Source organism: Mustelus asterias, unplaced genomic scaffold, assembly GCF_964213995.1.
Source record: "Mustelus asterias unplaced genomic scaffold, sMusAst1.hap1.1 HAP1_SCAFFOLD_1222, whole genome shotgun sequence".
In the NCBI taxonomy this organism is placed as follows: Eukaryota; Metazoa; Chordata; class Chondrichthyes; order Carcharhiniformes; family Triakidae; genus Mustelus; species Mustelus asterias.
The window spans coordinates 1-72,005 of record NW_027591167.1 but is presented as its reverse complement, the minus strand read 5'-3'; the positions used below and the strand labels follow the sequence as shown (position 1 = coordinate 72,005).

General features: G+C 46.2%; 1 protein-coding gene across 2 annotated transcripts; it reads right to left on the bottom strand.

The window, feature by feature from the left end:
- Nucleotides 1-27,592: 27,592 nt before the first annotated feature.
- Nucleotides 27,593-63,828, bottom strand: LOC144488024 (solute carrier family 35 member C2-like). Of its 2 annotated transcripts, none has more exons than XM_078206040.1 (7): nt 63,767-63,828; nt 62,943-63,015; nt 52,869-53,037; nt 38,483-38,566; nt 37,360-37,535; nt 30,753-30,882; nt 27,593-28,077 (listed from the first exon to the last, which is right to left on the bottom strand). In XM_078206040.1, the coding sequence occupies exons 2-7, from the start codon at nt 63,006-63,008 to the stop codon at nt 27,950-27,952; spliced, it is 753 nt and encodes a 250-aa protein (XP_078062166.1). In that variant the 5' UTR covers nt 63,009-63,015; nt 63,767-63,828; the 3' UTR covers nt 27,593-27,949. The 2 variants fall into 2 exon arrangements, with proteins under 2 accessions (XP_078062166.1, XP_078062167.1); XM_078206041.1 differs by having other exon boundaries at nt 52,869-53,034.
- Between the last annotated feature and the right edge of the window lie 8,177 nt (nt 63,829-72,005).

Genomic DNA, 72,005 nt, shown 5'->3' with positions numbered 1-72,005 from the left:
TACGCCTTCTTAACCACAGCCTCTACCTGCGACGCTACTTTGAGCGTCCTATGAACCCGGACCCCAAGATCCTTCTGATCTTCCACGCTGCCAAGCGTCTTAGCGTTAATATTATATTCTTTCATCCTATTCGACCTGCCAAAATGAACCACCACACACTTATCTGGGTTGAAGTCCATCTGCCACTTCTCCGCCCAGTCTTGCATCTTATCTCGTTGCAACTGCTTACATCCTTCTACACTATCCACAACCCCACCAACCTTTGTGTCATCAGCAAACTTGCCAACCCATCCTTCCACTTCCTCATCCAGGTCATTTATAAAAATCACAAAGAGCAAGGGTCCCAGAATAAATTGCTGGGGCACTCCACTGGTGACCGACCTCCATGCTGTAAAAGACCATCTACAACCACTCTTTGCCTTCTGTGGGCAAACGAGTTCTGAATCCACAAAGCAATGTCCCCTTGTATCCCATGCCCCTTCACTTTCTCAATGAGCCTTGCATGGGGCACCTTATCAAACACTGGAACAGACAGATTTCTTTTCTGTGCCACTTTCTTTAATGTTTTTCCCTGAAGGATATGTTTGCCCTGTTCTCATGCAAAATACTCCACTTATCCAAATTAAACCTTTTTCCAGTCAAGAGCCCAATCTCCCAACACATTGAGAGCCACCTGGAGCAGGCGAGCATTGTCTATGGTGCTAACATTCATATAAATCTTAGTATCATTTGAAAATTTGTAGATTGCACCTCAAGTTCCTGCACCAAATTAATTAATTTGCAAAGAGCCTTGATTCCAATCTAACCTCCACCGACAGTCACAATACAGATCCATCTTTAACTACATTTTGCCCATGTCATATATTTGGAGACATGACACTTGAGAGCACTAGGTCGGGTCACTGTCTGTGTGGAGTTTGCACATTCTCCTCGTGTCTGTGTGGGTTTCCTCCGGGTGCTCCGGTTTCCTCCCACAGGCCAAAGATGTGCGGGTTAGGTTGATTGGCCAGGTTAAAAATTGCCCCTTTGGGTCCTGGGATGCGTAGGTTAGAGGGATTAGCGGGTAAATATGTGGGGGTAGGGCCTGGGTGGGATTGTGGTCGGTGCAGACTCGATGGGCCGAATGGCCTCCTTCTGCACTGTAGGGTTTCTATGATTCTATGATTCTAAAAACAAACTGAATATTATTTGTGGTGTGTGATCTCTTCCATGGCTGCTGCTTCTCTCTTTGTTTCCTGCTCTACATCTGATGGCATCACTTCCGTTTGCCTACGTTACTACAACAGGGCTCCACAATGAGCCAATACGAACAAGTACATAACATTTCCTCCTCCCTTCATTTAAAGATTCCCAAAACAAATTCAACATGAACAATAGCCAAAGAGTCAGTCGCTATTAATAAATCAGACGGGCTGGAGGTCGTTGCTCTCAGAATAGTTGACGGTGAACCTCTGACATCATCGTCTTCATCTTCACACTGGTGTGAACTTCTGGCGTTTTCATCTTCCCACTGATGTTATCGGTGGTTGGTTTAACCGGCATTGATGTAGGAACTAGAGGCTGCCCCTGAGTTTGAACAAGGGTGTAGGTGTTAACTTCTTCAACAATGTCTGATAATGTCGGGATTGTAGGAAAGTCCTGACTAGATGAGTTTGAACTTGAATTTTCACCAGGCTCCACTCCCCTCAGATCTGTTCTTCCAGTCAGCATGTCTCCACCAGATAATGTAATTTCTGGTCTGGACAGTGAAAGAGACAGGTCCAGTGCGCAAGGGCTGTGACAGGAACCCAATTCTCCCCTGTGGAGTAGCTCCTAGCTAAAACTCCTTGTCCTTGATGGAAAACTCAGTTTTGCCTTGCCTTCCCGCCATTCCACTTGTGCTTATTGAAGCCGTCATGCAATTTCCTTAGTTTTTGAAAGTTTCAAAAGATGAAATGTGGTACGCAGCTGCCTTTTTATCATAGTAAGGCAGGAGAAGTCTTGGTCATAGAAGGTGCGGTTTCTGATAGACCAGCAGGAATTTGTTAAGGCATTTGATAAACGAACCTTGTTCCTTGAATGTTTTCAAGGTGTGTTTCGGGATTTGGGTGAAGTGTTCTGCTAATCCATTATTAGCAGAGTGATACAGTGCAGGAATAATGTGTTGAATACTGTTTTCCTAGTAGAAATTTCTCATTCCTATGAGACAAATTAAGGTCTGTTGTTGCTTAGCAGCTGTTCAGGAAATCCAGATTGACTATAAGTACTTCTCCTAGCTTCTCAATAGTCTTCTCAGATGAGGCTGATGTCATACTGAAAGAAATGTCAGAGGTAATAACGGATGCGTTGGTAGTTATTTATCAAAATTCACTGGACTCTGGGGTAGTCACAGTAAGAAGTCTCACAATACCAGGTTAAAGTCCAACAGGTTTATTTGGTAGCAAATACCATAAGCTTTCGGAGCACAGCTCCTTCGTCAGATGGAGTCAGTGCCAGCTGATTGGAAAACGGCTACTGTTACGCCGCTGTTTAAAAAAGGAAGTAGACAAAAGGCGGGTAACTACAGGCCGGTTAGCTTAACGTCTGTAGTTGGGAAAATGCTGGAATCCATCATTAAAGAAGAAATAGCAGGCCATCTGGATAAGAATGGTTCGATCAAGCAGACGCAGCATGGATTCATGAGAGGAAAGTCGTGTTTGACGAACTTACTGGATTTTTATGAAGATGTGACTAGTGCGGTTGACGGAGGGGAACCGGTAGATGTGGTGTTTCTGGATTTCCAAAAGGCATTCGATAAGGTGCCTCACAAAAGGTTGCTGCAGAAGATTGGGGCACACGGAGTTGGGGGTGGGGTGTTAGCGTGGATTGGGGATTGGCTATCCGACAGGAAGCAGAGAGTTGGAATAAATGGGTGCTTTTCTGGTTGGCAGATGGTGACTAGTGGCGTGCCGCAGGGATCGGTACTGGGGCCTCAACTGTTTACTATTTACATAGATGATCTGGAGGAGGGGACTGAGTGTAGGGTTACAAAGTTTGCTGACGACACGAAGATAAGTGGGAAAGTGAATTGCGTGGAGGAAGCGGAAGGTCTGCAGAGAGAATTGAATGAGCTGAGTGAGTGGGCGAGGATCTGGCACATGGAGTATAACGTTGGCAAATGCGAGGTTATTCACTTTGGAAGAAATAATAGCAAATTGGATTATTATTTAAATGGAAAAAATTACAACATGCTACTGTGCAAAGGGACCTGGGGGTCCTTGTGCATGAGTCGCAAAAACTCAGTCTGCAAGTATAACAGGTGATCAAGAAGGCAAATGTGATGTTGGCATTTATCGCGAGGGGGATAGAATATAAAAGCAGAGAAGTCTTGCTGCATCTGTACAAGGTATTGGTGAGGCCGCAGCTGGAATACTGTGTGCAGTTTTGGTCCCCTTACTTGCGAAAGGATATATTGGCCTTGGAGGGAGTGCAGAGAAGGTTCACCAGGTTGATACCGGAGATGAGGGGTGTAGATTATGAGGAGAGATTGAGCAGATTAGGTTTGTTCTCGTTGGAGTTTAGAAGGCTGAGGGGTGATCTTATAGAGGCATATAAGATAATGAAGGGGCTGGATAGGGTAGAAGTGGAGAGATTCTTTCCACTTAGAAAGGAAATCAGAACTAGAGGGCACAGCCTCAAAATAAAGGGGGTCAGTTTAGGACAGAGTTGAGGAGGAACTTCTTCTCTCAGAGGGTGGTGAATCTCTGGAATTCTCTGCCCACTGAAGTGGTGGAGGCTACCTCGTTGAATATGTTTAAGTCACGGATAGATGGATTTCTGATCGGTAGGGGAATTAAGGGTTATGGGGAGCAGGCGGGTAAGTGGAACTGATTCACTTCAGATCAGCCATGATCTTATTGAATGGTGGGGCAGGCTTGAGGGGCTAGATGGCCTACTCCTGCTCCTATTTCTTATGTTCTTATAACAGTGACCTCTGGCCATTTGTGTGAGCATCAACAGTTAGTAAAACCGTGTATCTTTCAAAAGGTCCTGCAAAATCCACAGGCACACACTACCAAGCCTCTTCAGGCCATTCCTAGGGATGCAGCAGTACTAAGGATGGCAGAGTTCTTAGCTTTGTATGGGAAGAACATGTTCTAGTTTTTTCCTTGATAATCGCATAAAGTCCAGGCCACCAGAAATAACTTCTTTCTATTTCCTTCATGCTTACGATTCCACAGTGGCCTTCAGGTAGCTTCTCTAACACCCATTTCCTTAATGGTGCCGGAATGATCACTCTGAGCCCCCACAGAAGACATCCTGACTGTACCGACAGCTCCATTTGCCTGGAGTAGCAGAGTTTCAGGTTAGGTATTAGTTCCAAAGTCTTTCCTCATAAAACCATATCCTTGACTTCTGAGAGCACAGGGTTACTCCAAGAGTGTTTTCTCACTTGCCTAGAAGTGACTGGTGTGTAGTCTACATGTTCAAATTAGAAAATATTCCCCTTCAAGCAGTCTGAAAAACTGCCTGGTAGTGGCAATCTTGAAAGTCCACCCATGTCAATGTAGAGTTGACTATCGGTATTTAATGGTGCAAGTATGTGCAGACAAAAGCAATGCACATCTTTGCATTTGATTTGCCGCAAGTGATGGAATTCCCGTGTGTGGTCCAAAAATGGTAGTGAGTGGACGGTGAGCCATCAACAATGTAACTTCTCTACTACACAGGAAATGATGGAATTTCTTGACTGATCCCTAATGCAGGGCTACACGGTGGCACAGTGGTTAGCACTGCTGCCTCACAGCGCCAAGGACCCGGGTTCAATTCCGGGACAGGTGGTGGGAGAAGAGAGGGTGGGGAAGGGTGGGGGAATGGTGGGGAAGGGTCATATGGTTGAGGGGCCAGTTTGGGGTTGTGGGGGGCATGTTTGGAGCAGCCCCCACACTGCACAGCACCAGCTATGTGAAGCGGGCTGCTATCAAGGCCTCCCTCACTGCCCTGCCCTGCTGGGCACCTGCCATCGCCGCATGCCCTCCATCCTCTGGCTCCTCATATGGCAGGACATCCACTTCGCCCCCTCGCCGCTCCTCCTCCTCCTCCTCCACCAACTGTTCTCCCCACTGCTGTGTGATGTTGTGCAGGACGCAGCACACAATTATGATGTGTGAGGCATGCACAGGGTCATACTTCAGGGTACCCCCCAGAGCAGTCCAGGCAGCGGAACCGCATGTTTAGAAGGCCTCTGCACTGCTCTACAACGGACCGGATGACAGCGTGGGCCTCATTGTAGCGGGTCTCCACCTCAGCCTTGTGCCTCCGCACAGACATCATCAGCCATGACCCCAATGGGTAATCCTTGTCCCCCACGAGCCATCCCGGCAGCCTGGGCTAACCTTCAAAGAGTCCAGAGATGTCCGACTGCCTCAGCACCAAGCTGCTGTCCCTGGGTGGCGTGCACAGACCTGCATGATGTTCATGCAATGGTCACAAACAATCTGTACATTCAGGGAGTGGAAACCCTTGCGGGTGATGAATGGTTGCCCCTCACCTCGTGGGGATTGCAGGGCGATGTTGGTCCCGTCCACTGCTCCCTAGACATGGGGCATCCCTGCAATAGCCATGAAGCCTGCAGCCTGCACACAAGTGCTGTACCGTGTCCTTGGATAGTCTGAGCCAGCGATGGCACATAACCTCCGACAGCCCCTCAAATGAATGCCTGGTCCAGTACCGCCTTTGCCTCTGCATCCTCCTCCTTCTGGCCATCCTTTTGGGAGACTACTCTCCCACCTCATGGTCATCAGCGGCAGGCCTTCCTGAGGGCCTGCCACTGGCTGCTCCTGTGGTGGTCTCCCCATGTCCTCCATCTCCTGAGCTGCCGCCACCACCTCCTCCTTAGCTGCAACCATGATTGCCAGCTCTAAATCGATCACTCCGAGATCCATTCTGCACAGTGGGGGTTAGAGAGAGAGAGAGAGAGATTGATAGATACATGTCATTGCTTGGATCCACCACCTGCAAACCCCCCACCCCAACCACCCCCCTACCCCTGCCAATCCCTCACTGGGTCCAGTACTCCCACTTGTGGGTGCTGGCAATGCAACACAACCTGTTGTGCCATTCATCACCTGATTAGGTTGCCTGCCATTGGCATCATGAACATGACTGGCAGGGAGAGTATGTAGGTTGGTATGCGGGCGTGACAATTGCCTCCCCCCTCTGAGCCATTGCCATGAGTGCAACTACAGCATTCCCTTCCAGGCATGTGTTGCAGGTCAGGGACACGGGGTAGGGAACGACTCCTAATTATCACAAGATGTGTTCCCATTCACTGCAGAGTACATGCAGTATGAGTGTCGAGGTTAACCTGAGCACCAGCCCAACCCGCCCCCAACGATACACAGCCAACGAAAAGGAAAGAAAAAGCCCAAAATATGAAGAACACAGAGAAGGGATGGCAATGAAGGACTAACGCACATATCCCACTTCCCAACCAAACGTACCCGAGTCAATATCCAGGTGCCCTCCCGACCACCCCCCAACAAAGGAACCCCCAGACCAAAAAGACCCCTTCGTTTTCTTTCTTTTCTGCCCCTTCCCCCTGGCTCTCACACATAACCTGACACTGAACACGAAGACAGTATTTATCACTCACCCCCAGCAAGACCCCACAAAAAGGTAACGGAAAAAAAGGGGAAAGGAAAGAAGCCAAAACATTAGAGAAAATACCCCACCACCTGGGGACCAAACAATCTAATAATCTCCCTCGCTCTGTCTCTCTCTCTCTTCTCCCCAGACCATTCTCTCTCACTCTCTCCTCCCTGGACTATTTTTTTTCTCTCTCTCTTCCTTTCCCCCCCACCCCCCGCCCTTCTCCCCAGACCATTCTCTCCCTCTCTCCTTCCTTCCTTCCTTCCCTCTCTCTCGCTCTCCCCTCCCCCCGGAAAAGAAAAACATTTTTCTTTTCTCTCTCTTCTCCTCGGACCACTTGCTCCCTCCCTGTCTCTCTCTCTCTCTCCCCTCCCTGGACCATTCTCTCCCTCGCTATCTCCTCCCCACACCATTCTCTCCCTCTCTTACTCCTCCCTCTCCACTCACTCCAGTCTGCGGTCTGACCCACCCTCGACCCTCCCACTGAAACAACAACAACCCCCCCATCTATAAGAAAAACCAGGAAGCCGCTTTCCTCTCTCCCACGCCCCTTTCCACAACAAACACAAGGTCAAAGGTAAGGTTCTGAAGAATGTGGAGGAACAGAGAGATCTTGGGATTCATATCCATAGATCTCTGAAGGTTGCCACTCAAGTGGATAGAGCTTTGAAGAAGGCCTATAGTGTGTTGGCATTCATTAACAGGGGGTTTGAGTTTAAGAGCCGTGGGGTTATGCTGCAACTGTACAGGACCTTGGTGAGACCACATTTGGAATATTGTGTGCAGTTCTGGTCACCTCACTATAAGACGGATGTGGAGACACCGGAAAGAGTGCAAAGGAGATCTACCAAGATGCTGCCTGGTTTGGAGGGTAGGTCTTATGAGGAAAGGTTGAGGGAACTTGGGCTTTTCTCTTTGGAGCGGAGGAGGTTGAGAGGAGACTTGATAGAGGTTTATAAGATGATGAGGGGGATAGATAGAGTGAACGTTCAAAGACTATTTCCTCGGGTGAATGGAGTGGTAACTAGGGGGCATAACTATAGGGTTCATGGTGGGAGACATAGGAAGGTTGTCCGAGGTAGGTTTTTTACTCAGAGAGTGGTTGGGGTGTGGAATGGACTGCCTGCAGGGATAGTGGAGTCAGAAACTTTGGGAACATTTAAGAAGCTATTGGATAGGCACATGGAGTACTTCAGGATGATAGGGAGGAAATAGCTGATTTGGGTTTCAGACAAAGCTCGGCACAACATCGTGGGCCGAAGGGCCTGTTCTGTGCTGTACTGTTCTATGTTCTATTAACATAAGGCACCCAGACTTATCACTGGAGAGTACTGGAGACTTATCCACTACCAACATCCCCCCAAAAGAAACCAAGAGCCAACCACAGCACAAAATACCACAAGGGTAAAAAGAAGTATCCGTCTCGACCCCACAAACACCAGGGATGGAACGCAAGGAACTGATCACACACCTCATTGCCTCCTGATCACTCAGGAGGAAAAAAAAGGGGGATCCTAAACCCACAGGGAACCAATGAGCGGCAAAAGCTTCCTGCCACTCGAGGACAGGAAGGTGTAGGCCTTAAGCCTATAGACAGGATAGGTATAGGTAGGGAACTTCCTTTCTATCACTCAGGGATGAGGGGGGGGTGGATCCCAAACCCACAGGGAGCCAATGAGCTGCAAAAGCTTCCTGTCACATGAGGACAGGAAGAGGAGGGACTTAAGCCTACATAAAGGACAAGTCCAGGCAGGTAGCTTCTTTTACTTACAGGCATAGCCAGGATCAGATCTGAACAGCCAACTCTCACCCACTCTGAACTTACTGGAGGAGACAGGATCCAAAAAGCCCAGAACAGCAAAACTAACTCTTCCCCTCCCTTGGTAAAGCACAAGAAAGCAGCGAAACTGGTCAAGATACAAAGCCAAGAGGACAAAATTAAGCCTAAGTTACGGCTCTGATGGAAAGAGATGGCAAGAATGGCCAAACACTATCTATAGCTATACCCGGATGTGGAACGAACGGGAGCTGAATGAACCCCAGCCAGACCTGGATTTGACCTACAGCAGCTTCAGAGTGAGTGAGAAAAAAGTTTTTAAATTTTTTGTAAAAAAAATAGAACACACAAAAGATCCTCAGACATTGTCTTAGATATGGCTGGGGGATCACTCTAGTTTCACCTTAATGGAAATGAGTAATTGGACACGTATGGGAATGTATTAGCACGGGTGAAATAATCCACACGGAGAAGTATAAACCCCCCAAAAGAGCAAAGGTATAAATTGAAAGAAACAACCCCGGGAAAGGTGCTTGCCTTAAAGAACATGAGAGACCTTCATCATAACTAGCAAACAGAACCTAGGATTGAGACCACCACAACATAAAACACCCAGAAAGAATAAAAAATCACCCCATCCCACTAGCTCTGGGAGCCCCCTCACCCCATGCATCCTAACAGACACAGGAAATGAAAGTGCCAAGACGGGAAGACAACAAACCATCCTTCAACCAACAACCTACCCACCGACATCCCTATCAGGAAACCCCCAGGACATTCATCCCACTGCCTGACCTCTTGCCCACCCTCCACCCCCAGTAGCCCACCTATTGCTCCCTCAATGGCCCACCCATGAAACAAAAATTTATTTTATATCTTTCTCCCCCAAACCTCTCTCCGAAAAAACAGAATCTGACCCAGCAACAGATGCAACCCCCCCTCCCCCCTGCCAAAAAACAACTCGCACACACCACTTGGACATCCACCCCAGCACCCGGAAACACAAACACCCAACCTAGCAGTCGCCTCCTAACACACACCACCTCCACAACCACCTCCCTCCAACTACCTAAAACACGACAGAAGCAGACCATCACGCTTCTCTCCCCCACACAAGAAAAAACGAACACAGATAATAATAAGAAAAAGGCCCAGGAGGCAAGAAGACGACAAGCCACAGAATAAAGGCAAGGCATCATGGGGAGTAACGAGGGTTGAACATGAGCCGAAAGAAAAGTGGCAGAGCACGAAGAAAAGGAGATATGTCCTCTCTGTCTGACCTTAAAACCCCGGCACTCATTCCAGTCCCTCACCACATTCCACTAGAACAAAGGAACAGCACAGTGGCTGCAGAGAACAGCTTGTATAGCACTCCATTAAGGGCCCTGCCCCACTCCACAAGGCCAGGGCACAGAACCTGAACATCAGCAGGAAGCTCCACACAGCGTGCAGCAAAACTCCAGGCCCTGTCTCCAGCCTCCCCAGCACTCCAGGGGCTGCAGCTCCACCAGAGTTACCTCCTTACTCCTGTTCAATGCTACCATGTGAACTCCTGACTTGTGTAAACCGCGTCAGAGTGGCATCACGTCAGAGAGGTGGGAGAAGCTAACGAGGGTGGCGATTGCTGTCTTGGACCCGCTAATTAGATGCTGAGGTATGTAAAAGCATGCAAATGACGGTTACGCTGAATTTTGGTGTGGTTCTGCCAGGTTGAGAAATGCAAATGCTCGTGCGAATTGGCTGACGCAGGAATCTCCCTGCTCACTGCACTAGAGAATTAGCACAATGGGATGGGAGAATTGCCCCCCCCATGCCTTTATAGCAGCCAAATGCTCTGGCTTTGCACACCGGTAACAATGACTTTGGATGTCGTTTCAGTGGACATTTTGTGTACTCAAGGTCACAAACTCAATTGATAGGTTTCCTTTGTAACCAGCTCCTTAGAAAGTGACTTCAATAGCTTTTTGCAGAGTGAGATTACTCTGTTAACCTACGTTTCTCTGTTGCTACACTACATAGACCACAAACAAGCCTGTCACGAATGGTATCATTCAGCCCGTCTCCAAACTCTCAATATTTTGCAAGTCTTTGTGCAATTGACTCCCCCTCTTGGTTTATTTTAATGAATCTAAAGTGCTTTGCAATCACCCAAGCGTTTTGGCAAAAAATGTGCTTGCAACATATCCTCAATTTGCTTGTACGTTTTAGTGCCTGATTTATCAGGTTGCATGAGACCGCAGAGGAAATCAAAAATTTTTCCGCACATCACACTCAGGAAAGTGGGCACCATAATATTTTCAGCTTTTCGGTTTACCTCGCAAAACAGTCAAAATACTCAGTATATAGAAGCACTGAAAACAGGAACCGGGTAGGCCATCCTGCCCTTCGAGCCTTGTCCACCATTCATTACGATCATGGCTGATCATCCAACTCAACAACCTGATCCCACCTTCCCTCCATATTCTTTGATCCCCTCCACCCCAAGAACTATATCCAACACTTTCTTGAAAACATCCAATGTTTTAGCCTCAACTGGTGCCTGCAGTAGTGAATTCCACAGGCTCACCACTCTTTGGGTGAAGAAATTTCTTCTTGGTCCTAAAAGGTTTACCCTGTATCCTTAGGCTGTGACATTTGATTCTGGACATCCCCACTATCAGAAGCATCCCTCCTGCATCAACCTTGGATAGTCCTGTTAGAATTTCATAGGTTTCTGAGATCCTCCCCCTCATTCTTCTAAATTCCAGCGAACGTAATCCTAATCAATTCAATCTCTCCTCATACATCAGTCCCGTAATCCCAGGAATCAGTCTGGTAAACTTTTGCTGTACTTCCTCAATAGCAAGAACATCCTTCCTCGTATAAGGAGACCAAAACTTCACACAGTATTCTAGGCATGGCCTCACCAAGGCCCTGCATAATTGCAGCAAGACACCCCTGCTCTGTACGCAAATCTTCTTGCTATGATTTGCCTGCTGCACTTGCATGCACCTGCACCTTCAGTGACTGTTGTATGAGGACACCCAGGTCTTGTTGCATATTCCTGCTCTACATTGCATGATATCACTTCCATTTGCATACATTACTACAGCAGGGCTCCACCATGAGCCCTGGTACAAATACTTAACAGTTCCGGCTGGTTTTCAATCCACTTTAGTAAATTACTACAAATCCAGGAGCTTTAATCTTACAGTAGTTTCTTTAAGTACTTTAGCAAAATCATGATGGAAGTCTAAGTAGACAATGGCCTGAATCTTTTGCCTGTTGGGTGCGCATACTCGGCGGGCCCAGAAGTGGGTGCGAAACGTGATTCTAGCCATGTGATTCCAAGCTGGCCAGCCAATTAACTTGGGAATTATTGGGAAATGCTGAGTACGGTCAGGAAGGGCGGGAAAAAGGTGACCGTTGAGAAAATTAGGGGAGGGGGGGGGAAAGCGTTTTTAATGTGCTCCCTCAGAAAGACAGCGGATGGATGCGGAGCTGTCTCAGGATGCTACTGACTGACCTGTGGAAAAACATATTGCAAAGGAAAAACACTGCAAGGAGTGTCCAGACAGTACAATCAAACATGGGCCACAGTCCCCACAAACCTTTTTAAATTTTATTTCATTAAAAATAAAAATTTGGACATTTCATCCCACCCTAGATCGTGATTGCAGTGAAATGTAAAGGCTGCTTGGCCAATCAGCCCATCTGCCAACCCTAAAAACAGACAGGCCAGGTAAAATTGAGGTCAACTGGCCCCTCGATCTAAATTGCCTGCTTAACTGTCAGTGGGTGCATTCTTCTGACTCTCTCTCATGCCTACTGACGGTATATCGCGCGAGTGCACGATGATGTTGAGATGCATGTCCAACATCTCTTTGCATGATTTCACCTGCTTCCAGGTCAGGGGCACATCTGCCCAAGAAACATAAAATTCTGGCCAATGTCTATTGGGCCTCCCTCATCAGACTTCGCTCTTGTTGATACTTAATTGCTAGAATTGAATGATTGTAACACAACTAGGAATTCTAAATTAGATGACCATATTATTCTAGATAGAATTAAGAACATGAAAATACAACGAGCAGCTAGTTCAGAAATATCCACCAAGGGTAGATGAAACAGGTGCCGTGCAAGCCATTACCCATATTTTTAATAACTAATCTTTTCTGGCCACCAGTAGTGCTGGGATCATTACTCTACTAGTTTTATTAATGATTCACCATTTTCATAGCTTTCTCAAAAATTACAATTGTAATTTAAGACATGATCTTTTTATGAAGTCTCATTGTGTGATATGTCCCTCTCTGTGAAAGCAATCATAAATCATGTTCCTTATGATTCTTTTAAGCATCTTTCCTATAACCCAGGGGTCTCTTGTTCCCTCAGTCTGTCTTGTCACTGTTATAAAGATGGGGATTTACACTATTCTCTTTCAGTCTACGGTACCATCTGAGTGCAGCTACCTATTCAAAATGTGGGTGCTGCATCTCTGCTTCCTGTAACTTAACCTATCTTATATCCATGGTAGTATGTTATTCCTTATACCTTGAGCTCTTATTTTATGAAGTAACAATTGATGTGGCACCTTGTCAAATACATTATGGAAATCCACATGCACCACATAGAATCATAGATTCAATGGCATGGAGACAGGCCCTTCAGGCCAAACTGGTCCATGCTGACCAAAAAGCCCATCCAAGCTAACCCCATTTGGACCACATCCCTCAATCTTTCCTATCCATGTATCTGTCCAAATGCCTTTTAAATGTTGTCAATGTCCCTGCCTCAATTATTTCCTTCAGTAGCTCATTCCACGTACGTACAACCCTCTGTATAAAAAAAGTTGCTCCTCAGAGTCCATTAGTTCTTACCCCTCTTAACTTAAACCTATGCCCTCTAGTTCTTGATTCCCCAACCCTGGGAAAAAGACTGAGTGCATTCACCCTATCTGTGCCTCTCATGATCTTATACACTTCTATAAGATCACCCCTCAGTCTCCTACACTCCCAATGAAAAAATACCTAGCCTGTCCAATCTCTCCCTATAAGTCAGTCCCTTGAGTCCTGGCAACATCCTTGTAAATTTCCTTTGCACAGTTTACATAGAACATAGAACAGTACAGCACAGAACAGGCCCTTCGGCCCACGATGTTGTGCCGAGCTTTATCTGAAACCAAGATCAAGCTATCCCACTCCCTATCATCCTGGTGTGCTCCATGTGCCTATCCAATAACCGCTTAAATGTTCCTAAAGTGTCTGACTCCACTATCACTGCAGGCAGTCCATTACACACCCCAACCACTCTCTGCGTAAAGAACCTACCTCTGATATCCTTCCTATATCTCCCACCATGAACCCTATAGTTATGTCCCCTTGTAATAGCTCCATCCACCCGAGGAAATAGTCTTTGAACGTTCACTCTGTCTATCCCCTTCATCATTTTATAAACCTCTATTAAGTCTCCCCTCAACCTCCTCCGCTCCAGAGAGAACACCCCCAGCTCCCTCGACCTTTCCTCATAAGACCTACCCTCCAAACCAGGCAGCACCCTGGTAAATCTCCTCAGCACTCTTTCCAGCGCTTCCACATCCTCCTTATAGTGAGGTGACCAGAACTGCACACAATATTCCAAATGTGGTCTCACCAAGGTCCTGTACAGTTGCAGCATAACCCCACAGCTCTTAAACTCCAATCCCCTGTTAATAAAAGCTAACACACTATAGGCCTTCTTCACAGCTCTATCCACTTGAGTGGCAACCTTTAGAGATCTGTGGATATGGACCCCAAGATCTCTCTGTTCCTCCACAGTCTTCAGAACCCCACCTTTGACCCTGTAATCCACGTTTAAATTAGTCCTACCAAAATGAATCACCTCACATTTATCAGGGTTAAACTCCATTTGCCATTTTTCAGCCCAGCTTTGCATCCTATCTATGTCTCTTTGCAGCCTACAACAGCCCTCCACCTCATCCACTACTCCACCAATCTTGGTGTCATCAGCAAATTTACTGATCCACCCTTCAGCCCCCTCCTCTAAGTCATTAATAAAAATCACAAAGAGCAGAGGACCAAGCACTGATCCCTGTGGCACTCCGCTAGCAACCTGCCTCCAGTTCGAAAATTTTCCATCCACCACCACCCTCTGTCTTCGATCAGATATGATGTGGAGATGCTGGCGTTGGACTGGGGTAAGCACAGTAAGAAGTCTCACAACACCAGGTTAAAGTCCAACAGGTTTATTTGGTAGCAAATACCATAAGCTTTCGGAGTGCTGCCCCTTCGTCAGATGGAGTGGATATCTGTTCTCCAACAGTGCACAGAGACACAGAAATCAAGTTACAGAATACTAATTAGAATGCAAATCTCTACAGCCAGCGAGGTCTTAAAGGTACAGATAATGTGGGTGGAGGGAACATTAAACACAGGTTAAAGAGATGTGTATTGTCTCCAGACAGAACAGCTAGTAAGATTCTGCAAGATCAGGGGGAAAGCTGTGGGGGTTACTGATAATGTGACATAAATCCAACATCCCGGTTTAGACCGTCCTCATGTGTGCGGAACTTGGCTATCAGTTTCTGCTCAGCGACTCTGCGCTGTCGTGTGTCATGAAGGCCGCCTTGAAGAACGCTTACCTGAAGATCCAAGGCTGAATGCCCGTGACAATACACATCTCTTTAACCTGTGTTTAATGTTCCCTCCACCCACATTATCTGTACCTTTAAGACCTGGCTGGCTGTAGAGATTTGCATTCTAATTAGTATTCTGTAACTTGATTTCTGTGTCTCTGTGCACTGTTGGAGAACAGATATCCACTCCATCTGACGAAGGGGCAGCGCTCCGAAAGCTTATGGTATTTGCTACCAAATAAACCTGTTGGACTTTAACCTGGTGTTGTGAGACTTCTTACTTCGATCAGATAGCCAGTTACCTATCCAATCGGCCAACTTTCCCTCTATCCCACACCTCCTTACTTTCATCATAAGCTGACCATAGGGGACCTTATCAAACGCCTTCTCAAACGTGTAATAACATCTTTCCTTTAGCAAGGCAACCAAAACTGAACACAATGCTCCAGGTACGGCCTCACCAACGTCCTGTACAACTGCAACATAACTTCCCAACTTTTATACTCGATGCCCTGACTGATGAATGCCAGCACGCCAAAAGCTTTATTCACTGTCTCATCGACCTGTGACTCCATCTTTAGAGAATCGTGCATCTGAACGCCAAGGTCCCTCTGTTCCATGATTCTCCCTAAGGTCCTACCATTCACCGCAACAGTCCGACCTTGATTTGACTTTCCAAAATGCAACACCTCACACTTACCTGTATTGAACTCCATTTGCCATTTCTTGGCCCACTTCCCCAGCTGATCAAGATCGTGCTGCAATTTTTGATAACCTTCCTCACTGCCTACAATACCACCTATTTTAGTGTCATCTGCAAACTTACTGATCATGCCTTTCACATTCTCATCCAAGACGTTGATATAGATAACAAACAGCAATGGGCCCAGCACTGACCCCTGAGGCACACCACTAGTCATAGGCCTCCAGTCTCTCGAGCATCCTTCCACCATTACCCTCTGCTTCCTACCATCAAGCCAATTGTATATCCAATTTGCTAGCTCTCCCTCGATTCTGTGATCTAACCTTCCAGAGCAGCCTACCATGTGGAACTTTACCAAAGGCCTTATTGAAGTCCATAGAGACTATGTCTACTGCCCTGCCCTCATCAACCTTCCTGGTCACTTCATCAAAGAACTCTAGCAAATTTGTACGGCATGATCTCCCATGCACAAAGCTGTGCTGACTGCTCCTAATCAAACCCTGTCTTTCCAAATGCTTGTACATCTTATCACTAACACAGATTTGGCTTACAGGTCTACAATTTCTAGGTTTTTCTTTGCAGCCCTTCTTAAATAAGGGCACAATATTTGCTCCCCTCCAGTCTTCTGGTACCCCAGCCGTAGATAACGATGATGCAAATATCTCAGCCAGGGCTCCCCCAATTTCTCCTCTAGCCTCACGCAGTGTTCTTGGATATACCTGGTCAGGGCCAGGAGATTTATCCACCTTCACACATTTTAGTACATCCATCACCACCTCCACTGTAATACGAACTATCCCCTAACATATTGTTACTAACTTTCCCAGGTTCCCAAGTCTTCATATCTTTCTCCTTGGTCAACACAGAGGAGAAATATTCATTGAGAACCTCGCCCATCTGCTGTGGTTCCATACTTGTGTTCACTTTGATCCTTGAGGGTCCTATTTTCTCTATAGTTTTTCTTTTAATATACTTAAAGAATCCCTTTGGATTTACCTTAATCCTCTCAGCCAAAGCTACCTCATGCCTCCTTTGCCCTCCTAATTTCCATCTTGAGTATACTCCTGTAATTCCTACATCTACAGATTCATCTCTATCCACATTGCCCATTACTTCCTTGAAGAAATCAAATAAATTAGTCAAACATGACTTCCCTTTCACAAAACCAAGTTGACTTTGTCTGATTCTATTATGAAATGTCTTACTATTACCTCCTTAGTAATGAATTCAAGTATTTTCCATATGGCAGACATTAGGATAACTGACCTATAGTTTCTTGCTTTCTGTTTCCCTCCTTTCTTGAACAGAGATATTACATTGGCAATTTTCCAATCTGCTGGGACCTTTCCAGAATATAGGGAAATGTGGAAGATCACCACCAAATGCATCCAATATCGCTACAACCATTTCTTTTAGGACCCTAGGATGAAAGTCAGGTCCAGGGGACTTGTCAACTTTTAGTTCTAATAATTTTCCCAGTACCATTTCTCCACTGACTGAGATTGTTTTAAGTTCTTCCCTCCCCTTTACATCTTGTTGTTCAAGTATTCTTGGTATTTTCTTTGTGTTTTCTGCAGTGAAGTCATGCAAAATATCCGTTCAATGTTTCTGCTGCTTCCTTGTGTCCTATGATTAATTTATCAGTCTTGCCCTTTAGAGCACCAGCATTCACTTTATTTACTCTTTTTTAAAAATACTTATAGAAACTCTTACTATCTGTTTTTATATTTCCAGCTAGCATACTTGCATTACACTAATTCCTCCTTGTTTTAGTCATTCCCTGCTAATTTCTAAAATCTTATCTACCACTAATCTTCGCACAGTAAGAAGTCTCACAACACCAGGTTAAAGTTCAACAGGCTTATTTGGTAACACGAGCTTTTGGAGTGCTGTTCCTTCATCAGGTGAGTGGAGGATTGGGTTCACAAACAGGGCATATATAGACACGGACTCAATTTACAAGATAATGGTTGGAATGCGAGTCTTAACAGGTAGTCAAGTCTTTACAGGTGCAGATAATGCAAATGGAAAGAGGGTTAAGTACAGGTTAAAGAGATGTGCATTGTCTCCAGCCAGGACAGTTAGAGATTTTGCAAGTCAATCACCAGGCAGGAGTGTTCTCTTCCTGTCAGGGAACACTTCAGCAGTCAAGGGCATTCAGCCTCTGATCTTTGGGTAAGCGTTCTCCAAGGCGGCCTTCAAGACACATGACAAAGCAGAATCACCGAGCAGAAACTGATAGCCAGGTTCCCCACACATGAGGATGGCCTCAACTGGGATCTTGGGTTCATATCACACTACCTGCAACCCCCACAACTTGCCTGGGCTTGCAAAATCTCACTAACTGTCCTGGCTTGAGACAATTCACACCTATTTAACCTGTGCTTAACCCTCTCTCCATTCGCATTGTCTGCACCTGTAGGGACTTGATTACCTGTTAAGACTCGCATTCCAACCATTATTTTATAAATTGGGTCTGTGTCTATATATGCCCTGTTTGTGAACCCAATCCTCCACTCACCTGATGAAGGGGCAGTGCTCTGAAAGCTCGTGCTACCAAATAAACTTGTTGGACTGGTGTTGTGAGACTTTAGTGGCTACGCCAGTCCAATGCTGGCATCTCCACATTATGACTAATCTTTGCAGCATTGTAGGCTTTTTATTTCACTGAGACTATCTTTAAAGAACAAAGAAAATTACAGCACAGGAATAGGCCCTTCGGCCCTCCAAGCGTGCACTGACCATGCTGTCTGACTTAACTAAAACCCTCTACGCTTCCGGGGACCATATCCCTCTATTCCCATCTCATTCATGTACTTGTCAAGACCCCCCTTAAAAGTCACTACTGTATCCGCTTCCACTACCTCCCCCGGCAATGCGTTCCAGGCATTCACCACACTCTGAAAACATTGCTCCTTACATCTCTTTTAAACTTTCCCCCTCTCACTTTCAACCTATGCTCCCGAGTAATTGACCCTTCAACCCTGGGAAAAAGATTCTGACTATCCACTCTATCCAGGCCTGTCATAATCTTGTAAACCTCTATCAGGCTCCCCCCCTCATCCTCTGACACTCCAATGAAAACAATCCAAGTTTGTTCAACCTTTCTTCATAAGAAAGTCCATATCCTCCAAACCAGGCAACGTCCTGGTAAATCTCTTCTGCACCCTTTCAAATGCATCAACATCTTTCCGGTAGTGTGGTGACCAGAATTGTACATAATAGTTCCAATCTGGCCTAACCAAAGTCTTATACAGTTGCAACGTGATTTTCTAATTCCTATACTCAATTCCCCGACCAATGAAGGCCAGCATGCATACTCCTTCTTGACCACCTTGTCCACCTAAGTTGCTACCTTCAACAAACAGTGGATCTGCATGCCTAGATCCCTCTGTATGCTAATATTTCTAAGGGCTCTACCATTTACTGTATACTCTCCTTTTGCAGTAAACCTTCCAAATCGCATCACCTCACGTTTGTGCAGGTTAAATTCCATCTGCTATCCTTTGGCCCCGGTCTCCAGCTAATTTATATTCTGCTGTATCCTCTCACCAGCTGCTACTCCTCCAATTTTTGTATCATCTGCAAATTTACTAATCCGACCCCTACATTTTCCACCACATCATGACTACCATCGACACCGCAAACTGCCGGCTCCAAGTGAAGAGTATCTCCATGAAGATCGCACATATCGACACAGACATCAAGTTTCTACACTTTAACCTGGTGTTATTAAACTTCTTACTGTGAACACCACTTGTCACAGACCTCCAGTTAGAAAAGTACCCTTCCACTGCTACTTTCTGCTTTTCTATGCCCAAACCAGTTTTGTATCCTCTTACCAGCTCACCTCGGATCCCATATGACTTCACCTTCTTATCAGCCTGCCATGAGGAACCTTATTGAAGGCTTTACTAAAGTTTTGCAGCATGCGCTTGAGTCCCTTGTTAGAGCTGTCTTACCTCATGGTACACTTGTCCAATAACAGGGTGACCAACTCTCCTGCATTTTAAGGGATTAGCTTTATTTTAGCAACTGCTTGTTCTTTTGCCTATTATTTCTAGGAAAGCCTAGAAAAGTCTCTGGGAGACTCCTCTGGCCTCAGTTTAATTTTTGTGAGCAAGTGTACTGTGACCATTAGTCACCAGAAGGAGTTATGATCAACAACCCAACAACCACACCACCCCACCCTGCCTCCAACTCCCCTGCTCTAACAGTCCCCAATCAGTCCCATGGTCACAGTGTCCCTTCACAAGAGTTGATCATCCTACCCAATAAACATATGACATTAAATATCGGGAGGAAATCTTGTTGTTCAGGTCCATCATATGCTCAACATCCAATTTTCTTAATCATAGGAAAACAATAGCTAAAAATTTGCTTGCAATTGTTTTTAGATGCCAGGGTCACAATTCACGATCTGCCTACGTCTGTTTTCATTGAGGGAGGCAACTCTCAATTGTCTAATCTTTATGATCGCTATGTGGCGCCTCCGTCCTGCTGCTGTACACGTGTCTGCACAACAAGGGACCTAACAGTGTGCCAGGCTAGCAAGTCCACAGCTAGCCTCCAGCTTTTAAAAACTGTCCCTCTTAAAGATGAATCAAAAGCAGCTGCTGCTGATTACCAGTGTTGCAATGGAGACTATAAGGAGCACCAAGGCAAAGGGCTCCAGGTTCTCAGATGCAGTTCTGGAGGCCTTAGTTATGGAAGTTGATAAGAGGCATGCTATGTTTCTGGGGCGGGGGGGGGGGGTCTTTTATTAACCGTACTAATCAATCCCAACACCAAAAATCATTATTTTCACCGGTTACAGTCTTGCAAAATCGTGTTCAGCAATAATAGTAACTTGGTGAGTTTCCTCCAACTCCTTTAGAAGATAGGTTAAGGAGGTCTACAAAATAACCCCTCTAAAGTCCCTCCCTAGAAGTTCAGTGATGTTTAGTTTCATCAACAACTAACATGAATCAACTATTGCTGAAATTCACTGAAATTACATTAAATTGGTCTTAGTACATTACTGCAATTCAAAGATTCATTATCAAACAATTATTGGCAAAGACTCTCAAAACATTTGAAGTCAAATTAACACCTTTCTTGCAAGGACAACATTTTTAAGGATATCCAGTTATTCTTTCACCAAAGGCATAAACAAAACTTCTCTCAGGGAAAAGCTATACAGAGCTATCCATATGTGAAAAGAGACGTAGAAAAATAATTAGAATCTTCTTTAGACATCTTTAGTAAAAGAAGAACAAAGATAATTACAGCACAGGAACAGGCCCTTCGGCCCGCCGAAGCCTGCACCGACCATGCTGCCTGACTTTGAGAATGTGTATAAGGTCGATTGAGAGGAGGAAAGGGTTAAAATTGGGATGCGTAACTAGGAATCAGTTGAGGGATAAACTGGTTATGGAAAGGGCCTGAGGCGAGAGCGACAAGGCCCACCGAAACTAATGATCACGTTAAAGAAACTGCTAATAGGTAATTGTGGTTCTGGCTTCGGAGGGCAGGGCCTTATCGATTGGCCTTTTGTTCTTGAAAGTAATCTAATCAAAATGTAACAATACAGCTATGCCCTTATTGGCTAACAGAAGTATGTGGATGTATCTCCGTCGTGTGTAACTGAAACTGTTTTGTAAGCCAGACAGAGACTCACGAACCCATGCTAGATGCGCATGGTCCAGCGATCTCTCCTCCGATGCAATAAAGAAGGTTTGCGGAGAAACCTGTGTCTCATCAGTTTTTGATCCGACTTCTGAAAGCGAATTCCACAACTTAACTAAAACCCATCACTTCGACACACCACATTCGGAACTAGAAGTTAGATTGTGCAAACATGCCCAAACTAGTAAGGTCAAACTAAGGCTGACTGCTTATCTTAGGGAAGGGAAGTAATAAAACAATATAAGGCCCACTGGCCTGATCTCAGGGTGTTTTGAGAAATACTTTAGAACTACGTACATAAACAAGATAAGGTCGGAGGTGAGGGAGTCACTGAACCATTTTGTTCCTTCAAAGGACAAGATAATATTATTGATAAGACTGAGGGGCCTCGGAAGTCACGGGGAGATGCCACTTGTATTGATGTTGCTACTAATTGTTTTATTGCTCATTTTCCCACGTAAGCCTTTGTCACAAAACCTGATAGAGATTTTGTATAAATTGTGGACTGTTTCTGGGGCTAGGCGCGGACTTGGTGGAGGAATTAGCAACTGTACCAATTGCTCTCTAACCTCAAGTCTTAGCCATCTTCTGCATGCAGAGCTTCGTTATTAAATGCTTGTTATTTTGACGAGAATGAATAGGTAGAGTCTGTCGTTTACAAGTAATTAGCAGGAAAAAAGTTACACTTCAACACTGATGCTTGTCCACAGTACAGATAGGCAGAGGAACAGGGCCAGTGTGATCTCCTGGACTCGTTTCGATCGCCTCAGGGGGTCGGAGAGGAATTTCCCAGATTTTTTTTTCCCCATATTGGCCCTGGGGTTTTTACTCTGGGTTTTCGCCTCTCCCTGGAGATCACATGGTCTGGAATGGGGGGGTAGGGGTGAGTTAATAGGTTGTGATGAACAAAGCATCGTAGCTGTGAGGGACAGCTCGGTGGATAGGATATTAGGATGTAGATAGGCTGGAAAATTGGGCGGGGATCCTGGATTCAATCCTGGACCGGGGAGCGGCGCGGGCTTGGAGGGCCGAAGGGCCTGTTCCTGTGCTGTATTGTTCTTTGTTCTTTGTTCTTAATACTGAGCTCATTCCAAGTCTGGGATCTCGCTGCTGTGAGGTGATGCCAAGACGCACTGCTGAGATTCCCATCAGGACACGCTGCTCCATTTCCTGCCAGGATTACCCTCTTGTAGTTGATGCCAGGATCGCGATGCTGCAGTTCCCACCATTTAAACAACACATCCAGTGCATTCTGGGTATGCAAGTGCAGGGAGACTGCCATGTTCAGTGCCAGAGCATACATGGAAGGTTGTGCTTCTTGCTATTGAATTTTTGACTGTTATCTGGTTTGCTCCTGCCTAATGGATCGTTCTTTTGTTGAAGTGGCATGGTGAGGAAGGAGAATCCAGTGCAAAATCAAAAAATGCAGAGGAAGAAGTAGTAGCCAAAAAGGGGGAAAATTAGTGATGAGGGCAGAATGGTAAAACAGAGTTGGGAGCTGGATTATTTTGCTACTCAACAGAAAGAGAGATCATTGTGCTTAATTTGCAACGAGGTGATAGCAGTCCCAAAAAAGTTACAATGTTAACAGGCATTATGAAACATGCCTTCCCCCCTCACAGGGCAAAATCTCCGGTAGGTTCTGCTCAATGCTCCTGACAGCTTTCAAATCTGAAGGAAGCTATGAAAACACTGGCAGGTTCTCAGATACAGTAAGAAGTTTAACAACACCAGGTTAAAGTCCAACAGGTTCATTTGGTAGCAAAAGCCACACCACAGATTCTCAGATAAGCATGGCTGGCTTTTACATTGATTTGGTTACTTGCAAAAAATGGAAAGCCATTCTCAGATGGTGAATTAGTGAAATAATTCATCATTGAATCTGCAGCTGTTTTATTGCTGGGTTTGAAAACCAAGAGGAAATTAACAAACATGTTAAAAGTCTGCAACTCAACAGGTATACACGTGAGCCGCCGAGTGCAAGAAACGGCTGACGATCTGGCAGAACAGCTTTTCAGATCTGTCTATTCAAGTGAGGTTATCAATGTAGAGCTGGATGAATAAGATATTAGCAACATTACTCAGCTCTGCATTTGGGTTCGTTGTGTTGACAATGATTTGAACACCACAGAAGAATTTGGTTTAGGAATACATGGGCAAGTACAGGGCTCAGTTTTTTTGAGGCATTTACTGATTATTTTGAAGAACACCAGTTACTTTTGGAAAAAAATTATATCAGTTACAACAGATAGCTGTCCCTCCATGACAAGAACACACCATGAATTTGTAGCTTTTTTGAGACTTATGTATCTAACATATTTGCTGTCGATTGCATAGTACACCAAGAAGTGCTCTGCACTAAACTTGGCAAGGGAGATGGACTGAAAGCTGTAATTGTTAACTTCACACATGCTCACCCCCTGCATCACTGTCAGTTCGTGGACCAAATTGAAACTGAAAATGGAGACTTTGTCATGCACTCTGAAGTGCGCTAGTTGAGCTGTGGTAAAGTACTGGACCGATTCTTGGCACTGTGCTGGATATCAGTAGTTTCTTGCACTGAAATCTTAAATGTTTCCAGAGTTAGAAGATGAAAACTGGGTTTTTGAGGTGGCTTTTGTCACCGACATTGCTGGTCACCTGAACCTGTTGAATGAGTCATTGCAGGGGAGAAATCACCTCTTGCCCACACCAGTTGCTCGTGTAAGAAAATTCCTACTGCACCAGCAGTTAATATCCACTCAGTTCATGTGACTACACTCCCCAAATTTGAAAAACACTCTGATCAAGGAAATAAATCTGATTCATCAGTACACGTACAAACACTGTCTACGTGGCAGAACGATTTGAGAACCACTTTTCTTCCCGAGTGATCTGAAGCTCTTCCTTTCATTGCTCTGGAATCCATTTGAATTTGATCTGAGCAAATGTGGCACAGTATGTCAAATGCTTGGGGTTGATAAAAGGAGGTTTGAAGAGGAATCCCTTTAAGTTTGTGCCCTAGATGAAGATGAAATTAACCAGCTAAAGCAGAAAGGTAAGTGAGAATTTTGGTTGAATTGAAGTCCAGTTGTCTGGCATTGCAAAGTTGATGTCAATGTTTGGACCAACATATACACACGAGCTAGACTTTTTCTGCTAAGGGACAGAGGTGCATCTGTTGGTGCATTTTTATATTTTCCTTCGTGGGATGTGGACATCGCAGGCATTGCCAACATTTTATTACTCATCCTTGACTCCCCCAATCAATATTACAGCATATTTCCACCTCCATAACATCACCCAATTTCGCCCCTAAATTAGCTGATCTGTTGCTGAAAGCCTGAATCATGTATTTGTTACCTCTATACATGACTAGATGCAGGAAGCACAACAGACTGACGGATGGAAACCTCAGAGCTGAATTGCGAAGCATCGGCACATCACTGAGTCTTAATCTAAGAAAACATGTGGAGGACAGATCCAACCAGAAATCACATTAATAATGTAAGTGTAAATATTACATTTGTTTTTGCCATTTGAAGTTGATGACAGTTCTATTAATATATGAATGTTTATTTAAGCATCTTTTGTAACTGGTTATGAAATGGGCAGCACGGTGGCACAATGGTAGCACTGCTGCCTTACAGTGCCAGGGACCCGAGTTCTATTCCCGGCTTGGGTCAATGTCTGTGTGTTTTCACATTCTTCCAGTGTCTGTGTGGGTTTCCTCCGGGTGCTCCGGTTTCCTCCCACAGTCTGAAAGATGTGCTGGTTAGGTGCATTGCTAAATTCTCCCTCAGTGTACCTGAACAGGTGTTGGAGTGTGACGACTGGGGATTTTCATTGCACTGTTAATGTAAGCCTATTTGTGACACTAATAAATAAACTGTAAAAGTTTAACTTTAACTTTTACCCACTTCCTCTTCTCCATAGCTCTTGTTTCTATGGGGAGATGAAAATGATAGCAGAGCAGGGACTGGAATGGTTGTAACTTGAGTACAGCCTGAATGAATCCAGCACGTCTGAATCTCGCTGTAATGACATCTCTCTTTTAGAATTTTCACTGGTGTATTGCTCACAGGCTCCCCTGTCTGTCGGATACAGGTACTGCATAATTTAGAGTGCCCAAAACAATGCTGCCCTCGAGTGGCTGGAACCTATCTGATTGAACCCCATGGAAAAGCATATTCATGCTCCACAGTTGCACTGTTTGTAAGGTTTCATGGAATTTTACTATATTCTTTTAGTCTACCTGATAACTTTTTTAAAAAATGTTTTCATCCAAGTCTAGTGCATGTTCATTTTTAGTATAGAGAATACTTTGAGAATATGTTGCACCAAAAACTGTCCCTGCTGTTTTGCCACACTTAATCAATTCCACCATCTCATCCTAATCCCGCACTTACCAGCTGCATCGCTCCCATCAATTCCATCCCAACCCCATGGAAACTATCTCTCCACCCAGGGTAACATTGTTGTTAGATTTCCCCTTACCATCCGCTGTTTTGTTTTGCACCAGTCCCACCAGCTTACCACAGCCTCTGCCACCAACTGTTGGCAGCCACATGCATCGTGTGTTACTGTCCTTCATACACCCCATGTGGCCACCTAACCAACCCATCAAAAATCTTGAGGGAGTGGATGGATTTAACACGTTAAACACTACCATAAGCTCTAGAACCAGAGGACAGAGGCTCAAACCCAGGAGGAAGGTGTACACTTAGTTTAGATTTATGCACAGGACACAGAATATGTGGAACTAAGTCTTCAAGAAGGCAAAGGGTGTGGAAAAATGAATGGGAAAATTGTTCATATAAATTGAGGAAGTGGACAACCGTGTGAGTGGAAGACAACAGTGTGTTCTCAATGTGCTACTGATGGGGTTTTACTGTGGCGTTATTTGCAAAACTGAAAAATTTAGAACAGTAAATATAACAAGGAAATCATTTTAATCACAGATTTTAAAACACTCTGTAACTTTTCACATATAATCAGCACTTTCCTGGTTTCTAATTATGTTAGATTCACCTGGGTTTTGTACCTAATGTCACAATATAAACAGTGTGTTAGATACAGTGGCTGCCTGGAGTACTCTTTTTTTTTTGTTACTAATAATTTCTGCATAGAACATACCCTGGTGCCAAAGTCTTGCTGCCGTTCACGCCAGTGGGATCTTATACTGCTGAAGGCACACCCAGCTGCGGGTTTCCCGAAGGCGAGGGGTGTGTTCAATGGGAAACCCCATTGACAACGGCAGGACCACATCCTGCTACCGGCACGAAACATGCTGCTGAGTGGCAGAAAGGTCCCGCCCTGGATTTCCATGTAAAAGGGGCATATTATGGGCAGGATTTTCCTCCCCCTCTGTGGCCTGTTTTGCAGCAGCGAGAGGTGGTGCACCACTTGCTGGCAGTGGCTGTTGTTAACGGAGTTTCCTGTTGAACTCATCCCTCACTGCCAGGAAACCCATGGCGGGGATGCACCGTTGGCAGGACTAAGATCCCGCCTGGGTAAATGCCAGGAAGATTTTGGCCTATGGCAGCACGGTAGCACAGTGGTTAGCACTGCTGCTTCACAGCTCCAGGGACCTGGGTTCGATTCCCGGCTTGGGTCACTGCCTGTTGCACATTCTCCTCGTGTCTTTGTGGGTTTCCTCCGGGTGCTCCGGTTTCCTCCCACAGTCCAAAGATGTGCGGGTTAGGTTGATTGGCCATGCTAAAATTTCCCCTTAGTGTCCTGGGATGTGTAGATTAGAGGGATTAGCGGGTAAAATATGTAGGGATATGGGGATAGGGCCTGGGTGGGATTGTGGTCGGTGCAGACTCGATGGGCCGAATGGCCTCTTTCTGTACTGTAGGGTTTCTATGATTCCTATGAGTGAGAAATTAGGGTAAAATAAGGTCAAATCAAATTAATTCTAAATTCCATTAAAAGAAGACAACTTCATTGATTCTTGATTATACCCTCATGATAAAGAAGATATTTTATAGATGTATAATTTTCTGTCCATGCATATCAGTCAGTCATTTTTGTTTGTTATTTTCCTGACAGCAGGTATTTGCATTTCAACTAAAATCAGTTGTTACCAGTCGTATTTCGTACGTTGGATCAACAGCTACAGGAAAAGAAAAGTCACTTGGGGCAATATTTTTCAGTGTTGTCCAATAAATCTTGCAGAGAAGCCATAATGTGCCGATTTGAATGCTACTAGCAATAGACTAACCAGCAGTATTTTCTTTCAGTGTTATTTACTTCAAACTATTCTCTCCCAATACAACCCATATTTGGAGGGTCCAAACCCAATAGTGAGCAGGTGGGTGTCCTTTTCCACAGTTCAACTGGTCATACAAAAATTCCACACCTCCTAGTGACAATATGGAAATGTATTTGATGCTTTACTGGTATCCTAACCCTTACACTTGTCACAAGAATGAGTCCATTCTTAAAGTAATAGGTGCCAATCTAACTAGTTCCAATTATGGACTGAAATACACAGACACAAAGTTTCAAGCACAATAATAGGCACACCTTTGCATAGCAAATGTAAACCATGTGAAGCAGAACCTTGGGATTCTTTATAAACTAGACACAACTGTCATTACTGATAAATTACATCCTCCTCGTCACTGTCCTCATTTGCCTGTCCATTCCTGAGCAGTAATTCCATATCAATATCTGTCATTGTCTTATTATGGAGTGTATCCATCCTTTTGTCTTTGGAGGAGTCTGGAAAGGAGAAAGACAATAATAGAAAAGCAAAGTCAGTGAAACCCTGAACGAGCAACAAAATCTGAAGCAAGACTCTATGAATTTGTAATATGCATTCCATTGGTTAGCTTTTGGCACTGTGTACGTATTAATAATAAGATTGTCATATATTTTAGATGGTACAGTAAGTCCTCAGTTTAAATCACCCCACTTAACATTGTTTTGTTTTAACGTAGTTTATTCTTTAGGCTTGTTTTTCTGATTTGTCCCCAAACACATCCCACCCTGTTCACACTGAGAATCCCAGGGGGGGGGATCTCGCAGTGCCGGGTTGAAGTCCAGCAGGTTTGTTTGGTGGCGGGGTCCACTGGCTTTCGGGGCGCTGCTCCCTCGTCGCGTGGGTGGGAGTTCTGTTCACAAACGCTGCTGCCATGTTCTGATGCTGGAGCCAACGCTGCCCTCACCAGAGGCTGTGGGGTGAGTAAAGGCCTGAGATCCAGGAGCAGGAGTGCATGGCAGTGATGTGAAGGAGCTCTATCCACGGTCCCTCACAGCTCCATCCACAGCCCTTTTTTCTCGGTGGAGACCCCCCCTGCAGACTGCCAGGAAGCGATCCAGGCTCAGGTGCAGCCTCCGGAGTTGGCCAGGGCCTTGGGTTAATGAGTCATTGCCTTGGGCTAGGGTGGGGATGAGGATGAGACGGGGGGGGGGGGGGGGGGGGGGGAGTGAGAGAGAGAGAGAGAGGGAGAGAAGGCAGACAGGCACACAGAATGGGAAAAGAAAGCTAGCAAAATTTTGAGCTGAGTTTTATGAGTGCTGTGGGTGAGACACAGAAGTTGTGCTGTTCAGAGCTTGTTTGAGTGATATCTAATTTCAACATATATTGTATTTCTGTTCTGTTCAGTGATTTATTTTGATTAGCAAGTGATTCCAGTGAGGTATGGACAGTGCTGCGTGTGGTACAGTTTTTCAGCTTTTACATAGTTTTTTTTCTGGACAAGAAATGCCTGAACGAACCCAGCTCCAGCTTCAACATTCATTCCTACAGGAACCTATGATTTACTTAAAGTCTCAATTTTCCGAAAAGCAACTATAACCTCAAGTGAGGATTTGCTGTGCAACTGCGATTTTATATTTTTGAGGAATTCCAATTAAAAAATCTAGAAGTCTGTGCAAAAAATCAATTAAAAATTGATTTGCATGAATTCTTTGAGACTGAATGAGATGGTGAGATCACCTGTGCTTCCGAACAGGATATCCTGATCCTACTTATTCTGCAAGTGAGAACAGCTCAAAATGTAAAGGCATGTCGCTACCCTGTGCCACTAACAAACCTGCACTTCCAAAAATAAGTTCAAAGCCTCCATCTCTCTTTATCCATAAACAAATAAATTTTGTTGAGGCTTCATTCAAGCAGAACAAGTTAAACCAGTACATCTGAAGCTGATGGTGAAGATAATTTTAAAGAAATACTCCCATCAGATCATGGCCAAACTTCAGGCTCAACTCCATTTATCCATCTTTGCTCAATACCTCCCTTACCCAACAATAATCCATTTATCATCGTCTTGAAATCTCTGATATGAATGCCCTAACATCCATAGTCTTTTGTGGAGGAAGACTTCCACTACCCATTGTATGGAAAAGTGTTCTCTCATTTAATTCCTGAATGATCCAGCTCTAAGATTATCTCCCCTGTTCTTAATTCCTTCACCACAGGAAACAGTTTCTCTGTATCCACATTACCAAATTCTGTTAATATCTCCTATACTCCAGGAAATAGAAGTTAGATTGTGCAAACATGTCCTCCTAATTTAATTCTTTAAATCCCTACTAAATGGAAAGGAAAAGCAGAGTACCAGAATATCATTTTACACTGAAGCTGCCACATGTGCTTTTTTAGTAAAAGGCTTTACAATTTATTTTGTTTGTTCCTGGAATGTTGGCAACACCAGTAAGGCAGTGTGTATTGTCCATCCCTAGTTGTGCCGAGGGCATCAAGTAAACCACTTTGTCTTTTGAATTAATACGTGTGTTTGTGTGAGTGAAGTCACAAGCATCCAGACCAACTTGGCAAGGCTGGTCCCTTCCCGAAAAGGACATCTGTCAATCAGTTGGCTTTTGATCTGGCAGCTTCAATGGTCAAATTAGTGGGCTTATTCAATTCAATGAACAATTTAAACTCTCAACATCTGGAATACTAATCTTGAACCACAAATAACTAAGATACCAAAGAATCACAGAATCCCTACAGTGCAGAAGAGGCCATTTGACCCATCAAGTCTGCACTGACTCCCTGAAGGCTCTCTCCCTTTCCCTATGCCTGTAACCCATCCCTGTAACACATTTACCAAGGCTAATCCCTCTAATATCCCTACACTTCTTGGGAGACTAAGGGGCAATTTAGAATGGCCAGTCAACCTAACCCACGCTGTGGGAGGAAACCCACGCAGACACGGAGAGAACGTGTATGCTCCACACAGGCAAACTCCATGCAGACAATCACCCAAGGCCAGAATTTAGCTGGATCCCTGGAGCTTTGAGGCAGCGGTGCTAAGACTATGCTATCATGCTGATTTCCCAATTCATAAATCAATAATAATTGAACCTAACCATTTGACCTTTTTACTGAAATTCACATTCATTCTACTACAATAAGATTTAGCTTGTAGTTCAAAAAGAAATAGCTTTACCTTCAGAATAAACAGCTTTAAGTGCAACATGTAGAGAGATTCCACAGAGACACATTGCAAATCCTAGCCAGTTTAACGTGCTCAATTTATCACCCATCACATGGCTAGCAAGGACCAGTGTGCACACTTCCTGCAAGAGAATAACAACGCTCCTTTAGGATCCATTTCCATAAGCTTGCTCTCCTTCCAGTGCACATAAGGCACAGTCCAAGAATATACTTGACCTTTTTGACATCACTTAACACCAGCTAAAATGGATTTTCTTGCTAGTTTCAATTGCACAGCAACTGAATGGATAATTGTTTTGGTTCAACTACAAATGGGACACCCACTCACTGCAGGTACAGTTACTTAGATTCTGTATAATTTCCATATGCATATAGGATTGAATCATAGAATCCCTACAGTACAGAAGGAGGCCATTTGGCCCATCGAGTCTGACTGCAATCCGACCCAGACCCTATCCCCTGCTATCCCCCTGACACTTGGGTCAATTTTTAGCATGGCCAATCAACTTAACCCACACATCTTTGGACACTTAAGTAAATAGCCTATAGGAAAGCAGTGATGATGAAATATTTAAACATTGCATTCTTTATTGCCTTATCAAAATAATAGGCTTAATTTTCAGCAGACTGCAATACAAAAGCAAGGAGGTCTTTTGAGCTCAGTTGTACACCTAGTCCGTCCTGCGATATATTCTCAGTAGGCACAAAGCTCAGCCTGTACGGCAGTGGGTGCTGGGAGAAGAGTTTAGAATATCATTTTTGTATGTGGAGACCAGTCAAAGAAAGTTTAAATTTCAAACAAATCTTCAACCCTGTCTTTTTTTACAAATAGGAATTTAAAACTGCAAGTTGAAATAGGTTATTTTGCCTTTTAGTTACCATTGTTCAGAAGTGTACATCCTACAAAGATATGCAACACCGAATAATCAAACTTAGCTGTCCCTTCATGAAATTTCAACAGAAATTCATTGTATTCTCACAGGATTCACTCCCTTTAGCTAAAGTTTCAGCCCTTCAAAAATAAGAACTTGAAAACTTAGAAGAATCTAGTATTAAACCAGAGCAATCTCTCATGGCAGCAGGATGTTATTTCTCAATTAAACTCAAGTGGAACTCACCTGGTTATTAGGTTTATCCATTCTATAGCTGAACAGTACAACTTGGAACGTCTCAGTTTCAATCCCTATATTCTGACTGAGCTGTGATATGTCCCATAGCTGAATAGTCTGTCAAAGCTGACAGACTGTCAACTGACTACTGGAGTTTCAAAGTCTAGGCTCACAACACCACACACATGTGGAGGACATGCCCCTGACTACATCAATGGGGATGAAGTGAACCTGTCAACAGCTTCAAGTTTCTCAGCGTCCAGATCACCAATAACCTGTCCTGGTCCCTCCATGCCCATGCTATAGTTAAGAAAGCCCACCAATGCCTCTACTTTCTCAGGAGGCTAAGGAAATTCGGCATGTCCGCTACAACTCTCTCCAATTTTTAAAGATGCACCATAGAAAGCATCCTTTTTGGTTGTATCACAGCTTGGCATAGCTCCTATTCTGACCAAAACTGCAAGGAACTACAAAAGGTGTGAATGGAGCCCAGTCCATCAGACAAACAATCCTCCCATCCGTTTACATTCCCACTGCCTCAGAAAAGCAGTCAGCATAATCAAGGACCCCATGCACTCTCTTCCACCTTCTTCCATAGGGAAAAAGGTACAAAAGTCTGAGATCACGTACCAACTGACTCAAAAACATCATCTTCCCTGCTGCGATCAGACTTTTGAATGGACCTACCTTATATTAAGGTGATCTTTCTCTATACCCTAGCTATGACTGTAACACTACATTCTGCATCCCCTCCTTTTCCTCTCTGCTATGTTCTCTATGAATGGTATGCTTTGTCTGTGTAGCGTGCAAGAAACAATACTTTTCACTGTAGAGTCATAATGTCAGAGGTTTACAGCATGGAAACAGGCCATTCAGCCCAACTTGTCCATGCCACCCATCTTTTTTAATGCCTAAGCTGGTCCCAATTGCCTGCGTTTGGCCCATATCCCTCTATACCCATCTTACTCATGTAACTGTCTAAATGCTTTTTAAAAGACAAAACTGTACCTGCCTCTATTACCACCTCTGGCAGCTTGTTCCAAACACACTCCACCCTCTGTGAAAAAATTGTCCCTCTGGACCCTTTTGTATTTCTCCCCTCTCACCTTAAACCTATGCCCTCTAATTTTAGACTCTCCTACCTTTGGGAAAAGATATTGACTATATAGCTGATCTATGCCCTTCATTATTTTATAGACTTCTATAAGATCACCCCTCAGCCTCCTCGGCTCCAGAGAAAAAAGCCCCAGTCTATCCAGCCTCTCCTTATAACTCAAACCATCAAGTCCCGCTAGCATCCTAGTAAATCTTTTCTGCACGTTTTCTAATTTAATAATATCTTTTCTACAATAGGGTGACCAGAACCGTACACAGTATTCCAAGTGTGGCCTTACCAATGTCTTATACAATTTCAACAAGACGTCCCAACTCTTGTATTCAATGTTCTGACCAATGGAACCAAGACTGCCAAATGCCTTCACCACTCTGTCCACCTGTGACTCCACTTTCAAGCAGTAATGAACCTGTACCCCTAGATCACTTTGTTCTGTAACTCTCCCCAATGCCCTACCATTAACTGAGTAAGTCCTGCCCTGGTTCAATCTATCAAAATGCATCACCTCGCATTTGTCTAAATTAAACTCCATCTGCCATTCGTCAGCCCACGGGCCCAATTGATCAAGATCACATTGCAATCCTAGATAACCACCTTCATTGTCCACTACACCACCAATCTTGGTGCCATCTGCAAACTTACTAACCATGCCTCCGATATTCTCATCCAAATCATTAATATATATGACAAATAACAGTGGACTCAGCACTGATCCCTGAGGCATACCACTGGTCACGGGCCTCCAGTTTGAAAAACAACCCTCTACAACCACCCTGTCTTCTGTCATCAAGCCAATTTTGTATCCATTTGGCTACCTCACCCTGGATCCCGTGAGATTTAACTTTGTGCAACAACTTACCACGTGGCACCTTGTCAAAGGCCTGGCTAAAGTCCATGTAGACGACATCAACTGCACTGCCCTCATCTACCTTCTTCGTTACCCTTCAAAAAACTCAATCAAATTTGTGAGACATGATTTTCCACTCACAAAGCCATGCTGACTGTCCCTAATCAGTCCTTGCGTCTCTAAATGCCTGTAGATCCTGTCTCTCAAAATACCTTCAACAACTTACCCACTACAGATGTGAGGCTCACTGGCCTGTCGTTCTCAGACATTTCCCTATAGCCCTTCTCGAACAAGGCACAACATTTGCCACCCTCCAATCTTCAGGCACCTCACCTGTGACTATCAATGATTCAAATATCTCTGCTAGGGGACCTACAATTTCCTCCCTAGTCTCCCACGGTGTCCTGGGATACACTTCATCAGGTCCCGGGGATTTATCTACCTTGTTGCGCTTTTAAGACTTCCAGCACCACCTCCTCTGTGATATGTACACTCCTCAAGACATCACTATTTCCCCAAGTTCCCTAACATCCGTGCTTTTCTCGACAGTAAATACTGATGAGAAATATTCATTTAGGATCTCGCCCATCTTTTGTGGATCCGCACATAGATGGCCTTGTTGATCCTAAAGAGATTCTACTTTCTCCCTAGTTACTCTTTTGCCCTTTATGTATTTGTAGAAGCTCTTTGGATTCTCCTTTGCCTTATCTGCCAGACAACCTCGTGTCCCCTTTTTGCCCTCCTGATTTCTCTCTCAACTCTACTCCTACACCCTTTATACTCTTCAAGAGATCCACTTGATCCCAGCTGCCTATTCATGTCATGTGCATAGGCATTCTGTCATGTCCTTCTTCTTGACCAGGACCTCAATATCCCGAGTCATCCGGGGTTCCCTACTTCTACCATCCTTGCCCTTCACTGTCAGAGGGATGTGCTTACCCTGAACCCTGGTTAACACACTTTTGAAAGCCTCCCACTTACCAGCCGTCCCTTTGCCTTCCCACAGACTCCCCCAATTAACTTTTGAAAGTTCCTGCCTGATACCATCAAAATTGGCCTTGCCCCAATTTAGAATTTTTGGTCAGACCTATCATTCTCCATAGTTATCTTAAAACTAATGGAATTATGGTCAGTGGTCCCAAAGTGATCCCTCACTAACACTTCTGTCACCTGCCCTTTCTTATTTCCCAAGAGGAGGTCAAGTTTTGCCCCCTCTCTAGTCGGGCCATCCACATACTGAATGAGAAATTCCTTTGCCCGACCCTGCTCTACAGCAGAACCAGGTGTGATGCCACAGGCCTGGCTGCTGCTGGTATCTTCCCCTGACAGGCTATCCCCCCATAACAGTATCCAAAATGGTATACCTGTTTGAAAGGGGAACACAGTAAGAAGTTTAACAGCATCAGGTTAAAGTCCAACAGGTTAACTTTAACCTGGTGTTGTTAAACTTCTTACTGTGTTTACCCCAGTCCAACGCTGGCATCGCCACATCATGAAAGGGGAATAGCCACAGGATACCAATGTATACCAATGCATGTTACAATATAAATCAAATCAAATAACGTTTTAAAAGGTTTGAGGAGCATTAGTAGTCAACTGGCACCTCATTTAAGTGGCCTCTCATCATGTGCAAGCCTATCCAGCAAGTATAGTATTACATAGTTTTACCAGTGCAGCAGGTCATTCAGCCACTGCATCTATGCTGGTGTTTATGCTCCATACAAGCCTCCATATCTCCTATTTCATCTAATTCCCATTAACAGTTCCTGCTTTTCTGCTTCATGTGTGCACATATCTTCTCCTTAAATACATCTATGCTTATTGCCTCAAGTGCATGTGGTAGTAAGATCTATATTCTAACCAAGGTATTACAATTCATGTTTCCTAATTCTGTCTCACCCATGAGTGGAAACATCTTCTCTACATTTACCCTATCAAACCCTTCCATAATCTACCAAATCGCCTCCCAGTCTTTCCCTTTCTGGAGAAAACAAAACCCAAAATGTTCAATCTTTTCTGATGATAGATTTAACCTCAAAGTTCTGGTATCATTCTGTAAGCACAGTAAGAAGTCTCACAACACCAGGTTAAACTCCAACAGGTTTATTTGGTAGCACAAGCCACAAGCTTTCAGAGCGCTGCTCCTTCATCAGGAGCAGCGCTTGATGATGACCTTGTTGATCCTACATCACCTGATGAAGGAGCAGCTCTGAAAGCTTGTGGCTTGTGCTACCAAATAAACCTGTTGGACTTTAAACTGGTGTTGTGAGACTTCTTACTGTGCTTACCCCAGTCCAACGCCGGCATCTCCACATCATTCTGTAATCTCAACATCCTTTTTATATCAGAGACCAGTTCATTCTAAGGCAAGTGTGATTTAGTAAGAAGTCTCACAACACCAGGTTAAAGTCCAACAGGTTTATTTGGTAGCACAAGCCACTAGCTTTCGGAGCGCTGCCCCTTCAGGTAAGTGGGAGTGCCTGATGAAGGGGCAGCGCTCCGAAAGCTAGTGGCTTGTGCTACCAAATAAACCTGTTGGACTTTAACCTGGTGTTGTGAGACTTACTGTGTTTACCCCAGTCCAACGCCGGCATCTCCACATTAAGTGTGATTTAACCAAGGTTCTGTACAAGCTTAATATAACTTCTGTTTTTCAATGCTGCCCCATAGAAATGAATTTTATTTACTTTTTAATGGCCTTATTAACCTGTGTTACCATGTTTAGGAATTTGTGTATCTTTCCTCCCAGTTCTCTCTGCTCATCTATCCCTTTAAGACACTTATTTTCTAAGGAGTACATGACCTCCATATTATTCCTACCAAAATAAACCACCTCTCACAGATCTATGAAGAAGTTCATTTGCAAATTACACACCTATTCTCCAAGTTTATTAATTTCTTCCTGCATTTTGTACAGTTCTCTATATTAATTGTATGCCCTCATTTGGTGTGGTCTGTAAATTTTTACATTTTATTTCCAATTCATGAGTCCACAACATTGGTCCCCGCACCACTTCTCACATTTTTGTCTATCAGCGGGATGGCACCATGGTCCAGTTGGATTTGGGTGAGGGAATAAAATTGAAACACAAAGACTTCTTTTCTTTACAGATGTCAACTGACTCGTGCAGTATATTTCCAGTACTTTCTAGTTTTAATACAGCCAAACTGATTCTATTCCCAATCACATACTTTCAAGCAGGGGTTGCTTGGATAGCCACATACAAAAAAAGTCTTTTTTTTAAGAAAAAACATATTTTTGCACATCAAATGATGATTACAGCATGGATTATGTTTGCAACCTATGTGCCATCACGATCAGCCACGTTCTGAGAATTTCCAGCCACTCCTATAACAATGGGCCAATAGAGATCCAATGTAATGTCCCAATGTAACTTTCTCTCTCAAATGCCAAATGATCCAGATGGCATTCTTAGGATGGTGGTTTTTATTTCAGATCACAGCACGCACCTTCAATTCTTTTTGTTTTCATTGTCTGAACAAACACTTGATGACCGAAGTGGCTCACCTTAAAAATTCCTGCTACAGATAGGGTCAAGCTGGATGTTTTAGAAACGAGCAGGAATTCAGAGAAGCACAGTCCAAATGCCAGAAAGCCTCCTGCTGCCAACACAAACATCATATGCAGCAAAGTTGATGTCTCGTGGTAACGAAACAGTTTCTCCGAGGCAGACAGGCTTAGTCCTTGAGAAAGGGAAAACTCAATGTTAGTTGAGCACAGAGGACCAGCTAAGCAATAGCGACCCACTTTTAATACACAATTATAAGGGGCAATTTTCAGCCCATGTCCTCCATCAGAGAGGACAGCGACACGGGTGGAAAATATGAAGAGAATTAGGAAATGTCGGTGACGTCATGAGGTTCATGCCCACAAAGGGCAAGTACCTCATTTTAATCGACCTAAATAATTTTTACAGGATTAACTAGCCCCCCGCCCTCCCCCCCCCCCCCCCCGGACTACATGATCCTCCCCCTTACTGAATCATAGAATCCTACAGTGCAGAAAGAGGCCATTCGGCCCATCGAGTCTGCACCAACCACAATCCCACCCAGGCCCTATCCACATATCCCTACACATTTACCCACTAACCCCTCTAACCTATGCATCCCGGGACACTAAGGGGCAATTTAAAATGGCCAATCAACCTAGCCCGCACATCTTTGGACTGTGGGAGGAAACCGGAGCACCCGGAGGAAACCCACGGAGAATGTGCAAACTCCACACAGACAGCGATCTGAGCCAGGATTCGAACCCAAGTCCCTGGAGCTGTGAAGCAGCAGTGCTAATTATTGCCTGGAGTCCTACCACCTGGATCAACACCAGAGATGCCAAACAATTCTTTTGTTTAATACATTTAATTATTACAATCAAAACATGGCTTTGAGGTATTGCTAGAAGTTTTTAAAGAAAATAGAACAAATATAACAATTTGTGACACTCCAAGTAGAGTCTCGAAAGCAAACAAACACAAAGTTGCACTGAGACAATGCAATGCACACTGCAATCCCATTAGGCAGGGTACAGGATATCATATGTACACTGATTACAGTGATCTTTATTTGGTCTTTGCTGTTCTTTGCTCAGTCCTGCAGCGTATTGGCCATTATGTCAGCAAAACACTCAAACATACCTTCATTGAACAGAAACAATGGGAAAAGGCCAATGAACATCAGTGGCTGGAGATGGTACATCGTGTCAATGGGATTCTGTAAACCTGAGTGAGACAAATTAAAGTTTAGCCATTTTGTTACAGTTTTCCTGGGAAAACTGAAATAACAAATATCCACTGCAAATGGTTTTATAATAGCCAAAATAAAGCCAAAGCCATGGAAAAAGAAAGGAAAATAATAGAACATAGAAAATAGAATATAGAAAAAATACAGCACAAACAGGCCCTTCGGCCCACAAGTTGCGCCGGTCATGTCCCTACCTACCTAGGCTTATATATAGGCTTACCTTAACCCTCAATCCTATTAAGTCCCATGCACTCATCCAGAAGTCTCTGAAAAGACCCTATTGAGTTTGCCTCCACCACCACTGACGGCAGCCGATTCCACTCACCCACCACTCTCTGAGTGAAAAACTTACCCCTGACATCTCCTCTGTACCTACTCCCCAGCACCTTAAACTTGTGTCCTCTCATAGCAGCCATTTCAGCCCTGGGAAAAAGCCTCCGAGAATCCACCCGATCTGTACATCTCAACATCTTGTACACCTCTATCAGGTCACCTCTCATCCTTCGTCTCTCCAAGGAGAAAAGACCGAGCTCCCTCAGCCTATCCTCATAAGGCATGCCAACCAATCCAGGCAACACTCTTGTAAATCTTCTCTGGACCCTTTCAATCATTTCCACATCCCTCCTGTAATGAGGCGACCAGAACTGAGCACAGTACTCCAAGTGGGGTCTGACGAGGGTCTTATAAAGCTGCATCATTATCTCCCGACTCCTAAACTCAATCCCTCGATTGATGAAGGCCAGCACACCATACGCCGCCTTAACCACCTCCTCTACCTGCGAGGCCGATTTAAGAGTCCTATGGACCCGGACCCCAAGGTCCTTCTGATCCTCTACACTGCTAAGAGTCTTACCCTTGATATTATACTCCTTCATCCCATTTGACCTGCCAAAATGGACCACTACGCATTTATCCGGGTTGAAGTCCATCTGCCACTTCTCCGCCCAGTCTTGCATCCTATCTATGTCACGCTGCAGCTTCTGACATCCCGCCAACCTATCCACAACACCACCAACATTTGTGTCGTCGGCAAACCTACCAACCCATCCCTCCACTTCCTCATCCAGGTCACAGGGGCGGCACAGTGCTTAGCACTGCTGCTTCACAGCTCCAGGGACCTGGGTTCGATTCCCGGCTCGGGTCACTGTCTGTGTGGAGTTTGCACATTCTCCTCGTGTCTGCGTGGGTTTCCTCCGGGTGCTCCGGTTTCCTCCCACAGTCCAAAGATGTGCGGGTTAGGTTGATTGGCCATGCTAAAATTTCCCCTTAGTGTTCTGAGATGCGTAGGTTAGAGGGATTAGCGGGTAAAATTGTAGGGATATGGGGGTGGGATTGTGGTCGGTGCAGACTCGATGGGTCGAATGGCCTCTTTCTGCACTGTAGAGCTCTATGATCTATGATTTATGCAAATGACAAACAGCAAGGGTCCCAGAACAGATCCCTGGGGCACTCCACTGGTGACCGACATCCATTCAGAAAAAGACCCATCTATACCCACTCTCTGCCTTCTGCAGGCAAGCCAGTTCTGAATCCACAAGGCCAGCCCCTTGGATCCCATGCCCTCTCACTTTCTCGAGAAGTCTTGCATGGGGGACCTTATCGAGCGCCTTGCTGAAGTCCATGTAAACCACATCTACCGCTTTTCCTTCGTCAATGTGTTTAGTCGCATTTTCAAAGAACTCCACCAGGCTCGTAAGGCACGATTTGCCTTTGATAAAGCCGTGCTGACTACTTTTGAGCATACTAAACTTCTCTAAATGTTCATAAATCCTGTCCCTCAGGATCTTCTCCATCAAATTACCAACTACTGAGGTTAGACTCACCGGTCGGTAATTTCCTGGGCTATCCCTATTCCCTTTCTTGAATATAGGAACCACATCCGCAATCCTCCAGAACCTCTCCCGTCTCCATCGACGACGCAAAGATCATCGCCAGAGGCTCTGCAATCTCTTCCCTCGCCTCCACAGTAACCTGGGGTACATCCCATCCGGTCCCGGAGACTTATCTATCTTGATGCTATTCAAAATTTCCAACACATCCTCTTTCTTAATGTCCACATACTCAATCTTTTCAGTCCGCCTCAATCCTGTAGTACAACCACCCAGGTCTTTTTCCACCGTGAATACCGAGGTAAAATATTCATTCAGCACCTCTGCTATTTCTTCCGGTTCTGTACAGACTTTCTCACCTTCACCTTTTATAGGTCCTATTCCTTCACATCTCATCCTTTTACTCTTCACATATTTATAGAACGCCTTAGGGTTCTCCTTAATCTTACCTGCCAAGGCCTTCTTGTGACCCCTTCTGGCTCTCCTAATTTCTTTCTTAAGTCCCTTCCTACAAGCCGTATACTCATCTGGATCCCTATCATCGCCTAGCTCTCTGAACCTTTTGTACGCTTTCCTTTTCTTTCTCACTAGGTTCAGCGCAGCTTTCGTGCACCACGGTTCCCGTAACCTACCAACACCTCCCTGTCTCATCGGAACGTTGTCGTGCAGAACTCCAGACAAACATTCCTTGAAAATCTGCCACCTTACTTCAGTACTTTTCCTCGAGAATGCTTCCTTCAAATTTACGCCTCTAATCTCCTGCCTGATGGCTTCATATTTCCCCTTACTCCAGATAAACACTTTCCTAGCTTGCCTGATCCTATCTCTTTCCAATGCTAGTGTAAAGGAGATAGAGTTATGATCACTATCCCCAAGATGCTCCCCCACTGAGAGATCCGACACCTGTCCAGGCTCATTAGCTGGTACCAGATCGAGTACAGCCTCTCCTCTTGTAGGCTTATCCACATGCTGTGTCAGGAAACCCTCCTGAACACACCTAACAAACTCCTCCCCATCCAAACCCCTTACCCTAGGGATGTTCCAATCGATGTTTGGGAAATTAAAGTCTCCCATCACGACAATCCTGTTATTCCTACATTTCTCCAGGATCTGTTTCCCTATCTGCTCCTCAACATCCCTGTTACTATTGGGCGGCCTGTAGAAAACACCCAGCAAAGTTATCGACCCTTTCCCGCTCCGAACTTCCACCCACAGAGACTCCGTAGACAATCCCTCCACGGCTTCCACCTTCTCTACAGCTGTGACACTATCCCTGATAGTGCCTCCCTCTCTGTCCTTTCTGAAACATCTGAAACCCGGCACCTGAAGTATCCAGTCCTGTCCCTGTCCCCAAGTCTCCATAATGGCCACCACATCACACTTCCAAGCATCGATCCACACTCTAAGCTCATCCACTTTATTCGCTACAGTCCTGGCGTTAAAATAGACACATCTCAAACCTTTGGTCTGAGCGCTCCCCTTCTCCATCACCCGTCTAATCTCCCTCTTACACTGTCTACAATCCTTCTCTATTTGTGGGCTAACCTCCTCGCTCTCAGTTACCTCATCACGATTCCCTCCCCCCAACCTTTCTAGTTTAAAGTCTTCCCAGTAGCCTTAGCCAACCTTCCTGCCAGGATATTGGTCCCCCTGGGATTCAAGTGCCACCCATCTTTTTTGTACAGGTCACACCTTCCCCTAAAGAGGTCCCAATGATCCAGGAACCTGAATCCCTGTCCCCCGCTCCAGTCCCTCAGCCACCATACCATCATAGTCATCATACCGGCAACAACTGCAATTACGAATATTCTGGCAGGTAGCAGACACGACTTGATCACTAATAAATAAACATTTGGGTGGCACAGTGGTTAGCAGTGCTGCCTCATAGCGCCAGGGACCTGGGTTCAATTCCTGGCTTGGGTCACTGTCTGCGTGGGTTTCCTCCCACAGTCCAAAGATGTGCGGGTTCGGTGGATTGACCATGCTAAATTGTCCCTTAGTGTCAGGGAGACTAGCTAGAGTAAATGCATAGGGATAGGGCCTGGGTGGGATTGTGATTGGTGCAGACTTGATGGGCTGAATGGCCTCCATCTGCACTGTACGATTCTATGATTCTACAATCCCGCCCCATCAAAGCGAAAATTATGCATGTGGGGGGGATGGAGCCATTTCCATGGAGATGTGTCTACCAAATCAGGAGATTTTCCAATTTGAGCTTTCCACCTCCATGGCAAACATCCAACCCCTACAGTACACGGTTTCAAGCTGTAATAATTCAATTTCCTTTCCTTCTGTCCACCCTCCACCTCAGAGTACATATGTGTCAGGTACATTCAAAAAGGGCCCCAATTCAGTTTAGTGTCAAACTGGTTATCAGTCACATTTTAGAAGTGGTGCACTGTAGTTCATTCAACCAACGATATGCCAAACAAGAAAGCATGATTGTTTTCATTGTTGGCAGCTGAATTCTGCTAGTTTGACAGGGCCAAACACAGTCTCGCTTTGAGTCTCTGTTCAACTGAAGTCTGACCTAGTTTTACCGGCAACAACAGATGAGATGGGCACATTGATGTGTCTGTCATTCCTCCCAGCTCACAGGCATGGGAGTTTGGTGCTGAATGCCACTGGATAAAAGGGATGAGTAATCTAGGTGCAACAGTTTTAATATATAATGAGTAGATAAAATAGGGAGCCACTTACAGTGAGCAGAGCAAGCAATTACTCCCCTATTGTTTCCTTGAGAGATCACTTTTATTGCACTTAAGGATGCAGTAATTAATTTCCACTACCTCTGCTTGGCTATTTGTATTTGCAATGCAGTTATACGAAGTGAAAGAGGTATAAAAAAATAATTGAACAGACTCATTAATGGAATGTTGTCTTGTATCTCAAAGGGAATGGAATACAAAGGGCCTGATTTTACTATTTTGATTCTAAGTTCTGGGCGGACTTGAAACTGTGAGTGTTTCAGATCCTTCTTCCTATCCCCCCCAATGAGCCCCTTTGTGCTTGCCCTCTAAGGGCCTCCACCTGATACTCTGCAGGAGTCACGCCACCAAGACAGGGGGTGGTGAGCCAGACTTCCGGGTCCTCATCCTCTTTGAGGAGCGGGCGCTGGAGCTCTCCAGAGAAGGGGAGATGCAGGCTGTCAGTCAAGATGTGAGCATCTGTCATTCCTTCAATCACTTTGAGGCAACTTCTTGGGAGCACGAGTTACGGGACAAAGTTTAAAGGAGATGTATGAGGTATGTTTATTTGCACAGAGGGTAGTGGGTGCTTGGAACTCACTGCCAGGGGAGGTCATGGATGCAGATACGATAGTGACCTTTAAGGGGCATCTCTACAGCTTTGTGAATGGGATGGGATTGGAGGCATATGGTCTCCGGAAGGGTAAGGGGTTACAGATCAGACAGGCAGCCTGGTCGCTACAGGCTTGGAGGGCTGAAGGGCCTGTTCCAGTGATGTAATTTTCTTGATTCTTTGATCTATGTTCTGTGGAGACATGTGAATCATGTGTCTGGCATCCCGGATTCCTTTTCCTCCCTTGCACTTAGCCTTTTGCCTGTGTTACAGGGACACCCCAGGGTCTACTGGAACACAGGCCCCTGCTGCAGCTCCCACTCATCTGACAAGTCCTTGGAGGATATGGGTGAAGGGACCTCCGAGGGTGGCACCGTTTTGGTGTCAGTTGCCACCTCACAACTCACCATCCTTGACACTGACATGTCGGTGAGTCCAGTTAGTGTTGAGGCTTCTGGGTCACTCCCTGGTGAGCACGACACATCTGATAATGTATATCGGCTGGAGGAGGGAATGTCCGAGGCCTCTGGCATGCGGGGGCCTGCCGGAGGCGAGGACTCAGCTGGCCCCAGGCTACATGCTAGCCCTCTGAGATCACTTCTCCCTCAGCTGCTGGAGATGCAGCAACAGAGCCAGGGAATGCAGGAGGGGCTGACGGCCACACTGGACCAACTGCGAGGCTGTTGGGAGGAGTCTCAAAGCTTTCAGGTGGACCAGTTATTGCCTGTCTTGCATGCTTCCCAGGCTAATACTGCAGGGGTGGCATCTGCAGTGGAAAGCCTGGGGTAGGAGATCCTCACCATGAGTGGCAGGCTCCAAGTGATGGCCGAGTCACACCGGCCACAGCTGAGGGACTCAACAGGCTTCTCAAGATTCTGCGGCCCATGGCTGAGAGGCTCAAGAGCTTGTTGGAGAGCCAGTGGAACAGTGATGAGACATAGTGGGCTATGGCAGCAGCCGTTAAGAATGTGGCCCAGTCTCAGACGGTCATGCCTGAGGGGTTGCAGAGCGCGGCCCAGTCTCAGAGGGCACTTGCTGTGGCCATTGAGAGGTGGTCCCCGACTCAGGTGGCCATCGCAGAGGGCTCGACCACCATGGATAGGACGCAGGTGGTCCTCCACAACTGGCAGTGCCAGATGACGCCGGAGTTTCTGGAGCTCACTGCAGAAGCACTGATGTCCCATGGAGTGACCCAGGGGCCCACAGGAACCCCAAGGGAAGAGGAAGGATTCGAGCCCATGCCGGAGCCTTCCAGCCAGGAGACTGTGGCTGTGGCTACACCTTCTGACTCCCCCTTTCCTGACACTGGGGCATCTGAGGGGCAGTGGTAATAAGAGGGTGCCATGGAAACATCCAGACATCTGGAAGCAGGCCAGGGCCCTCAAGGTCCAGGGCCTCCAGAGGACGCCTGCCAGGCACATCACAGGCCACGGGCATGGTAGCCACCTCCGATGTACATTCTGGGAAGTCACTGAGATGTACTGATAGGTTAAGAAGTTGTAGTTGCACTGAGTTGGCATGGGTGAAGGCTACACGAGTTAGAAAGATACTTCAACACCATAATGTTTTCTGTTCACAAGTTTTTATGTTGAACATCTTATTTAAACACCTTTATTGTAAATAAATGTTTTTTCACCACCCACCTGTGATTAATTTGTCTCAGATTTGTCTCGAATAGGAATCCTCTTTCATTGATGATCGCCGGAGGGATGCTTCATGTTGATGTCAGTTGGGGAGGCCCCTCAATGCTGTGTCACTGAGAAAAGGAAGGCATTGGTTCCCCAGACCCCATGAGCGATTCCCTCCCATCCCCCCACCCCACCCACCCACCCCAGGGCTCTGTATGGGGGTTTCAGATCCCTTACCCACTACACAGACTTGGGCTTATGTGACAGTGTGCATGTGGAGCTCAGGTAGGAGTCAGACTAGTTTGCACCAGGGCATCATCATAATGATGCTTAGCGAGTCACCATCACCCTCCTGCCTGCCAAAAAACTCACTAACACAGAGTACCCAGGCCCACCACTCTGGTATGACAATGTACAGAATATAAAGGAATTTGGGGTGGGGGAGGGGAAGGAACCCACAGACCCAAACCCGTAGCAAGTGAACCGCTTGGTGATCAGGGCCTCCCCTGCCGCCCTCGCATGCCGCATTTGGCTGACAGCCCTTGAGCGCCTGGTTAGTGTTCCTCGGCTGCTCTTCCTCATCCTCCTCCTCCTCCTGCTGGTCATCCTCATCCTCCTCCTCCTCCTGCTGGTCATCCTCATCATCCTCCTCCTGCTGCTCATTCTCATCCTCCTGCTGCTCATTCTCATCCTCCTGCTGCTCATCCTCCCCAGCGACGCCCAGCTGGTCAACCTCCACGGTCCTCCTCCTCCTTCAAGAGGTCACCTCTCTGTAGAGCCAGATTGTGCAAGGCACAGCAGGTGACTACTATGCGGGAACAGATCACTGGGCTGTATTGGAGGGCCCCACCAGATCAGTCCAGGCACCGAAATCACATCTTGAGGAGTCCAATGCACCTCTCCACTATCGCGCGGGTGGCTACATGGGCCTCATTATAGTGGGTCTCCGCCTCAGACACAGGCCTCCGCACAGACATCATCAGCCATGTCCAAAGCGGGTAACCCATATCATCCAGGAACCACCCTCGCAGCCTGGGCTCCTCCTCGAATGCCTCCGGGATGTCCGAGCTCCTGACAATGAAGCTCTAATGCACACTGCCTGGGTGTCTGGCGCAGACGTGCATGATGGTCATATTATGGTTGCACACTCGCTGAAGTGGATCCCCTTCCTATTTACAGATCTTCGTGGATTCTGTAGGGGGGCTTTGAGGGTGACATGTGTGCAGTTGATCGCCCCCTAAACATTAGGCACCCCCCCAATGGCTGCGAACCCTGCAGCCCAGGCTTCCTGCTGCATCTGGTCCAGTTTGAAGTTGATGAACTGGCCAGCCCGGACATTCATGGTTTCAATGACCTTCCTCACACAGGTGTGCATGGCAGATTGGGAAATGCCACAGACATCTTCGCTTGCCTCGCGCCCCCCACCCCCACCCCCCACCCCCACCCCCACCCCCCTGACCTCAGGTCCTGCAATAGGTTGCACAGGTGTTGCACGGTCTCCTTCCGGAGACGTCAGCGGCACATGCATGCGTTGCGAGCACTTGGCAGAGCCTGCAACTGCAAGGCCGTAACAGCCGCCCAAAACACTGAGGACTTAATTAGAGATGCCTATGTCACGGGTATCAGGTCAAACTATATCCGACAACGACTGCTGGAACAGGGTGGGCTTGACCTACAAAAGACTGTGGCGCTTGCCGACTCGTTAGAGGTGGCCTTCCATAATCTCGAGGCCTACATCCCCGACCACGGGGGCGGCCACCGCCACCTCTGTACTCGGGAGGGCCGCAGGCCTACGCCACGCCACGTCCCACCAATGACCCGACCGCTGCGGCAGTCTGAGGAGGCCCAAAGTGATACTTCTGCGGCCTGGGGAAGCACCCTCGACAACGCTGCCCAGCGAAGGATGCGATCTGCTCCGGATGTGGAAAGAAGGGCCATTATGTGAAGCCCAGTAGCACCGCGTGCGACCCGTGGGGGCTGCCATCTTGGGCGCGGTAGCCGCGTGTGAGCCGTGCGGTCCGCGATCTTGGATGCCATCAGCCGCGTGTGAGCCGTGCAGGCCGCCATCTTGGATGCCATCAGCCTCGTGTGAGCCGTGCGGGCCACCATCTTGGACGCCATCAGCCGTGTGTGGGCCATGCGGGCCGCCATCTTGGACACTGTCAGCCGCATGCGACTACTCGCAAAATCCAACGGTGGCTTCAATTACGCTGGACCAATCCAGGCCTCACCAACTCGCCAGGTCCATGATGGACATCGAGGTAAACGTCGCATTACAAACTGTTTGTTTGACTGTGGGAGTACGGAGAGCTTTATTCACCCCAACACAGTGAGTCGCTACGCCCTTTCAGAACTGCCAGTGAAGCAAACGATCTCCATGGCTTGAAAGTCCCACTCGGTGGATGTCCTCGGGTACTGCGTGGCGACCCTGACTGTACGGGGCAGTGTACAAAAATTTCAGGCTCCTCGTGCTGCCACACCTCTGCGCCACAGTACTCCTGGGGCTAGATTTCCTGAGTCACCTTCAGAGCGTCACCATGGAGTATAATGGGCCTTTTCCCCCGCTCTCCGTTTGCAATCAGCAGTTCTTAGATCGCCCACCGCGCACCACCTGCGGCCTCTCGACCCTTGGAGTCGCCCCTCCCTCACTGTTTGAAAATCTCACCCCGATTGCAAGCCCATCGCCACCAAGAGCAGACGGTACAGTGCTGGAGACAGAGCTTTTATCAGGTCCGAAGTGCAACGGCTCCCAGGGGAGGGGATCATTGAGGCCAGTACCAGCCCCTGGAGAGCCCAAGTAGTAGTTGTTAAAACTGGGGAGAAACATCGCATGGTCATTGACTACAGTCAGACCATTAACCGATACACGCAGCTGGACGCGTACCCCCTTCCCCGCATATCTGACATGGTTAATCAGATTGCGTAATATCGGGTGTTCTCCACCATCGACTTAAAATCTGCATACCATCAGCTCCCTATCCACCCGGAGGACCACCAATATACTGCCTTCGAGGCGGATGGCTGCCTCTATCACTTCCTTAGGGTCCCCTTCGGCGTCACCAACGGGGTCTCGGTTTTCCAGCGTGAGATGGGCCGAATGGTAGACCAGAACGGGCTGCGGGCCACCTTCCTGTACCTGGATAACGTCACCATCTGCAGCCATGATCAGCAGGACCATGACGCCAACCTCCACAAATTCCTGCACACCGCCACACTCCTAAATCTGACCTATAATAAGGAGAAGTGCGTATTCCACACACACCGCCTCACCATCCTTGGTTGTGTTGTCGAAAACGGGGTCATCGGTCCCGATCCCGACCGCATGCGTCCCCTCCTGGAACTCCCCCTCCCCACCAGCCTAAAAGCACTGAGGAGATGCCTGGGCTTCTTCTCGTATTACGCTCAGTGGGTCCCCAATTATGCGGATAAAGCCCGTCCGCTCATCAAATCCACCTCTTTTCCCCTGACGGCAGAGTCCCGCCTGGCCTTCAACCGCATCAAAGCAGACATCGCGAAGGCCACGATGCACACTGTAGACGAATCCATCCCATTCTAGGTGGAGAGCGATGCGTCTGACTTCGCCCTAGCCGCCACCCTTAACCAGGCGGGCAGACCCGTGGCCTTCTTCTCACGAACCCTCCAAGGCCCTGAAATTCGACACTCCTCTGTCAAAAAGGAGGCCCAAGCCATAGTGGAAGTGTAGAGCACTGGCAAAACTACTTAGCTGGTAAACGATTCACTCTACTCACGGACCAACGGTCCGTTGCATTCATGTTTAATAACACGCAGCGGGGCAAGATCAAAAACGATAAAATATTGAGGTGGAGAATCGAGCTCTCCACTTACAATGATGACATCTTATACCGGCCCGGGAAGCTCAATGAGCCCCCAGACACCCTGTCCCGGGGAATAAGTGCCAGCGCACAAATAGACCAATTGCAGGCTCTCCACAACGACCTCTGCCACCCGGGGGTCACCAAGTTTTTTCACTTCATTAAAGACCGTAACCTGCCCTACTCCATTGAGGAAGTCAGGTCTATAACCAGACACTGCCAGGTCTGTGCAGAGTGCAAGCTGCACTTCTATCGGCCAGACAGAGCACACCTCATAAAAGCCACCCGCCCTTTCGAACGCTTAAGCGTCGACTTCAAGGGCCCCCTCCCCTCTTCTGACCGCAACATATACTTCCTCAACGTCATTGACGAATATTCACGTTTCCCCTTCGCTATTCCCTGCCCGGACATGACCTCGGCCACGGTCGTCAGGGTCCTGCACAGCCTCTTCACCCTGTTCGGTTTCCCTAGCTATATCCATAGCGACCGGGGATCCTCCTTTATGAGTGATGAGCTGCGACAGTACCTGCTCTCCAAAGGCATAGCCTCGAGTAGGACCACCAGCTGCAACCCCAGGGGGAACGGACAGGTAGAGAGGGAGAACGCGACAGTCTGGAAGGCCATTTTACTAGCTCTGAGATCTAACGGTCTTCCAGTCACCCGCTGGCAAGAGGTCCTCCCTGATGCACTACACTCGATTAGATCACTCCTTTGCACAGCTACCAATGCTACCCCTCATGAAAGAATGTTTGTTTTCCCCAGAAAGTCCTCCTCGGGGACCTCACTACCGTCGCGGCTGACGTCCCCAGGCCCTGTCCTGCTCCGGAAGCACGTGAGGGCCCATAAGTCGGACCCCCTGGTCGAAAGGGTCCAACTCCTCCACACCAACCCCCAATACGCCTATGTGGCGTACCCCGATGGGCGGGAGGACACGGTCTCTATTCGAGACCTGGCACCCACAGGTGCCCCAGGGACCACTACGACTCACAACCCCACACCCCAACCCCCGTATACAGCACGCCTGAGCCCCAGGATCTGCCACCACGCACGCGACAATCGAAAGGGACTACAGACGACTCGAGCGACTACGGCCTGGCACCTGAACCAACACCGCGGCCACCGGAACTGACACCATAACCGGCACTACGGCGGTCGCAGCGGCAGATCAAGCCCCCAGAGAGACTGAATTTGTAATTCTGTAAATATCGTTCCACCCACCTCACCCCCGCCGGACTCTTTTTTAAAAACAGGGGGTGAATGTGGTAAACCACTGTTAGCTTACTGCCTGTGTGTGTGACATGCCTGGACACATCCCTGCCGGCCCTGCCCGGGACTCCTCCCCCCCTGGTCCAGGTATAAAGGTGACTGCTCCCCACCCCCTGCCTCAGTCTCTGGACCAGTTCATCGGCATGGGTGTGCTCCAAGTCTTTTGCTAATAAAAGCCTATTTGTTCTTGCATACAAACTAGTCTTTGCTTGATTGATGGTGCATCACAATGCAACTTCACAATTGAATCTCCCACAGTCTGTGCAATGCAAAGGTCACAACCGTGAATATAATTAAAAGCTCGGGGGCAGGGCCTATTCACGCCAGCATCTGACAGTTCCGGGCCTCTGCGCATGCGCAGAGACCCCCGCAGTGCTGCCCGTCCCACGGCCCGATCGCGGCCTCCGGTCCATTCGCGGGCCAGTCCCGGAGTGCCCCGATCTCCAGCCCACCACCTCCCCAACCCACCCCTCCCGCCCAGCAGCGATGGCAGATCAGATATTTTGTGTTTGTTTTCACTGTGTAAGACAGAGAAAACATCCTAGAAATACTTGTAAATCAATCGGTGAAAGGCAGGGAGGAAGTCAAAAAATTACAATCACAAGGAAAAGAATACTGAGAAATCTATTAGCTCTAATGGCTGACAAGTCCCCAAGACCTGAAGAACGTCATCCAAGAGTCTTAAAAGAAGTGGCTACAAAGATACTAGAGGCATTGATTACAACTTTCCAAAATTCCCTACGTTCTGGAAAGGTCACATCAGATTCGAAAATAGTGAATGTAACTCCCCTATTCAAGAAAGGAGGGATACAGAAGGCAGGAAACTAACAAATTAGTTAGCTTAACATATGCCATAGGGAAAATGCTAAAAAAATCTATTATTAAGGAGGTTATGGCAGGGTATTTAGAAAATGTTAATGTAATCAATAAATGTGGTGTACTCGGATTCCCAAAAAGGTATTTAGTGAGGTGCCACATTAAAAGTTACTGCACAAAATAAGAGCTCCTGGTGTAGGGATAACATATCAACGTGGATAGTAGATTGGTTAGTAGGGATAAATGGGTCATTTTCAGGTTGGCAAGGTACAACCAGTGGAGTGCCACAGTGATTGGTGTTGGGGCATCAATTATGTTCAATCTATATCAATGACTTGCTAACTTTGCTGATGACACGAAGATAGGTAGGAGAGTAGGTTGGAAAGAGGAAATGAGTCTGCAAAAGGGATACAGATAGTTTAAGTGAGTGGACAAAAATGGAGTACAATGTGGGGGAAAATGTCAACCTGTCCACTTTGGGAGGAAGAACAGAAAAGCAATTCAAATGGAGAGAAATTGCAGAACGCTAAGGTAACAGAGGGATTTGGGTATCCTGGTCGCCGAATCAAAAAATAGTGGTATGCAGGTACAGCAAGTGATTAGGGAAGCAAATGAAATATTAGTGTTTATTGCAAGGGAAAATGTTTAGGGAAATTTTGTTACAGTTCTGCAGGACATTGGTGAGAACACATCTGGAGCACTGTGTACAGTTTTGATTTCCTTATTTGAAAAAGGATATAATTGCATTAAAGCCATTCAGAGAAGGTTCGCTCAACTGATCCCTGAGATGAAGGGATTATCTTATGAGGAAAGATCAGACAGGTTGGTCCTGTGTTTAGAAAAACAAGAGGTGATCTTATTGAAAGGCACAAGGGATTCAACAGGGTGGAAGCTGAAAGGATGTTTCTTATGGGAGAGACTAGAACTAGGGGGCAGAGATTAAAAATAATGGAGTGGAGAATTCCTTTCCCTGAGGGTTGTTGGTCTGTGGAATTCTCTTCTCCATAGATCACTAGAGGCAAGGTCGTTGAATACTTTTAAAGCTGAGTTAGATAATATTCTTGATTAGCAAGGGAGTCAAGGGGTGTAGCAGGCAGACAGGAAAATGGAGTTGAGGCCACAATCAGGTCAACCATGATCTTATCAGATGGTGCAACAAGCACGAGGTTATCCCTGGTGGTTTTTTAAATTCTTTTTTTGTGATATTGATTATCTGGTCATCACATTGCTGAACGTGGGTATTTACTGTGCGCAAATTGGTTGATATTGGTTTTCTATCTTACAATGTGACTCATTTTTAAAAAGTACTTCATTGGCTGTAAAGTGCTTTGAGATTCCTGGTGGTTGTGAAAGGCTCTATTTAAATGCAAGAAGTTTGCTTTCCTTTTTAAATTTTGAATTCACTGTTAACTCCCTCTGTGACATGTAAGATCGTTGCCATGTTGAACCATGAGGAGTGGTTGGTCTCTGCCAGGAGAACAAAGAGAGAAAACACAGCACATGTGCACAATATTACACACAGTACAACCCTTACACAAAATCCCATCATATGTCTACCCAGCTAAGATCCCACTTGAACAAACTGTGATACTGATATTTTGACATTACCTAGGTCTGCCTTCTGCGTAAGAATCTGTGTCAGTGTCCATCGTATCCCTCCAAGGAAGGATGCAACCAGCACCAATATGAATCCTTCCAGGTTAAACTGGGTTGACTTGTACGTAAACATGAAGAGGCCTCCAGCTATTAACAAGACTACCATGATCAACCATGGCTGCTGGAAACAAAAATGGCAACAATGTTATTTAATAAACAACTGCAAACAATCAAATAGATCTCCATTCATTAAAGTAATCAGACAATGTTCGCATACAAAACACATTTTCAGGAAACAGTTGATTAGTTTGTCCAAGTCCTTTAAAGATTGAAGCCTGCAGGCTTGAGGCCTTCCACAGCCAATGAACACTACACTACAGTGGTTACCAGGAACAATATTATAATTTGGTTCTATTAGGATCCTTTCTCTTTGTTCAAAGTTATAAAGGAAATTTTTAAAAATAAACATTTTCTGGCATTTTTTAAGGTTTAGGTTTCTCAAATTTGTTTACCAGATCAAATAGAACAAAGAACAATACAGCACAGGAACAGGCCCTTCGGCCCTCCAAGCCCGCGCCCCTCCCTGGTCCAAACTAGACCATTCTTTTGTATCCCTCCATTCCCACTCCGTTCATATTCAAGAACTTAAGCAAAGAAAATAATGCCAAGTGACAATGAGTCAAGTACGTATGGAGGTGATTGTCAAAGTATATACCAGTGATAAGGAAGGACTTTAGAAAGATAGATAATCAGCCATGGATATCTAAGGAAATAAAGGAGGGTATCAAATTGAAAGAAAATGCATACACAGTGGCAAAGATTAGTGGGAAACTAGAGGATTGGGAAATCTTTAAAGGTCAACAGAATGCCACGAAAAAAGCTATAAAGGTGGATTATGAGAGTAAACTAGCTCAGAATATAAAAACAGATAACAAAAGTTTCTACAAATATATAAAATGAAAACAGTGGCTAAAGTAAACATTGGTCCTTCAGAGGATGAGAAGGGGGACGTAATAACTGAAAATGAGGAAATGGCTGAGGCATTGAACAGATATTTTGTGTCGGTCTACACAGTGGAAGACACAAATAACATGCCAAAAATTGATGACAAGAAGGCTATGGCAGGTGAGGACCAAGAAACTATCAGTATCACTAAAGAAGTAGGGTTGGGCAAGCTAATGGGGCTGAAGGTAGACGTCTCCTTGCCCTGATGGAATGTATCCCAGGGTACTAAAAGAGATGGCGGGGGAAATAGCAAATGCACTAGTGGTAATTTAACAAAATTCGCTGGACTCTGGGGTGGTTCCCGCAGATTGGAAAACAGCAAACGTGACGCCGCTGTTTAAAAAAGGGGGTAGTTAGAAGGCGGGTAACTATAGGCTGGTTAACTTAACTTCTGTAGTGGGGAAAATGCTTGAATCTATCATCAAGGAAGAAATCGCGAGACATCTGGATATAAATTGTCCCATTGGGAAGGTGCAGCATGGGTTCATGAAGGGCAGGTCATGTTTGACTAATTTGGTGGAATTCTTTGAGAACATTATGTGCGCAGTGGACAATGGGGAACCTGTGGATGTGGTGTATCTAGATTTCCAGAAGGTATTTGACAAGGTGCCGCACCAAAGGCTGCTGCATAAGATAAAGGTGCACGGTGTTACGGGTAATATATTAGTATGGATAGAGGATTGGTTAACTAACAGAAAGCAAAGAGTGGAGTAAATGGGTGTTTTTCTGGTTGGTGATCAGTGACTAGTGTGCCTCAGGGATCACAATTGTTTACGATTTACATAGATGATTTGGAGTTGGGAACCAAGTGTGTCAAAATTTGCAGACGACACTAAGATGAGTGGCAGAGCAAAATGTGCAGAGGACGCTGAAAGTCTGCAAAGGGATATAGATAGTCTAAGTGAGTGGGCAAGGGTCTGGCAAATGGAGTACAATTTTGGTAAATGTAAAGTCATCCATTTTGGTAGGAATAACAGCAAAATGGACCATTATTTAAATAGTAAAAAATTGCAGCATGCTGCTGAGCAGAGGGACCCGGGTGTCCTTGTGCAGGAATCTCAAGGAGTTGGTGCAGGTGCAGCAGGTAATTAAGAAGGCAAATGGAATTTTATCCTTCATTGCTAGAGGGATGGAGTTTAAAAACAGCGAGGTTATGTTGCAGCTGTGCAAAGTGTTGGTGAGACCACACCTGGAGTACTGTGTACAGTTTTGGTCTCCTTACTTGAGAAAGGATGTACTGGCACTGGAGGGGGTGCAGAGGAGAATCACTAAGTTGATTCCAGAGTTGAGAGGGCTGCCTTATGAGGAGAGACTGAGTAGACTGGGGCTATACTCATTTTAATTCAGAAGAATGAGGGGAGATCTTATAGAAACATATAAGAATACGAAGGGAATAGATAAGATAGAAGCAGGGAAGTTGTTTCCACTAGCATGTGAAACTAGAAAGGGGCATGGACTCAAAATAAGGGGGGGTAGATTTAGGACTGAGTTGAGGAGGAACTTCTTCACACAAAGGGTTGTGAATCTGTGGAATTCCCTGCCCAGTGAAGCAATTGAGGCTACCTCATTGATGTTTTTAAGGCAAGGATAGATTATTTTTTGAACAGTAAAGGAATTAAGGGTTATGGTGAGCAGGCAGGTAAGTGGAGCTGAGTCCACAAAAAGATCAGCCATGATCTTATTGAATGGCGAAGCAGGCTTGAGGGGCCAGATGGCCTACTCCTGCTCCTAGTTCTTATGTTCTTATGACAGAACTACCCAAGAAACCATGCACGTATTCCATATCTCCACTTTATATTAGCCTCAAAAAAGGTCACTTATCAGATAGCAAGGTTAGGGTCCACTGTCAGTTGGCACAGCAATCTCAAAGGTTACTCAGCAATGCCGTCTCCACCTGCAGCAACAGCCAGTTAATAGCAAAGTAATGCTGTCACAGTCCACAATAAACAATGAAACTGCACAGCCCAAGCTGCTCCTACAATTTCATAGAAATTTGTTCAAAGTTACTGATCACCCTGTGGGACAATTGTGGTTTCAAATTTCATAAAATGACATTGCATAGGATTACATAAGATATATGGGACAGAAACAGATCATTTTGCCCAACCAGCTCATGCCAAAATTTATGCTCCATAAATTTCGAACCTCCTCTCATTTTTCCAAATATATCATTGTAACTATCTATTTGTTTTTTCCTCATATGCTTGTCTAGTTCCCCTTAAGTGCATTTATATTATTCACTTCAACCACTTTCTTTTTTAAGCATGTGCAGTAATCACCAAGCCAGGCAGTAGTTTCTGCAGTGGCTACATGGAGCTCTCTCAGCCCTCTGCTGAATTCTGTCGGGGGGCAGTCTTCAATGATGTGAGTCATTGATTAGGGTGCACCACAGCTGCAGTCTGGGCTCCCCGCAAGGCACCACTTATGTCAATTTGCTGCACAAAGGCCTTGGCCAGCGCAGAAACAGTTGAGGAGTGCCCAATGTTGGCATGGCAGCTTGGATTCGGGTGATGTGTTGGTTCCATTCTTGCTGCCACAGGGCCTATGCTGTTATTCCTTGGCACGATGGTCTTATGATGTGGAGATGCCGGCGTTGGACTTGGGTAAGCACAGTAAGAAGTCTCACAACACCAGGTTAAAGTCCAACAGGTTTATTTAAACCTGTTGGACTTTAACCTGGTGTTGTGAGACTTCTTACGATGGTCTTAGCCATACAGACCAGAATGATGGGAGGTGAGCAGCAGGTGAATTGGTAAGGCTCTTGTGCAGCGGCACGCTTGGGTTGATGTAAACTTTCTTCATTGGGTTTCTTGTTGCAACCTCCCAGGTTATGTGAGGGGGTGGGATGTTGCTTAGGGCTGGGAGCCAAGGGAATTGAGTTGATTGGAGGATACCTGAGATGTTACACATTGTGGTGTTGAGCTGAGTATCTACAAGACTGGTGTGGCATGAGTTGTACTATGCTGGTGCACAGTACTCTGCAGTCAAGTAGACAATAGCAAGAGTTGAGGTCCTTAAGGTTTCAGCATCTGCACCCCATGAAGAGCCAGCAAGTTTGCTGAGGAGGTTATTCCATTTAAATCTTTGCTGCCAGCTTGCTCAGATTTATTTTGTATGTCAGTATTCAGTCAAGCGTAACACCAAGATAAAATGGATGTTGTTTGTGATTCAGTCTCTTGCCTTTCAAAATGTTGAGACCTCTCTTGGCCTTGGCATTATGGAAGCAGAAGACTGTTTTATTGACGGTGCCATGTCTTACAGTAATTGGCCAGCTTCTTGTCTCTAATTTAGAAAATGTCTGAGCCCAAGAGACACAGCAGATATCGTCAACATAGATGACATTCCGAGACAGGGTTGGAGGCACTCCTTGTGGTAGTGAGTTCCACATCCTCACCATTCTTTGGGTGAACAAGTTTCTTCTGAATTTATATTGGATTTTTAGTGGCTATCTTATATTGACGGCCTTTGGCTATACTGTTTCCCTCAAGAAGAAACATTCTCTCTGTAATCATTCTATCAAATCATTTCCTCATTTTAAAGATCTCTATTTAGTCATCCCTCAGCTTTCTTTGTTCAGAAGAAAAGTGACCCAGCCTGCCAATCCTTTCCTGATATCTAAACCCATAGTTCTCAGATATCATTTTTGCAAGTCTTTCTGTACCTTCTCTATAACGTCTATTTCCATTTTATAAAATGGCGACCAGAATAACATGCAGTACTCAAAATGTGGTCTATCCAAAGGACAATACAGATTTAGCATAGCTTCTCTACTTTTCAATTCAACCCCTCTAGAAATAAAGCTTGGCTTGCTTTTTTATGGTCTAACCAAAGACTTTTTAATGGTCTAATCAAAGACTATTTCCTCGGGTGAATGGAGCGGTAACTAGGGGGCATAACTATAGGAAGGATGTCCGAGGTAGGTTTTTTACTCAGAGAGTGGTTGGGGTGTGGAATGGACTGCCTGCAGGGATAGTGGAGTCAGGAACTTTTGTAACATTTAAGAAGCTATTGGATAGGCACATGGAGTACTTCGGGATGTTAGGGAGGAAATAGCTTGATCTGGGTTTCAGACAAAGCTCGGCACAACATCGTGGGCCGAAGGGCCTGTTCTGTGCTGTACTGTTCTATGTTCTATGTTCTATAGTCATGATGTGGAGATGCCGGCGTTGGACTGGGGTAAACACAGTAAGAAGTTTAACAACACCAGGTTAAAGTCCAACAGGTTTATTTGGTAGCAAAAGCCACACAAGCTTTCGAGGCTCTGAGCCCCTTCTTCAGGTGAGTGGGAATTCTGTTCACAAACAGAACTTATAAAGACACAGACTCAATTTACATGAATAATGGTTGGAATGCGAATACTTACAACTAATCCAGTCTTTAAGAAACAAAACAATGGGAGTGGAGAGAGCATCAAGACAGGCTAAAAAGATGTGTATTGTCTCCAGACAAGACAGCCAGTGAAACTCTGCAGGTCCACGCAACTGTGGGAGTTACAAATAGTGTGACATAAACCCAATATCCCGGTTGAGGCCGTCCTTGTGTGTGCGGAACTTGGCTATCAGTTTCTGCTCAGCGACTCTGCGCTGTCGTGTGTCGCGAAGGCCGCCTTGGAGAACGCTTACCCGAATATCAGAGGCCGAATGCCCGTGACTGCTGAAGTGCTCCCCAACAGGAAGAGAACAGTCTTGCCTGGTGATTGTCGAGCGGTGTTCATTCATCCGTTGTCGCAGTGTCTGCATAGTTTCCCCAATGTACCATGCCTCGGGACATCCTTTCTTGCAGCGTATCAGGTAGACAACGTTGGCCGAGTTGCAAGAGTATGTACCGTGTACCTGGTGGATGGTGTTCTCACGTGAGATGATGGCATCTGTGTCGATGATCCGGCACGTCTTGCAGAGGTTGCTGTGGCAGGGTTGTGTGGTGTCTTGGTCACTGTTCTCCTGAAGGCTCACTCCACAAGGCCAGGGCACAGAACCTGAACATCAGCAGGAAGCTCCACACAGCGTGCAGCAAAACTCCAGGCCCTGTCTCCAGCCTCCCCAGCACTCCAGGGGCTGCAGCTCCACCAGAGTTACCTCCTTACTCCTGTTCAATGCTACCATGTGAACTCCTGACTTGTGTAAACCGCGTCAGAGTGGCATCACGTCAGAGAGGTGGGAGAAGCTAACGAGGGTGGCGATTGCTGTCTTGGACCCGCTAATTAGATGCTGAGGTATGTAAAAGCATGCAAATGACGGTAACGCTGAATTTTGGTGTGGTTCTGCCAGGTTGAGAAATGCAAATGCTCGTGCGAATTGGCTGACGCAGGAATCTCCCTGCTCACTGCACTAGAGAATTAGCACAATGGGATGGGAGAATTGCCCCCCCCCATGCCTTTATAGCAGCCAAATGCTCTGGCTTTGCATACCGGTAACAATGAATTTGGATGTCGTTTCAGTGGACATTTTGTGTACTCAAGGTCACAAACTCAATTGATAGGTTTCCTTTGTAACCAGCTCCTTAGAAAGTGACTTCAATAGCTTTTTGCAGAGTGAGATTACTCTGTTAACCTACGTTTCTCTGTTGCTACACTACATAGACCACAAACAAGCCTGTCACGAATGGTATCATTCAGCCCGTCTCCAAACTCTCAATATTTTGCAAGTCTTTGTGCAATTGACTCCCCCTCTTGGTTTATTTTAATGAATCTAAAGTGCTTTGCAATCACCCAAGCGTTTTGGCAAAAAATGTGCTTGCAACATATCCTCAATTTGCTTGTACGTTTTAGTGCCTGATTTATCAGGTTGCATGAGACCGCAGAGGAAATCAAAAATTTTTCCGCACATCACACTCAGGAAAGTGGGCACCATAATATTTTCAGCTTTTCGGTTTACCTCGCAAAACAGTCAAAATACTCAGTATATAGAAGCACTGAAAACAGGAACAGGGTAGGCCATCCTGCCCTTCGAGCCTTGTCCACCATTCATTACGATCATGGCTGATCATCCAACTCAACAACCTGATCCCACCTTCCCTCCATATTCTTTGATCCCCTCCACCCCAAGAACTATATCCAACACTTTCTTGAAAACATCCAATGTTTTAGCCTCAACTGGTGTCTGCAGTAGTGAATTCCACAGGCTCACCACTCTTTGGGTGAAGAAATTTCTTCTTGGTCCTAAAAGGTTTACCCTGTATCCTTAGGCTGTGACATTTGATTCTGGACATCCCCACTATCAGAAGCATCCCTCCTGCATCAACCTTGGATAGTCCTGTTAGAATTTCATAGGTTTCTGAGATCCTCCCCCTCATTCTTCTAAATTCCAGCGAACGTAATCCTAATCAATTCAATCTCTCCTCATACATCAGTCCCGTAATCCCAGGAATCAGTCTGGTAAACTTTTGCTGTACTTCCTCAATAGCAAGAACATCCTTCCTCATATAAGGAGACCAAAACTTCACACAGTATTCTAGGCATGGCCTCACCAAGGCCCTGCATAATTGCAGCAAGACACCCCTGCTCTGTACGCAAATCTTCTTGCTATGATTTGCCTTCTCGACTGCCTGCTGCACTTGCATGCACCTGCACCTTCAGTGACTGTTGTATGAGGACACCCAGGTCTTGTTGCATATTCCTGCTCTACATCGCATGACATCACTTCCATTTGCATACATTACTACAGCAGGGCTCCACCATGAGCCCTGGTACAAATACTTAACAGTTCCGGCTGGTTTTCAATCCACTTTAGTAAATTACTACAAATCCAGGAGCTTTAATCTTAGAGTAGTTTCTTTAAGTACTTTAGCAAAATCATGATGGAAGTCTAAGTAGACAATGGCCTGAATCTTTTGCCTGTTGGGTGCGCATACTCGGCGGGCCCAGAAGTGGGTGCGAAACGTGATTCTAGCCATGTGATTCCAAGCTGGCCAGCCAATTAACTTGGGAATTATTGGGAAATGCTGAGTACGGTCAGGATGGCATCATCTCACGTGAGAACACCATCCACCAGGTACACGGTACATACTCTTGCAACTCGGCCAACGTTGTCTACCTGATACGCTGCAAGAAAGGATGTCCCGAGGCATGGTACATTGGGGAAACTATGCAGACGCTGCGACAACGGATGAATGAACACCGCTCGACAATCACCAGGCAAGACTGTTCTCTTCCTGTTGGGGAGCACTTCAGCAGTCACGGGCATTCGGCCTCTGATATTCGGGTAAGCGTTCTCCAAGGCGGCCTTCGCGACACACGACAGCGCAGAGTCGCTGAGCAGAAACTGATAGCCAAGTTCCGCACACACAAGGACGGCCTCAACCGGGATATTGGGTTTATGTCACACTATTTGTAACTCCCACAGTTGCGTGGACCTGCAGAGTTTCACTGGCTGTCTTGTCTGGAGACAATACACATCTTTTTAGCCTGTCTTGATGCTCTCTCCACTCCCATTGTTTTGTTTCTTAAAGACTGGATTAGTTGTAAGTATTCGCATTCCAACCATTATTCATGTAAATTGAGTCTGTGTCTTTATAAGTTCTGTTTGTGAACAGAATTCCCACTCACCTGAAGAAGGGGCTCAGAGCCTCGAAAGCTTGTGTGGCTTTTGCTACCAAATAAACCTGTTGGACTTTAACCTGGTGTTGTTAAACTTCTTACTATGTTCTATATCCAGCCTGTGATGCAACTTTTAGTGACTGGTGTTTTTGGTACTCAGAGATCCATTATTTGCAATTTCAAAATATGCAAACTATCTTTAAAATATACAGCACAAAGCATAAGGGATGCAACAACAAGGCCCAGGAACTATACTTGAAATTTACCCAGCAGTGTCACTCATTATGGAGTGTAAAAATGTCCATAAGTTTTCACTGCTCTTTTTTTCAAAACACCCCTTGCTGCCTGATACCAATTTTCACACAGTGTAGTCTCACTCACAGCATACCTTGAACACTACATGTAGCTCATCCCAGCTTTAGGATCTACTCCCTTCTCATTGTCTAAAGCCCTAAACACTCCTTTTATGTGAACCAGCGATTTACCCGTACTTTTAATTTTGTATACTGCTCGCAATGTGGTCTTTCCTTAGGGAGACTAAATGTAGTTTGGGTGACCACTTTAACAAACACCTCCATTCAGTTTGCAGGAGAGCCTCTAATCATCTGTCATTTTAATTCTTTGCTCCATTCCCAAACTGATTTCAGCCTCTTACACAGTTTCAGTGAAGCTCAATGTTAGCTCAAAAAACAGCACCTCATTTTTCAGTTAGGCACTTTACAGTGTTCTCAACTCAACACTGAGTTCAATAGGTTTGGATCATAATCTCTGCTCCTATTTTTGTTTTGTTTTTGGTCAGATGGCAGCTGTTGGTAACAATTCCACATTTTCTCACTAACACCTCACCTAGACTCTTTTCCTTTTGCTTTGAATCATTTATTTATTATGTCATTTATTCTATCCTGTCTTCCACCCTATCACTGACCTTCTCTTTTGCTCCTTTCCTCTCTCATCACTTTCACTGCTTCTATGCTTGCTTAAAATCTATTTAGTTTTTTATGTTAGTTCTGATGAAAGGTCATTGCTAAAATGTGTTGGACTCAACTAGACGATGTCCTCATGGTAGGAGAGCATGCCAGACCCATCACCATTTAGTTTCACCCACGAAAACAGTCACCTGGCAAGATGTCAGTGCCTGTGGGACCATACTGCAGAACTTCGAGGAGGAAAAGGGAGAAAAATAATGAAGGGTACAGTGACTGTGCTCCACAATGCCTGCGTACCACCAAGAAGCTCTCACTCAAATCCAGATCAACCATTGTCTCCTTGCGCCTAAACTATCATTCCAAAGGCCCTAAATCACATCGTCAGTAAGGTTCTTCACCTCTGAACCAATTGCTCACAGTTAATCCCTCTTAGCCATCTCTTCCTATAGGCTTTGAAAACCTAAGTGTTCCTGATTTGCTTCATCTGGACTATTGTCCCAGGTACTCCTGCATAATATCCTCAGTTCTTTAACAAAAGAATAATCTACCAATGGACCACTTCTTATCACCTTGACACTAGGTTGGTTTCGGTAATGGTTTAAGCTGAAGTGGCAATCTTACCAATTTCTCCAATTTGAATACAACTGAAAAGAATAAAATAAATAAGATGGCAGTTGATTTTGTCATTGTGTACCTGAAATAAAGAAAGACCAGCGATTAAAACCAATATGAAGAATAAACGTACATAATCTCAGTTTTAAGTGCCTCAAACATGTGTTCAGCTGAGAAATTTGTCACCCATGTGGAGACTATGATGCTCTGGTGGATACTGAATACTGGGACTATACAGATCAGGATGTTCCAGATTCAATCATTGGTTTCTGCTATCTATTGTCTGAACTACATGAAAGAGCAGGGCAAATAGGAGGAAGACCCAGTTAGACACAGTTAAGGTATTCTAAGGTGCTTCACAAGAAGTCAAAGAAGGAGACATACAAGAGGCCAAAAGTTTGATCTAGGAGGTAGGTTTTCACAAGCATCTTACAGAGAGATAGAGATGGAGAGGTTTAGGTTGGGAAATCTAGAGTTTAGATCTAGACAGCTGACGGCACTGTTAGAGATAGGTATTAGCAGTGCATAGGTCATAAAGATGCTAAAAGGTACCAACAAACCAATTATTAAAAATCCAGCTACATTCCTCCTCCAATATGGAGAAACAGATCAATGTTAAATAACAATGACTGGGGTATGTTGATTATTAGCAGGTTATCAGAGTCTTATAGACAGGAATTATTTGAAAAGTACATTATTAAAAGTTTATAAAACTCGATGAACAAAAACAGTTGATTAAGAATGTAGTTATTCAAATTATGTCAAATAACGTTGACAGTTACATGGATTCTCTATGTTATGAACAATCCCATTAGCAAAGATGGGTGACTTACAGTGACACTGTGATGAACAGGAAGCTCCAATTCGACAGTCCAATGTCTAAGGCGGTTGCGAGGGCTGTAATATCAGCAATAAAAAACAATTCAGTATAAAAAATCAGCACAATGAAGTTGCTCATTAGCTGATCACTTACGGCACAGTTTTCATCCATCAGTATGGTGTTGTATGATTATCAGCTTCTCACTCTAATCCTTTTGTAAGCCTTTCTGCTTTTCTTTTCATCTGCCAAAATTTGTCTTTTGGCATCACACATTATTTATGACACTTTCTTGCATTCTTTCTACAAGATTCTCTATCCCTCTTACCTCATTTCTCAATGTTACTGGAATGGTCTCATAATGATCATTTACCAATATTCCATTTTATTGTTTTCCCAGGTTTGATCAGTTATCTGCTAAAACTGACCTTCACAAACACAACTCCTTCCTGATCAACTGGTCCTGATTGCCATCCTTCAATCTCCTGATCCACTCATGATTTTGGATATCTCCAAGATATTATGCGATTCTCAAATTACTGCTATCACTGCTTTCACTCTCAATCTACACACTATCATGTGCAGGCTCTCAACCTCTTTGTATAAACAGCATCATCAACTTACTCTCTTTCAGAGTTCGATGATTATGCTCAGCCTTATCCAATATTTAGCAATAGGCTAAGTCTTACCAAAAAATGACAGAGTGTTGTTTCCGGCAAGAAAACTGGCGTGTTTCTCTCCAGAGAAACTGGTCGGTTTTAGAACATAGAACATAGAACATAGAAAGCCACAGCACAAACAGGCCCTTCGGCCCACAGGTTGCGCCGATCACATCCCCACCTCTAGGCCTATCTATAGCCCTCAATCCCATTAAATCCCATGTACTCATCCAGAAGTCTCTTAAAAGACCCCAACGAGTTTGCCTCCACCACCACCGACGTCAGCCGATTCCACTCACCCACCACCCTCTGAGTGAAAAACTTACCCCTGACATCTCCTCTGTACATCTCCTCTGTTGGCTAAGGCTACTGGTGAGACATCTCCTCTGTTGGCTAAGGCTACTGGTGAGACTTTAAACTAGAAAGGTTGGGGGGAGGGAATCGAAATGAGGGGACTGAGAGCGAGGAGGTTAGCTCGCAAATAGATAAGGAATGTAGACAGGGTAAGAGGGAGGTTAGACGAGTGAGGGAGAAGGGAAGTGCTCAGGCTGAAGGTCTGAGATGTGTCTATTTTAATGCCAGGAGTGTAGTGAATAAAGTGGATGAGCTTGGAGCGTGGATTGCTGCTTCGAATTGTGATGTGGTGGCCATTACGGAGACTTGGATGTCTCAGGGACAGGACTGGGTGCTTCAGGTGCCGGGTTTTAGATGTTTCAGGAAGGACAGGGAGGGAGGCAAGAGAGGGGGGGGAGTGGCACTGTTGATCAGGGATAGTGTCACGGCTGTAGAGAAGGTGGACGCCGTGGAGGGACTGACTACGGAATCTCTGTGGGTGGAGGTTAGGAACAGGAAGGGGTCGGTAACTTTGCTGGGTGTTTTCTATAGGCCGCCCAATAGTAACAGAGATGTTGAGGAGCAGATGGGGAAACAGATCCTGGAGAGATGTAGGAATAACAGAGTTGTCGTGATGGGAGATTTTAATTTCCCAAACATAGATTGGAATATCCCTAGGGCTAGGGGTTTGGATGGAGAGGAGTTTGTTAGGTGTGTCCAGGAGAGTTTCCTGACACAGTATGTGGATAAGCCTACTAGAGGAGAGGCTGTTCTTGATCTGGTGCTGGCTAATGAACCTGGACAGGTGGAGGATCTCTCGGTGGGTGAGCATCTTGGGGATAGCGATCATAATTCTATCTCCTTCACGATAGCATTGGAAAGAGATAGGGTCAGGCAGGCTAGGAAAGTGTTTCTCTGGAGTAAAGGGAAATACAGTGTCATCAGGGAGGAAATTAGACGGGTAAATTGGAAGGAGGCATTCTTGGGGAAAAGTACCGAAGGAAAGTGGAGGATTTTCAAGGAATGTTTGTCTGGAGCTCTGCATGACAACGTTCCGATGAGACAGGGGGGTGTTGGTAGGGTACGGGAACCGTGGTGCACGAAGGTTGTGATGAACCTGGTGAATAAGAAAAGAGAGGCGTACAGAAGGTTCAGAGAGCTAGGAGGTGTTAAGGATTTAGAGGAGTATACGCGATGTAGGAAGGAGCTTAAGAAGGAAATTAGGAGAGCGAGAAGGGGTCATGAGAAGACCTTGGCGGGTAAGATTAAGGAGAATCCCAAGGCTTTCTACAAATATGTCAAGAGTAAAAGGATGAGATGTGAAGGCATAGGACCCTTAAAAGGTGAAGAGGGAAAAGTTTGTGCGGAACCGTTAGAAATGGCGGAGGTGCTTAATGAATACTTTACCTCGGTATTCACGGTGGAAAGGGATCTGGGTGGTTGTACTGCTGGATTGCGGAGGACAGAAAGGATCGAGCATGTGGACATAAAGAAAGAGGATGTGTTGGAACTATTGAATGGCATCAAGGTTGGTAAGTCGCCGGGACCGGATGGGATGTACCCCAGGTTACTGTGGGAGGCGAGGGAGGAGATTGCGGAGCCTTTGGCGATGATCTTTGCATCGTCGATGGAGACGGGAGAGGTTCCGGAGGATTGGAGGATTGCGGATGTGGTCCCTATATTCAAGAAAGGGAACAGGGACAGCCCGGGAAATTACCGACCGGTGAGTCTAACCTCAGTGGTTGGTAAGTTGATGGAGAGGATCCTGAGAGACAGGATTTATGATCATCTAGAGAAGTTTAGTATGATCAAAAGTAGTCAGCACGGCTTTGTCAGGGGCAGGTCGTGCCTTACGAGCCTGGTTGAGTTCTTTGAAAATGTGACCAAGCACATTGACGAAGGAAGAGCGGTGGATGTGGTCTATATGGACTTCAGCAAAGCGTTCGATAAGGTCCCCCATGCAAGACTTCTTGAGAAAGTGAGAGGGCATGGGATCCAAGGGGCTGTTGCCTTGTGGATCCAGAACTGGCTTGCCTGCAGAAGGCAGAGAGTGGCTGTGGAGGGGTCTTTCTCTGCATGGAGGTCAGTGACCAGTGGAGTGCCCCAGGGATCTGTTCTGGGACCCTTGCTGTTTGTCATTTTCATAAATGACCTGGATGAGGAAGTGGAGGGATGGGTTGGTAAGTTTGCTGACGACACCAAGGTAGGTGGTGTTGTGGATAGTTTGGAGGGATGTCAGAAGTTGCAGCGAGACATAGATAGAATGCAAGACTGGGCGGAGAAGTGGCAGATGGACTTCAACCCGGATAAGTGTGTAGTGATCCATTTTGGCAGATCCAATGGGATGGAGCAGCAGTATAAAATGAAGGGTACCATTCTTAGCAGTGTAGAGGATCAGAAGGACCTTGGGGTCCGGGTCCATAGGACTCTTAAATCGGCCTCGCAGGTGGAGGATGCGGTCAAGAAGGCGTATGGCGTACTAGCCTTCATTAATCGAGGGATTGAGTTTAGGAGTCGGGAGATAATGCTGCAGCTTTATAGGACCCTGGTTAGACCCCACTTGGAGTACTGCGCGCAGTTCTGGTCACCTCATTACAGGAAAGATGTTGAAGCCATTGAAAGGGTGCAGAGGAGATTTACAAGGATGTTGCCTGGATTGGGGGGCATGCCTTATGAGGATAGGTTGAGGGAGCTTGGTCTCTTCTCCCTGGAGAGACGAAGGATGAGAGGTGACCTGATAGAGGTTTACAAGATGTTGAGGGGTCTGGATAGGGTGGACTCTCAGAGGCTATTTCCAAGGGCTGAAATGGTTGCTACGAGAGGACACAGGTTTAAGGTGCTGGGGGGTAGGTACAGGGGGGATGTCAGGGGTAAGTTTTTCACTCAGAGGGTGGTGGGTGAGTGGAATCGGCTGACGTCGGTGGTGGTGGAGGCAAACTCGTTGGGGTCTTTTAAGAGACTTCTGGATGAGTACATGGGATTTAATGGGATTGAGGGCTATAGATAGGCCTAGAGGTGGGGATGTGATCGGCGCAACTTGTGGGCCGAAGGGCCTGTTTGTGCTGTGGCTTTCTATGTTCTATGTTCTATGTACCTACCCCCCAGCACCTTAAACCTGTGTCCTCTCGTAGCAACCATTTCAGCCCTTGGAAATAGCCTCTGAGAGTCTACCCTATCCAGACCTCTCAACATCTTGTAAACCTCTATCAGGTCACCTCTCATCCTTCGTCTCTCCAGGGAGAAGAGACCAAGCTCCCTCAACCTATCCTCATAAGGCATGCCCCCCAATCCAGGCAACATCCTTGTAAATCTCCTCTGCACCCTTTCAATGGCTTCAACATCTTTCCTGTAATGAGGTGACCAGAACTGCGCGCAGTACTCCAAGTGGGGTCTAACCAGGGTCCTATAAAGCTGCAGCATTATCTCCCGACTCCTAAACTCAATCCCTCGATTAATGAAGGCTAGTACGCCGTACGCCTTCTTGACCGCATCCTCCACCTGCGAGGCCGATTTAAGAGTCCTATGGACCCGGACCCCAAGGTCCTTCTGATCCTCTACACTGCTAAGAATGGTACCCTTCATATTATATTGCTGCTTCATCCCATTGGATCTGCCAAAATGGATCACCACACACTTATCCGGGTTGAAGTCCATCTCCAGATTGAAGTCCATCTCTCCAGATCTTACAATACTGGCTGCACAGAGAACATAACCTGGATAAACCTTCGCCTCAGCCCACCACAGAGGTCTTGGACTCCCCTCCCCACCCTCAACCAGAGTCGGTCCCTTCTCCCCGCTCCCGATCATCAGCCCCTTCTCTCCCCCCCTCCCCCACCAATCATTGGCCCCTTTTCCTCCAGCCCCGATTATCAGCTCCTTCTCCCCGCGCCCCGATCATCAGACCCTTCTACCCCCCCCCCCCCCCCCCGCCCCCCCCCCCCCCCCCCCCCCACCAATCATTGGCCCCTTCTCCTCCAGCCTGATTATCAGCTCCTTCTCCCCGCGCTCCAATCATCAGCCCCTTCTCCCCGCCCCCGTCGATCATCGGCCCCTTCTCCCCTCCCCATCGATCATTGGCTCGTCTCCTGTCCCCCTCATCTTAGGCCCCTTCTCCCTCCCCACCGATCACTGGCCCCTTCTCCCCTGCCCATTGATTATTGGCCCCTTCTCCCCTGCACTCGATCATCGGCCCCTTCTCCCCCGCCCATCAATTGTTGACCCTTCTCTCCCGCACCCAATCATTAGCCCCTTCTACCCCCAACCCCATCCATCATCGTCCCCTTCTCCCCTGCCCCCCAATCATTGGTTCCTTCTCCGTCACCCCCTGATCATTGGCCCCTTTTTCCCCGCCCATAGATCTTCGGCCCTTTCTCTCCCCCCCCCCCCCCCCCCCCGCCCGATCATCGGCCTTCTCCACCCCACCCCCCCATCATCGGCCCCTTCTCCCCCCCGCCCCCCCAATCATCGGCCCCTTCTCCCCTGCCCCCGATCTTCGGCCCCTTCTTCCCTGCCCCCCGATCATTGGCCCCTTCTTCCCTGCCCCCCTCGATCATCGGCCCCTTCTCCCCCAGCACCCCCGATCATTGGCCCCTTCTCCCCTGCCCCCCCCGATCATCGGTCCCTTCTCCCCCACCCCTCCCCCGATCATTGGCCCCTTCTCCCCTGCCCCCCGATCTTCGGCCCCTTCTCCCTTGCCCCCCCGATCATTGGCCCCTTCTCCCCCACCCCCCCCCCCCCGATCATTGGCCCCTTCTCCCCCGCCCTCCCACCCCGATCATCGGCCCCTTCTCCCCCACCCTCCCCCTCGATCATTGGCCCCTTCTCCCCCGCCCCCCCCGATCATCGGCCCCTTCTCCCCCCCCCACCCCTCCCCAATCATCAGCCCCTTCGGCCCCGCGCCCAATCATCGGCCCCTTCTCCCCTGGCCCCTGATCATTGGCCCCCTTCTCCCTTGGCCTCCAACCATTTCCCCCTGGCTACCACCGCATCTAACTGAATTCCCCCCCGCCCTCCCCTCATGAGACTCTCAATGGGGCTGGCTCCTTGGCACAGGTGGGCACTGCCAAGTTGGCATCACATGGTGTCAACCTGTGCCAAGGGCAGATCCAGGGGGCATCGCCAGAGCACTGCCTGGCCATATCCCTCTCCCCCCGGGGACTATACTTACCTTTACACCCCCAGGGAGACTCCCACAATAGATTCACATCTGTGTGAACCTGTTGTGAACCGCACTAACGTGACAACAGGGATCAATATCAGGTGAGGGGGTGGGCTGATAACCTGCTTTACATTCATTTGAATATTTTTAAATGTTATGTGCATGAACCTGATGTTGCTGGTGAGGGATGGGGAAGATCCGAAATCATGTTCTCGCTGGCTAGAACTGCAACTTCTGGATCTTGAGGCTCCACCGGCATTCGCGGGCGGGCTCAAGATCACTCCCTATGTGTTTTTCTTCCTCACAGGTGTCAATGCTTAGATACCAATTTCCATCTGGATCCTTCTTTCCCTTCACTTTCCTCTGATCCATCCCTTCTTCCAATTCCTTTGCCCTGTTTTTATTATTCACTCTGACCTTCCTCTCTGACTCAAAACAATCTGGCCTTATTTATACCCCCACCTCATGAATTTTTAGCTCTGAAAGATGCAGAGCTTTTCTTCTATTACCTTCATTCCTACACCCAATTCTCTATCCAGGAGTCTCCCCCTGCACAACAGACCTCTTCTCCCATTTTCAGAATTCTTGTTCCATCTGGGCACTTCCTTCTGTCCTCTTTCCCTTTCTAGAGTTTTTTATTGGAAACTACCAGCATGACATCAGCCGGCTCAATTGTTCTGCTCCACTCCCTCTGAATTTGTAGCACTTACTTCCCTGTCACTGTGGCTGAACCTGCTGACAAAGGTGATGCTGTTGTTGTTTGCTGAACCGCCTCTAATTTGTGGAGATTAAAGGCTAACTCGCTGACACCTCCTCCTACCTCCCTCTGAATCATGACCCAATTCTGAACATTCTAGACCATCACTAATCCCATCTCCTCTGGTTGCTTATGTCACAGTACCCCACCACTCTCAGTCTTCCCTACCTCCTTCCCAAGCTGCTAGTGTTACATTTGCATGGGCGAAGGTGAGGAGAAGAAGAACCTATCATGTTTCTGGAAGCTTCCTATCTCAACTTTATCGTTTGCCCCCATATCTAACGGCCTACAGATGTGACATTTCTGGCACCCTCTGTCACTTTAACACTTTTTGGTTTAAAAATTTTCTTTTCTTGAATATCCAGTCACTCACAACCTCCATTCCCCATCTGCTGGCCCTCCACTTATTCCTTTAACAAGACTACCACCCTCCGCCAACTGGATGAAGGTTTTACTTCCTCCAAATAAAAGGTGTTCCTCTGGGAATATTTATGAGTCCTAGCAATACCTGGGAAGATCTTGTGATGCCGTGGGTAGAGTCCCTAGCTCTGAGCCAGAAGCTCCAGGTTAGAGTCCTGTAGCCAACAGATTAATTATCAACCATTTTTATCTTCCAATACACTTAAGGCAGGTGGTAAGATCAGAAGAGTCTCCAGGTCAGCCAGAATCTACAGAAAGCAACTACAAACCACTGCAGTACCTTGCCAAACATAACCATGGATCAACACATGGAGGTCCATAGTCACCAATGTCCTCTTAGGGCATGGTACCTGAAGAGAGAGGGCAAGTTCTGCCTGCCTTTTTGTGGGATATGTGGAAAACTGTGTTCCAGTTCTACTCAGGTCCCCTCCTCACATTTTTTTACCAGTGCATTGACAATTGTGTTACTGTTGCTTTTTTGCTCTTATTGAAAGACTTATCAACTTTGCTTCATATTTCTACCCTTCACTCAACTTCAAGGCCAATCTCTGACTCTTCCCTTCCTTGACTTCTCTACTTGCCCTCTATCAAGCAATATCTACAAGCTGTATAATTCTCACAGTTAAGTCGACTACATTTGCTCCAACCCTGCTTCTATTCTCTCAGTTTCTCTATCTTGTTGCATTTGTTCTGACAAAGCTAGTTCCATATCAGTACTTCCAAGGATTTTCTCCCATTATATAGAATCTTATCATAGAATCTCTACGGTACAGAGGGAGGCCATTTGGCCCATTGAGTCTGCACTGACCACAATCCTACCCAGCCCCTATCCCCGTAGCTGCACGTATTTACCCTGCTAGTCCCCCTGACACTAAGGGGCAATTTACCATGGCCAATTCACCTAACCTGCACATCTTTGGACTGTGAT

Coding starts and splice junctions, on each gene's coding strand:
- LOC144488024 (XM_078206040.1), bottom strand. CDS start 63,008: ATGACAAAATCAACTGCCATCTTATTTATTTTATTCTTTTCAGTTGTA. Junction 53,038..62,942: donor TATTCAAATTGGAGAAATTG/GTAAGATTGCCA, acceptor TTTTGTTTCCAG/CAGCCATGGTTGATCATGGT. Junction 28,078..30,752: donor TAAAGCTGTTTATTCTGAAG/GTAAAGCTATTT, acceptor TCTCCTTTCCAG/ACTCCTCCAAAGACAAAAGG.